The 67,274-nt window shown below is 53.8% G+C and overlaps 5 protein-coding genes across 12 annotated transcripts; 1 reads left to right on the top strand and 4 right to left on the bottom strand.

The window, feature by feature from the left end:
• Positions 1-11,091: 11,091 nt before the first annotated feature.
• OSBPL7 (oxysterol binding protein like 7) lies at positions 11,092-25,617 on the bottom strand. Of its 4 annotated transcripts, none has more exons than XM_003278716.3 (23): positions 25,462-25,617; positions 23,997-24,158; positions 23,764-23,889; positions 23,523-23,576; positions 22,780-22,893; positions 22,300-22,410; positions 22,063-22,180; positions 21,025-21,128; positions 20,550-20,642; positions 20,333-20,465; positions 20,159-20,253; positions 19,876-19,971; positions 18,983-19,120; positions 18,294-18,387; positions 17,361-17,608; positions 17,040-17,177; positions 14,487-14,550; positions 14,309-14,387; positions 13,057-13,201; positions 12,799-12,943; positions 12,587-12,713; positions 12,262-12,384; positions 11,092-12,123 (listed from the first exon to the last, which is right to left on the bottom strand). In XM_003278716.3, exons 2-23 carry the CDS (start codon positions 24,069-24,071, stop codon positions 12,015-12,017), a joined length of 2,529 nt encoding a protein of 842 aa, XP_003278764.2. In that variant the 5' UTR covers positions 24,072-24,158; positions 25,462-25,617; the 3' UTR covers positions 11,092-12,014. The 4 variants fall into 4 exon arrangements, 3 of the variants coding, with proteins under 3 accessions (XP_003278764.2, XP_030663852.1, XP_030663853.1); XM_030807992.1 differs by having other exon boundaries at positions 23,997-24,092; XM_030807993.1 differs by lacking the exon at positions 25,462-25,617 and adding an exon at positions 25,193-25,286.
• A 1,632-nt stretch (positions 25,618-27,249) lies between these two features.
• Positions 27,250-35,338, bottom strand: MRPL10 (mitochondrial ribosomal protein L10). Of its 2 annotated transcripts, none has more exons than XM_003278719.3 (5): positions 35,106-35,338; positions 32,320-32,489; positions 30,842-31,006; positions 30,440-30,584; positions 27,250-28,257 (listed from the first exon to the last, which is right to left on the bottom strand). In XM_003278719.3, exons 2-5 carry the CDS (start codon positions 32,422-32,424, stop codon positions 28,004-28,006), a joined length of 669 nt encoding a protein of 222 aa, XP_003278767.1. In that variant the 5' UTR covers positions 32,425-32,489; positions 35,106-35,338; the 3' UTR covers positions 27,250-28,003. The 2 variants fall into 2 exon arrangements, with proteins under 2 accessions (XP_003278767.1, XP_003278765.1); XM_003278717.4 differs by having other exon boundaries at positions 35,257-35,332.
• An 85-nt stretch (positions 35,339-35,423) lies between these two features.
• Positions 35,424-41,221, top strand: LRRC46 (leucine rich repeat containing 46). Of its 2 annotated transcripts, none has more exons than XM_003278720.4 (8): positions 35,424-35,802; positions 35,903-36,008; positions 38,313-38,421; positions 39,245-39,291; positions 39,558-39,667; positions 39,925-39,994; positions 40,226-40,368; positions 40,644-41,221. In XM_003278720.4, the coding sequence occupies exons 1-8, from the start codon at positions 35,793-35,795 to the stop codon at positions 41,012-41,014; spliced, it is 966 nt and encodes a 321-aa protein (XP_003278768.2). In that variant the 5' UTR covers positions 35,424-35,792; the 3' UTR covers positions 41,015-41,221. The 2 variants fall into 2 exon arrangements, with proteins under 2 accessions (XP_003278768.2, XP_030663851.1); XM_030807991.1 differs by adding an exon at positions 37,855-37,933 and having other exon boundaries at positions 35,520-35,802; positions 38,313-39,291; positions 40,644-41,122.
• Positions 41,222-41,582: 361 nt separating this feature from the next.
• On the bottom strand, positions 41,583-45,108 carry SCRN2 (secernin 2). 2 transcript variants are annotated; one of them, XM_030807989.1, is made up of 7 exons: positions 44,565-45,108; positions 44,085-44,266; positions 43,338-43,537; positions 42,685-42,900; positions 42,426-42,613; positions 42,164-42,344; positions 41,583-41,893 (listed from the first exon to the last, which is right to left on the bottom strand). In XM_030807989.1, the coding sequence occupies exons 1-6, from the start codon at positions 44,736-44,738 to the stop codon at positions 42,168-42,170; spliced, it is 1,137 nt and encodes a 378-aa protein (XP_030663849.1). In that variant the 5' UTR covers positions 44,739-45,108; the 3' UTR covers positions 41,583-41,893; positions 42,164-42,167. The 2 variants fall into 2 exon arrangements, with proteins under 2 accessions (XP_030663849.1, XP_030663848.1); XM_030807988.1 differs by having other exon boundaries at positions 42,426-42,591.
• A 3,688-nt stretch (positions 45,109-48,796) lies between these two features.
• Positions 48,797-60,064, bottom strand: SP6 (Sp6 transcription factor). Of its 2 annotated transcripts, none has more exons than XM_003278721.1 (2): positions 59,844-60,064; positions 48,797-52,362 (listed from the first exon to the last, which is right to left on the bottom strand). In XM_003278721.1, exon 2 carries the CDS (start codon positions 52,303-52,305, stop codon positions 51,175-51,177), a length of 1,131 nt encoding a protein of 376 aa, XP_003278769.1. In that variant the 5' UTR covers positions 52,306-52,362; positions 59,844-60,064; the 3' UTR covers positions 48,797-51,174. The 2 variants fall into 2 exon arrangements, with proteins under 2 accessions (XP_003278769.1, XP_003278770.1); XM_003278722.1 differs by lacking the exon at positions 59,844-60,064 and adding an exon at positions 54,811-55,088.
• Between the last annotated feature and the right edge of the window lie 7,210 nt (positions 60,065-67,274).

The following is a 67,274-nucleotide window of genomic DNA, read 5'->3' as shown; positions in this document are numbered from 1 at the left end:
GATCCGCCCACCTCGGCCTCCCAGAGTGCTGGGATTACAGGCGTGAGCCACCGCGTCCGGCCTGAATTTGTTATTTCTTTAAGAAATTCTTAATCTGGCCAGGCGCAGTGGCTCACACCTGTAATCTCAGCACTCTGGGAGGCCGAGGCAGGTGGATCACTTGAAGTCAAGAGTTTCAGAATTGGGAGGAGAAGAATCTGGACCCTCAGTTCTCCTTGAGACCAGAAGTCAAGAGGCCATGGGAGCCAATTTCATAATTAGCCTTAAATGGGTCCAACCAATCAGCACCCTGGACGGATCGGGGTCATTTCAAGTATTCTGCTACCTTCCCTTTCCCTGAGGTCAAAATAATTTCTCCTCCTTCCTGGCCTCAGGATTTTGCAACACTGTTCCAGGTCCTTACCTGTTGGTTCTGCTGGTTCTGGATTTTTCCCAAGGTGAGAGTCAAGGAATTTGTACTAGGTCCGGGCTTGGGTGATTAGGCCTTCCTTCTCCACCCAATCCTGGACGAAGATCCCAGTTTTCATTGTTACCCCTTCACCGCAAATGGCAGAGAGAAAATAGTGGGAAAAAAAGTATTTCCAACAACATCCTCAGAAGAGTTATAGCCCAACCTGGCCTCTTTCAATTAAAAAAAAATCATAATCAGGGGAATAAACAGGAACATTATCAAGGCCTGGATCTCTCCCACGGAGTATTTCGCTGGATATCTCAAAGTCTCGGGAAGATTTCTGGGCTGCAGAAATTTTTTTTGAGCTCAGGCAGGAGGAATTTTATGACACTGGATTATGGATTATTCCCCTAAATTAACTCAGTCAGCGTTATCACCCAATAATTACTCTTCCTGTTATAGGAAACTGAGCCAGCTCCAAACTGGTTTAGGTGGCTGTCCTCACCAAACCTGACCTAAATTATTACCACAACCTTTGCCCTGCTCCTCCTTTTTTCAAGCTTTCCTGCCTTCCCCATCACCGTAGGCATGGGAGCCACCTTCAGCTTATGGTGATAATTGTAAATGATAAGCTAGAAGCGCACTTTCATACATAGTCACAGTAAGATAAACACTGAGTGTTGTTTTGTGTTTTTGTTTTTTGTTTGTTTGTTTCTTTTTTGAGATGCAGTCTCGCTCTGTTGCCCAGGCTAGAGTGCAATCGTGTGATCTCAGCTCATTGCAACCTCCACCTCCAGGCTTCAAGCAATTCTCCTGCCTCAGCCTCCTAAGTAGCTGGGATTACAGGTGCCTGCCACCACACCCAGCTAATTTTTTGTATTTTTAGCAGAGACAGGGTTTCATCATGTTGGCCAGGCAGGCCTCAAACTCCTGACCTCAGGTGATCCACCCGCCTCGGTCTCCAAAGTGCTGGGATTACAGGCGTGAGCCACTGCACCCAGCCCTGAGTTTTGTTTTAACCAAAAATTATCATATAATTATATGGAGAAGATAAATGGGGAGGAAGCGAGTGTACGGCCAGTGTAAGAGTGCTAAATCCTCATCTTCCTTAATAGATCAATTATTAATAACATTGCTTAAAACTGATAAATCAAGACATTAATATCAGGAGGAGCATTGTATTCCTATATAGGGAGGAAATACCAGAAAAAAATAGCTGAAAGGGTTTGGGATGAATGACAAAGGGGCTGAGAAAGAATGAAGCAAAGAACCATTGTTTTTTGTAATAAGCACTTTATACACAACATTTTTTAAAAATTATTTTTAGTTAATCAATAGTAGTCTTGCTAGGCCGGCTCAGTGGCTCACGCCTGTAACCCCAGCACTTTGGGAGGCCGAGGCGGGCGGATCACGAGGTCGGGAGTTTGAGACTAGCCTGGCCAACATGGTGAAACCCAGTCTCTACTAAAAATACAAAAATTAGCTGGGCGTGCTGGCAGGCGCTTGTAATCCCAGCTACTTGGGAGGCTGAGGCAGAATCGCTTGAACCTAGGAGGTGGAGGTTGCGGTGACTCAAGATTGTGCTACTGGACTCCAGCCTGAGTGACAGAGTGAGACTCTGTCTCAAAAAAAAAAAAAAAAAAAAAAACACCCTACGTTGAGAGTGGTCTTGCTGTGTTGCCCATGCTGGTCTCAAAATCCTGGCTTCAATCAATCCTGACACTTTGGCCTCCCAGAGTGTTAGGATTACAGGAGTTAACCACTGTGCCTGGCCATATTTTATAAGTTTTAAAACACACACATATGCATGATAAATGTAAAAATAAATTTTAAAATAGAAAGCCCTTAAAAGAGTTTTGTCCTAGTTTTCTTTGACAGGAAGAGGATTTTATACTGTGCAAATGTGACTATGATTTAGATTATATAATAAATCAATTCATTTCAGGTTAAGTGTGAGATTTTTAAAATCCCTATTAATATCAAGAATGAAAAGGGATAATCACAAAAGATCCTACAGGCATTAAAAGAAGTTCAACTTAACAACAAATTTGACTATTTGAATTTGAATGGACACACTCTTCCAAATAAAAACCAAAAACTAACCAAAACTGGCAGAAGAAAAGGTAAAAGCCTTGAATAGTTCAATATCTGTTAAACAAATTGTTATTCAAAGTGTTTCCTCAAATAAAGGCCCAGATTGATTTATCAGTGAATATTTTCTTTCTTTCTTTTCTTTTTTTATTGAGACAAAGTCTCACTATGTTGCCTAGGCTGGTCTCAAACTCCTGGTTTCAAGCCATCCTCCCGCCTCAGCCTCCAGACATGCTGGGATTACAGGTGTGAGTATTTTCACATTTAAGAATGAAATATCAGCAATATAATCAAAGTCTTCAAGAAAATAGAAAAAGAAGAGGGAACTCCTCCGAACTCTTTGATGAGGCCAGGAAAACGTTTACAGAAAAATCTAATATTATAAGAAAGATAAATTAGTGTCCGATTTCTTTCATAAGCATAGATGCAAAGTCCACATAAATTATTAGAAAATTGATTCCAGTGATACATAAAAGGGATAATACCTCATGACCAGGTGGGTTTATTCAAGAAATGCAAAGGTATTTGAAAATAAAATACCCTTGTGGGGCCTTCGCCGCTCCAGGCACAGGCGACTGAGGCAGCGGCATGGCGCGTCCCTCCGGCTTGGGCATCTCTGGTCCTTGGGCTCTGCCCCACGGCCACTGGGCCTGCTGCACCTGAGCCAGTCTGGTTGGGTGGCTGGGCTCTGTCCCAGCTGCTCCTGGGAGGCTGATGTCCACACCTGCCTGCCTGCAGGCACTTCGGGACCCATGTGTCCCCCAGCTGCATCCCATCCTGGGGCCACCCTATGTCAGTCCCAGGTGTGGTACCTGGGAGCAGGCGCCCATTTCTGCCCCCTCAACCTGCATTTTTGCCAGGCTGGGACTTCCTGCCCTTCCAGAACTTTCTGCCCCCTTGTAGCTGGAGATGTCTCTCCTGTGTGTGAGCTTCCCACAGCCTAAGCCTCCTTAACTGGGGAGGGGGATCAGTCACCTGACAGACACAGGATGCTCGGTTGTCTCCGGAACTGATGGTGAGAGGGACCACAGAGATAAGGGGTGCTGTCCCCTCCACTTTGACCAATGCCAGAGCCCCCAACCTTTCTGGGGAGACACTTTGCATCCTCCTATTTTTGGCAAAAGTCTCAGGAGAGTTAAGGCACCAACTGGTGTCTGCAGGTTCACACACTAAATTCTGCTTCTGTCTCTCTCAGGGGGAATTGCTGCTGCCTTGGGAAGGCCCAGAGGTGTGGGAGCGGCAGAGCTGGTGGTGACCGTGGCCTAGGTCATCTGAAGCCACCCTTGTCCTGTGCTCCACAGTTAAAACAACCCTCAGTCCTCCTCTGTCCTAGGACAAACAAGACACCGGTGAAGGGGTAAGGCCAGCAGTATCACCCCCAAGCTACAAAGGAGGCGACTGAGGCTCAGGAGGTGAAAGGAATAAATGGCAGAGCCAGGGCCAGAACTCAGGATTCCTGGCTCTTGGTCCAGGGCTCTTCCCCGCCCAGGCTGCATGGGAGGTGGTGGGAGGTGACTGTGCCAGCCTCTGAGGGCTGCGGCCCACTAGGCCCAGCTTGGAGGAGAGTGTCTCTCTTGGGCCTGTAACATCTTGCTTAATGGAGGAGAAGGGAGGGAAGGCCAATGTGACCTGCCTTCGGCATCTCCCACCTTCGCCCTCCCTCCTCAGGGGTCCTAGGTGAGACGGCTTCCCACAGAAGCCAAGGCTTCTCTGCTAAACTGGCACTGGCTCAATAGCTCCCTTCCTTCTTGTCCTCATTCTCATCCCTCCCAGGAGGGCACCGTGGACACCACCTTCTTCAAACCATGTGCGCGCCTGCACACACAGACACACAGACACACACACACACTTCACCTAACGTTAGCCTACAGAACTAAATGCAGGGGTTCCCATCCCAGTGTGTGATGGGCTCTGGGGTGACAGAAGCAGGAGAGGTTTTAGTGGAATCTTAGGGAAACGTCCATCTTATGAGGGCTCTGGAGGAAGGGTGTCCTGACCAGCTGTCCTTGGGAGGGATGTCACCTGGAAGTGAAGAGACACCAGCAAAAGGGGCCTGAACTCCTTCCCCCAGACCATCTGGGCAGCTCTTGGGAGTGGCTGGGGACACCTGGGTCTCCCAGAACAGGGGTTTCCTGACTTGTGCGTTCTCTTCGAAGATGAAGAGGGCAGGCGGGGGTGGCCGGCAGTCCATAGGAATGCGGCTGTAACAGTGTCTGCCGCTGCTGTTGATCACTGCTAGGCTGGGTCCAGCCAGGGCCACATCCTTGGAGGCCTGATACTCCATGCAGCTGGTGGTGCAGCCACCTGTCAGGTGGGGCTTGGGATGAGACTAAATTGGTTCTTTCAAGAGCCTGGGGTGCCCTCTTGAGGATGCCTGGAGAATCTCACCACCTTCGTCCTAGACAGACTGTGGCTGACTCTCAGGCTTTTCTCTCTTCTTCCTGCTCCTGCCCTGGCCCTGCCAATCTCTTCTTCACCCACACCCCTCCCAGAGCCCAGCCCACCCACCTACCCTCCTCTGGACAGACGCTTCATTTTGAGGGGCCTCTCATATTAGGGGTCAGCAAGGCCCAACATCCCCAGGGGCCTGGCATCCTGGGGCATAGTGCCCACAGTTTGGACTTGCTCATCAAAGCCACCCCTCCACATACCTTAGGGCCTGGAGGCATCTTTCAGCAACCTGAAGACTTTGCACCATGTGATGACATGTGTTAATGAGACATGGGCCGTGCAAGGTGGCTCACGCCTATAATCCCAGCACTTTAGGAGGCCAATGCTGGAAAGTTGCTTGATCCCAGGAGTTTGAGACCAGACTTGGCAACATAGTGAGACCCTATCTCTACTAAAAATTAAACAAACAAACAAAAAAAACTAGCCAGGTGTGGTAATGTGCGCCTGTAGTCCTAGCTAATTGGGAGGCTGAGGCGGAAAGATTGCTGAAGCCCAGGTGTTCAAGGTTGCAGTGAGCTATGATCGCGCCACTGCACTCCAGCCTGGGTTAGACCCTGTCTCTAAAAGAAGAGAGAGAGAGACATGAGTAGTGCTCTAGAACCCCCACCCGTGGAGCCACGCTCTCCCAGCCCCTGGAACCACCTGCCTGAGTCCCATGCAGACCTGACTCTGGCCTGTCGGGATCTTGATAACTCTCAGTGTTCCCCTCTGATGGTAATGCCTCTTAAGGTACAGATGAGGAGAAGATGAGGGTATGTGTGGCAAGAATCAGGAAGACCAGTCCCTGCTCCACTGCATAAGGCCAGGTGATCTGGTTAAGTGCCTGTATCAGAAATAGGTCATTGGATGAGCGAGACCTGGCCCAGGCCAGCCTGTGAATGTCTCTCTGAAGTCCTACACTGCCCTCCCTGACCACCTTAAGGGGAACAGAGATGGGTCCCAGGGGGAGAGTGCTAAGCCTCTTCTCCTTTTCTACCCCTGCTAGTACTAGAGGGTCTCTAAAAGGGGAAATCACTTATAAAACGTGTCCTTTGCAGTAAGGAGACACCATTAAACTAATGACTCAATGGCAAGGTCCCTTGAGCATTCCCTAAAGGGATTGGACATGGCCAGGCAATGTAATCCAGGATCTTTAAGGTGCCTGTGTCAGAACTGGGACTAGACTAGGGCAGCCTAGAATAGGAGAGCTGTGCACCACTCCCGGGGCAGACTGGAGCTGGTGGAATTGAGGTCGGACATAAAATCTCTGCATTCTCAGCAGGCATTGGTCAGGGGCTGGGGGTTACCCCACCACTCTCCCCACCACCTTCATTCTCCCCGAAACAGAGAGAGTGGGACTCCCCTGCACACATCCCCTTGGGCTGCATGCCATCCAGGTGAAGCTGGGAGGCACAGTGCTGGCCCAGCAGCCTCCTCCTGCCCTGAACACCCCTCCACTTTGACCTCATGGAGGGAATGTGAATGCCTCTCACCTGGTTCAGCACTCTTTCCCCTCTCTGTTTATTACACACACACACACACACACACACACACACTCACACACTCACACACACTCACACACACACTCACACACTCACACACTCACACTCTCACACCTCACACACACTCACACACTCACACACACTCACACACACACACACACACACACCCTTTATTCAGAAGATGCAAGCAGTTGGGGCTTTTATGTATTTTTGACTTTTTTTTGTTTTTGCTCCTTCCAACCCAGGTGTCCCTGTCAGCTATTCAATAATGATTAATAAAAATTTTAAAAATTGCTTAAATCCCTCTGGGTGGAGCAGTTTGGAGGTGGAGGGTCCAAAGAGGCAAAATGAGGACTGAGACACCTCCTGCCTACCTTCCTCTCCCTCTGCCAGCATTGCTTGGCCCGAGCATTTCCCTTGCTGTCCAAGCTCCATCCTCCTTTGCTCATCCAGGGAAGCAGGTCCCTGGTTCTCCAAACTACTGCACTCTGAGCCTAGTTAAGGGCCATTAAGCCCCCAAATTCTCCCCTTTGCCCCAAGCCCACCATGTCCTCCAACCAAGGCAGGAGATCTGGGTCTGTGCTTGGCTCCCCACGACCCAGTGGTAATGGGTACTCCTGTGGGACATCTGGACTAGGCTGACAGGCTTGAGAAGGGGGCCCACCATTCCTTTCTCAGATCACTGACTTGAGCACTCCACCCTGGGATTCTTGGTGGCCAGAAGCTGGCACCGCTCCTTGAACTCCTGGCTGGTGTGGGCCCCTCACACTCTGTCCATGGAGCACAGACTGGGGCCAGAACCCCAGGCTCCCCTCAGCCTGGCCTGAGCTCCCATCAGCAGTGACTCACAAAGCCCTGGCCAGATGGGGAACGTTTCTAAGGAGACCACAGTCCTTCAGATGGGACTGCCCCCTCATCTGCTGGGCCCCAGAAGAAGCAAAAACAACCTTACCCCCCGCTTCCAGCTGTTGAGGTGGCACCTGGGCTGTGCCTGGGAAAGGACTCGGGGGAGGATGCTGGTCTAGAGGGCACAGCCACAGAGGCAGAGGAATTTTGAGCTTTTTTTGTCTCCCCTGGAAAAATAACTTGGGAATTTGGTATATTTTAAACTCTGGTTCTCTCTTTTTTTTTTTTTTTCTAGATGGAGTCTCACTCTGTTGCCCAGGCTGGAGTGCAGTGGCACGATCTCGACTCACTGCAACCTCTGCCTCCTGGGTTCAAGCAATTCTCCTATCTCAGCCTTCTCAGTAGCTGGGATTACAGGTGCGCACCACCACACCTGGGTAATTTTTGTATTTTTAGTAGAGATAGGGTTTCACCATCTTGGCCAGGCTGGTCTTGAACTCCTGACCTCGTGATCCACCCGTCTCTGCCTCCCAAAGTGCTGGGATTACAGGCGTGAGCCACCGCGCCCAGCCTAAACTCTGGTTCTTAAAATATGTGGCAGTTTGTCACGGGCTGGTCGGTCAGGTGCTGTGGTGCTCTGAGGGGAAAGGGCCCGGAGCAGGGCAGCACATGCTGTTTAAAAATATCCTGAATGTGTGTTGGCCTTGGCTTTTTTTGGAATGGGTTGAGGTTATTTCTGGCATGTGGTGCCAGGACAAGTGTGTTCATTTTAACTTTGATATTCTCTGTAAATAAACTGGAAATGTGGACCACCGCTCCTCTGCAGGGGATGAGGAGGAAGAAACAGATGACAATGTGAAGGGCTGTCATAGCTCAGAGGTCCCCTCTGTTCCTGCCACTCTGCCACCCCCCAAAGAAAGCATGACTTCCTCCTGGGACACTCACTGGACCAGAGCAGGACTGGGGTCGCTGTTGCTGCAGGTGGGGGGGGGGGGGTGGGAGTGGGGAAGAGGGGCTAAGAGAGAACGAATAAAATGAGGAGCCTGGGTCACCTCACAGATGTTCTCCTTTAAGACACAAAAGGAGCCAAATGAAAGACTGAAGCCTCTAAACAGAAGGGGAAGGCAACCTGACCAAGATCACACAGCTTCAGAATCAGAGCTGGCCCCAGGGGCGAGGGCAGTGGGGAGGAAAGGCAGCTGGTCCTGTTCTTCCTCCCTCCCTTCCGCCCTTGAACACTCATTGATCCTGGGGGGTCAAAGCGGGGTACTAGCAAAGACCTGACTTAGGGTGCTGAGTGTGGGGGCCAGCACTCTGTGCCAGACAGGGGGCCAGGGGCCATGTGGTTTTCTACCGGTTGAAGAGTTTGGATTTTCCTCTAGGCACTGGGAAGCAGCGGATGTATTTTAAGCAGACATGAGGTGCCACATTTTCTCTTGAAATACCGCCCTGGAAGCCAGGCACCGTGGCTCATGCCTGTAATCCCAGCCATTTGGAAGGCTTAGGTGGGCAGATCACCTGAGGTTGGGAGTTTGAGACCAGCCTGACCAACATGGAGAAACCTCGTCTCGCCCGCCCTTCCTTCCTTCCTTCCTTCCTTCCTTCCTTCCTTCCTTCCTTCCTTCCTTCCTTCTTTCCTTCCTTCCTCCTTGCTTTCTTCTTTCTTTTCTTCCCTCTGTGGCCCAGGCTGGAGTACACGCGGCTCGCTGCAGACTCCCTGCGTCCGCCTCTCGTGATTCTCCTGCCCTCGCCTGGGATTGCTGGCGCGCGCCACCACCCCTCCCTGGTTTTTCTCCTTTGGCTGGTGGCGCGGTTTCACCATGTTGGACACGCTGGTCTCCAGCTCCTGACCTCGAGTGGTCTGCCCGCCTCGGCCTCCCGAGGTGCTGGGACTGCAGACGGAGTCTCGCTCACTCGGTGCTCGGTGTTGCCCGGGCTGGAGTGCGGTGGCGTGGTCTTGGCTCACTGCAGCCTCCGCCTCCCAGCCGCCTGCCTTGGCATCCCAGGGTGCTAGGATTGCAGCCTCTGCCCGGCCACCGCCCCGTCTGGGAGGTGGGGAGCATCTCTGCCCGGCCGCCCATCGTCTGGGTTATGAGGAGCTCCTCGGCCTGGCCGCCCCGTCTGGGAGGTGAGGAGCGCCTCTGCCCAGCCGCCACCCCGTCTAGGAAGTGAGGAACGTCTCTGCCTGGCCACCCATCGTCTGGGATGTGAGGAGCGCCTCTGCCCGGCCCCCCGTCTGGGAAGAAGTGAGGAGGCCTCTGCCCGGCCCCGTCGGGAAGGCCCGCCCCCCCCCTGGATGTGAGGAGCGCCTCTGCCCGGCCGCCCCGTCTGGGAAGTGAGGAGCGCCTCTGCCCGGCCGCCACCCTGTCTGGGAAGTGAGGAGCACCTCTGCCTGGCCGCCCGTCTGGGATGTGGGGAGCGCCTCTGCCCGGCCGCCCCGTCTGGGAGGTCTACCACAGAGGCCAGAAGCAATGTGGGGGCTGGACGTGGTGGCTCACGCCTGTAGTCCCAGTACTCTGGGAGGCCGAGGCGGGTTGATCACTTGAGGCTAGGAGTTCGAGACCAGCCTGGCCAACATGGCGAAACATATGAAAAATACAACTGACAAACCAACCAACCAACCAAGTGACAACAAAACAGGTCTACCCTGGAGTCATACTCTAATTTTTTCTATTTTCCTCCCTTTCTGATCCTTTATCCCACTTTCTTTTTCTTCCTCTTCCTTCTCCTTTGTCAAATAGAGAATTGAGTTATTATCATTGATCCATACAAAGTCCCTCTCTCATTTATTTTCTTTAATTCCCACCCCCCATTTCTATTCCCCGTCTTCCCATGTGCAATCTTCCTAATATGTTTGATATGCATCTTTATGTTTGTATGTACTTTTAGAAAATGTTTATTGTTTTGTGTGCAAAAAAAAAAAAAATTAAAAAAAAAAAAGAAACCTCGTCTCTACTAAAAATACAAAATTAGCCGAGCGTGGTGGCACATGCCTGTAATCCCAGCTGCTCAGGAGCTGAGGCGGGAGGATTGCTTGGACCCGGGAGGCATAGTTGCGGTGAGCTGAGATCGCGCCATTGCACTCCAGCCTGGACAACAAGAGTGAAACTCTGTCTCAAAAAAAAAAAGAAGAAGAAATACCGCCCTGGAGGCCACTGCAATAGTCCAGGCAAGCGTTGATGAGGGCCCAGCCTAGCCAGTGCAATGGAGAGAAGGGGCCAGTGCAGAGAGACACCTGGGTTAGAAGTGACAGGGCATCAAGCGGGAGGGAAGATGGCCTCTGGGCTTTTGGCTTGGGTTGGTGGTGGCTGTATTCAATTCCTGAGGTTGCTGTAACAATGCACCACATATTGGGTGACTTAAAACAACAGAAATGTATTCTCTCATAGCTGAGGCCGGGTGTGAGCAGGGTTGGCTCCTTCTTGAGGCTCAGTGGGAGAATCTCTCTCAGCCTCTCTCCAAGCTTCGGGCGGTTGCCAGCAGCCTTGGCACTTTTGGCTTTCAGATGCATCGCTCCCATCTCTGCCTACGTCTCCACGTGGTTGACTCCCGTGTGTCTGTTTCACACACTTGTCTTCCCTTGCGTACGTCTGTGTGCCCAAATTTCACTCTACTTATAAGGAGACCAGTCACTGGAGTAGAGCCACCCAAATCCAATGCGACCTCATTTTAGCTTGTCTCTGCAAAGACACTATTTGCAACTAAGGTCACATGCACATGCCTGGGGGCTAGAAACATTTCTTGGGGACACAATTCATTTTACCCATGACAGTGGCAGAGGGCTTTCCACTGACCTTGAGCCCACATGTTTTTCAATGAATGGTCACAGGCCAAAGTCTGGGACAGTCTTTATTGGAGCTTGGAATGTCATAGCAATTCGCCCTCATCAGAGGCAGACTGTGAGAAAGAGCAGCGATGTGGTGGACCCCCAGCAGGGGGAAGGCCGGGCTACATGAGGGAGCCCTGCTCGCCTGCAAGCAGGGCACAGGCGCACACGCACACACTCTCCTACATGAACTTACACTCACACCTGCGCACTCGCTGCCGGTGGGTCGGAGGCCAGGTGCCTTGGGCTGCTCCCCTCCTCATGGAGAGGCCTCCTCCACTCTGGGGAATCCGCTGAGCTGAGACGGGAGGGAACCACTTGAGGATCAGGGACGAAGGAGCTGGAAGCTGCAGGCATTTTGCAGTCAGGGAGAAGGGATCCAGGACAGGAGGGATGGCCAGGGACCAACCAAAGGGAGCTGGAGAAGGCCCTGCAGGGCCAGGGAAGGGGAAGAAGACGCTGGAGATGGGCAGGGGAAGGGGAGGGAGAACAGATCATCTCTCCTTCACTCACTGCAACCTCACCGCCGGGGACAGAGCCCTGGGCACAGAAAGCCTGGGGAGCGTCAAGGGGTCCCTTGTGTCCTAGGAAGGCACTGAAATGGGGAACAGATCCTGGGAGCCAGAGTCTCCCCCAAGTACCCCAAAGGGGACAGGAAGGGGAATGGTGAAGCGGGAAGGGTCTTACATGCTGGTTGTCTGGGGCAAGGAGACTGGGAAGCACAGATTCTGCTTCTCACCCCAAACGGTGGGGTGGGGGCTGGGCTGAGATGTAGACCCTCTGGCCAGCAGAGGGGAGGGAGGGCCAGGGCTGCCCCTTTGGTCTCAAGGGCAGTGAGGCAGGGAGCCTGGCCTCACCCATGTGTCCGTGGTAGGGGGTGGAGGCAGGAGGAGTGAGGAACCAGAGCCTCCTGCCCCCGGGGCCAGGGCTACCAGAGCACGGCCCCATCCATGTTCCCATAGCCTGGCTCGGCCCGCAGCCTCCAGTAGGTATTGTTGGTCACCCACCACTCCTTCCCGCTGCTATCTGTCTGCCGCCTGGTGGGAGAAGGCGGTGGCAGTGAGGGGTGAACATCTAGAAGGCAGGCTAGGGTCCTAGGGTGCTGCCTCCCGCACCTGCCCCGCTCCAAGCAGGGCTCATGGGGAGACCCAGGGTGGAGGGCGAGGCCGAGGCACCTGAAGAAGCGAGCCTGGTGTACGATGTTGTTTTCCTCCATGACTTTGCGCCTGTCTCGCTGCAGCTGCTCGATCCTTCTCTTCTGGGCCTCAGCAGCCTGTATGTTCCCCTCCTCCAGGTACCTGAGGATCCAGATCAAACTCAGGGGAACTGCCCATCTGCAGGGGCCCCCAAACCCAAGGCCTCTGTCCCTGCCCAGCTCTGTCCTCTAGACAAGCCTCATTTCTCTGAGGCCACTCAGTGAAGGAAGGACAAAGCCCCAGCTCTGTACTCTGTGGAGGGAGTGAACTAGATGGTTCTAGGCCGGCACCATCCGGCACTGACCTCTGGTCTGGCCGGAGCCTCGTGTCGGTGGAAGGCAGCGACCGTTTCAGCTCTGCTGTCAGCTCATTCAGCTCCAAGGCAAACTGGGTGAAGCCGAAGTTTCGCTCATGGTCGGGGGGCATTGAGTCTGGGGGAAGGCAAGGGGCTGGGGCAGGTGCACCATGCCTGAGCTGCTCCAGCCTCACCCAGCCCTCTGTGACCCCTCCACTTACTGGGCTTCCAGATGCACTGGCCACCTGGCGTGGGTCCCCGGTACAGCCCCTCGTGCCACTTCCCAAAAAGTCGGTGGAGGACACGGCCACTCCGACTGAGCACAGCGCCCTGCACCTCATGGACATTGGAACTCCAGTACTTGGCCTGGGGTGGGGAAGGCAGGGTTTAGGGAGGTGTCCCCTCCCCCTTAGCCAGGGTGACCTCCAGAGACTGAGGCTGCTGGGGGTGGATGGGCAGGGTCAAGGTGGCACACACACCTTGCAGAAGGTGATCTTGCAGTGGCAGGAGCTGTCCTGTGTGTTTCGGATGAGCACCTCCCCATAGTGCTCGATCCAGCGCTGACCGCTCAGGACATTGTGAATGCAGGACGTCACCTTGTTCCACTCAAAGTGGTCCCCAAACCTGAGAGAGACAAGGTATGGAAGGGCAGCTGGCTGGCCCCAGGGAACAAATGAGTCAGGAGCCTCCTGTCTTGCTGGAGCAGGTCACGTGGGTCTGTGACAGGAACCCTGGGGTCCCAGCTCCGGTTCTGCAGTGAAGGATGACTTATAATCACAAGGCAGAGTGGCCTTCACAGAACGTATTCAACGAACACATCTCCACTCATCTACAAAGCCCCTGAGTGCCTGAGCAACGGGGATGAAAATACACAAAATGTCCTGCCCTTGGGCACCAGGAACCATGTGTACGTTCACATCCATTATCCTGCTTAATCCTCACCTCTCTTGGGTATCACTTCTTACTGTCATGTCACACGCAAGCAGGCTCAAGGCTCTGAAGTGTCAAGTGTTTTTGCTGCTTGCATCACTATTTTTTTTTGTTTGTTTGTTTTTGTTTTTTTTTGAGACAGAGTCTTGCTCTGTTGCCCAGGCAGGCTGAAGTGCAGTGCAGTGGTGCAATCTGAGCTCACCGCTACCTCCACCTCCCAGGTTGAAGAAATTCTCCTGCCTCAGCTTCCCCAGTAGCTGGGACTACAGGCTGGTGCTAATTTGCATCACTGTTGAGTGGCAGAACTCAGGGCTTCTGACTCCAAAATCCAGGATCTCTACCACAACACCCAGACCACTCTCAATACCCTTTTTCTTTCTGGCTTCAGTCCCCTGCCTGTAAAATTAGCTAGATGAGAGTTTTTCAAATTTTGTCTGTGACCCCTGAGTCCTGAGATAAATTTAGGTTTCTGTGTGCGTGTATGTGTACACGTTGGCTTGAAGTCTCAAAGGCATTTCTGACTGTGAGACTGTGAGTCATGGTCAAAAAAGTGTGAAAACTGCTGAGTCAGATGACCTCGATGGGCCCTTCCAGCTCTACTACGTTCCAAGGCTTTTCATCTTTCTCTATTGGCAACTGCCGTAAATATAGGTGTAAAACCTACAGACACTGACCCCACTACAAGCAGCTTCAGGCCAGACCTTCCTATCCCGTCCTTATCCTGTCCCTAAGGCCACGCCCCCTCCAGCCTGAAGGATTGCCTGTGGCTTGGCCTGGCTGCTAAGAGTCGAAGAATCCCACCTGGGCAGGCTGACGTTGACTGTTCCCACAGGCACAATCTCCAGGGATTTGCCCCAGAACTTGTTCTTCCACTTCATATCTGGAATTGGATTAGGGGAGGGAGAGAGAACAACAGAGATAAGGCCAGAGGGTGTTCCCTTTGCCCAGGGCCACCCCGGCCCTGCCCTCTACTCCTCACCTTGCCAGAAGGCGAAGTTCTCAGACTCTGCATGGCAGGCCGAGATAGGGGGGTGGTGCGAGACCTTGGTGAGCAAAGAAGTTATCTTGAGGCTATCCCCGAGCACCATTAGGGCACCCCAAAGTCCCTTATTCCCACCCCTAGTTCCCCTAAGTACCACAAGACCAGCTGGTTCCAGGTCTCTTGTCTATCACCCTTGGCCACCTCCCAAACCCATCATCCTCTCTTCTTCCCATGAGGCCCCTATGTTCTCCCTTCTCACTCACTCTTCCTCAGGAGCTCCCCTGGCTGGCCCTGTCTATGGCGAACCCCTGCTCAAGCCTGAAAAGTTCCCTGCAACAGTGATGGGGGGGCCTCCACCCCATGCCCTGCCTGAAACCCAGCCCTCGCTGATGACCCTCTTCCCTACCATCTCCCCCCACCACACCCCAAAGCTGATCATCACCCTGTAACCACCTGACAGGTGGGAACCCCATCCCCTGCCTGAAATGCAGCCCCTGCTGACGACCCTCTTCCCCGCCATCTCCCCACCACCGCCCCCCAAAGCTGATCATCGCCCTGCAAACTCCACCCCACACCCTTGGAAACACTTGGCCTTGTCCCCACTTGGAATGGCTCCACATCTGGAGCCTTCAATTCCAACAACCCACAGCCTGCCTGCCTTGCCTCTCTCTCCGCCTGTCGCCCACAGCTCCAGCCAAGACGTCCAGGTCCCCGACTGCACTGCCCTCCCATGGTCTGCCAGCCCCCTCCTGCCCTTCACAGCACTCTCACCTAATACCCTCAGCCACCTCCCCCACTTGCCAGAAATGCCAGCGCCGGCCTCCTCTGTGCACCCCTGGTTCTGACTCTGTTGCCAAAACACAGACATGACCCACACTAAGAAACTGCTAAACCTACAATGTCCCGTATCTGGGGCCTTGACATCCCTCACCAGTCCTCCTCTGAGGACCTAGGCACGAGCCAGGCCCTTCAAACCTCATTTGCCTCCCACAGTCTGTGACAGAACAGAAGTGGGTCAGGGGGGCGATTCCTTCTGCTCTGGCTGCAGTCAGCCTGCTCCCACCGATGCCCCCCAGGCTCCTCCCTCCTCCTCCTTCTGTACCTTCAGTTTTTCCCTCTTAATTTCTCTTTCTCTGAATATAAAGATTTTCTGTTTGTTCCACCTTAAAAAATAGCAAACCTTTCTTTTCTAGACACACACATCTTTCTTCACATATGCGTAAAACATTTCTGGGAGGAATCCCAAAAGCTGCTAGCAGTAGTCCCTTCAGAGTGTTGGGATGAGAGGGAGGCTTATTTTCTGTTGTATGCACGAGTGTACTGTGTCAATCTTCACCATGTTTCCAAAAACACTTCAAATCCAAACAAACAAACACACAAACTGCCTCGACCTTTACCCCCTACCAACTGCCACTTCTCTCTCCTCTGTCCCTTATGATAAAATTTTTGGAAAATAGTCTGCCTTTTTCTCTATTTTTTATAAAACCTACACTCTACACCCTCTGTAATCCAGTCTCTGTCCTCATCCTGTCTCAGAAACCTTCCTCACGCAGGAAGCCGATGACACCCCTCAGGTCCCAGGGACCCGCGTTCCCTCCTGCCCTCCTCCCTAGACACTGCGAGCGGTCCTCCCGAGGGCGGTCCTCCCTTGATCTCCTCCCTCTAAGCTGGCCACACCTCGACCTGTTAGTGCCACCTGCTGCTCTTGGAGGAGCTCCAGGCCAGCGACTCCAGAGCCTCCTGGCCGTCTCCTGTGGAAGTCGAGTCCACAGAGACAGTGTGCTCCCACAGACACCTCACTAACTGGCGCCACCATGCACCCACTGAAGACCCCAGACCAGGCCGCCCAGACTTCTTCCTCTCGACAAAAACCTCCCCATTCCCTACACGGGAGGGTACCCCGCTGAGCACCAGGCCCCGTCGGGGCAGCACATAAACAGCTCTTGAACCAAACACACCGCAGCCTAAGTGCAGGGACTCATTAGCTCTACAGAGATGACAAGGTGGACCCTGTCAGCCTCCGCCAACCAGGCACACGCCACCTGGGTGTGCTTTGCACACTGCGATTCTGAGCAGCCACTCCACTGCCTCAAATCCTCCATGGTGCCAATGCCTTCAGGATTTAAAAACACACATACAAAAGCCCAAGGCCTCTTTCCCTTCACTGGCAGGCTCCTCAGCGTCTGGCCCGCCTTGTCTTCCAGCCCCATCTCTAACCTTCCCAAGCCTGCTCCATGCATTCCTCTACACCATCTAGAAGGAACATCCCATTCTCCCCAGCCCCTGTACTCCCAGCTCTCTCCAATTCATCCTTCAGTTCATCCTAGCCCAAGATTGCCCCCTAGAGCATGAGCCCCCAGGTGGAACTCCTGGGATCCAATGGCTGGACCTCAGAACGTGGGCCAGGAAGCACCGCAGGGCCCGGCACAGAGCCAACTGCCCACACTCCTCTCCCAGGCCCTGGTCCCTCTGCCCCAGCTCTGGTCCCAAAGCCCAGGTCCCTCCCTGCCCCAGACACCCAAGGCCAGCCCTCTTCTCCCAAGGCCACACCTGCTCACTGATGAAGCGGAAGCCTCGGTCAGGCCGCTCACACTCGTAGGTCTCCCCCAGGACGGGGTTGAAGGGCTTGCAGCCGGCTCGGTGGTATGTGGAGGAGTAGGCCGAGACAGCAAAGGCTGCAATGTACACCTGTGGGGGGCAAGGCAGGTGCAGGGTACTGAGGACGGGGCCGCCACCCCAAGCAAGCAAAGTATGGGACCTTGGGGTGGAACTTCAGCAGTAAGGAACAGCCCAGCCAGGATTTTCTGGGAGAAAAGGTCCCAGGGAGAAGGAAGCAGCCTTGGGCTGGGCGTGAGGACGGGAAGCAGGTACCATGCGCTCGCAGGGGTCGGTGATGCGGCTGGCCTGGTCCAGGAGGCTGCTGTACTCCAGCTCCTCGCAGAGCCGCTGCAGAGTGTTGAGCGGCTCGTTGAGCTGCACAGGCATTGACACCTTGGACAGGTCTTTGCCGATGTTGTTGCGCAGAATGTTCCACAGGCTCACGTCAGCCCCGGGCCCGCTGGCCGCCGGCAGGCAGCGACGGCGGGGTGGCCCCATGGATCTCCCTGGAACACACCCCCCTGGGGCCGCCCTGCCATGTCACTCTCCATCTGGGCAACAGGCATCCCAGACATGGCAAGCCCACAGCCCAGTCCAGGGCCCAGCTGCCTCCCAAGCCCCTGGGACACTCGCCCCTGAGCCCTTGTCTCGACTCACAGCAGGGCAGGGTGACTGGGGCTGTAACTGCTGACGAGTTCCCAGGGACTGAGTTGGCTGGCAGGGGTGGGAGCCATGCAAAGGGGCAGACAGTTCCCACTGCCAGAAACCCTGCACCCCAGGAGCCCCTCCCGAGTCCTCACCCTTGCCTTTTGTTCCCTTTATAAACACAGAAACAGAGGTCAGAGTGCAGATTATCCAGCCCATTTTATGGATGAGGAAATAGGCTCTCAGAAGTAAAATGACAGGTCCAGAGCCACACTGCTAACAAGCAGCAAAGTAGGATCTCTTGCCTCCCTCCCAGGCCCTAGGCAAGCCTGCTGCAACAGAGGCAGCCCCAAGGCCGGAGCCTGGCCCACCCCGGCAAAGCTGCTCCTGGAACATTTCCCAGTTCATGACCTGGCCTTCCCTAGCTCCTGCAGTCAGCATCCAAAGCCACTAGCCCATCAGTCACCACAAGGGATAGCCTTTGCATGGGCCTGAGCCATGGACAAACCCTGTTTTTCCACCCGCCTCCCACCCCTTCCTGCCTGCCCACCCAGCTGGCACCTTTCTGACAGCGCTCAGCTCCCCTGAGGTCCAGCATCTCCTCAGACAGGCTGGTGGTGACTTCACTGGTACATGACTCCTCCTCCTCTGAGGCCTGGGCCAGGACAGATGACAGGCCGGGCAGACTAGGACTCCCCCGGGCAGCTGGGCAGTGCCCAGGGCCTGGCAAGAATCTGCCCAGCTAGCCCTTTGTTGGGAAGGGGAAGAGAATGTATTGGGGGGGCTCTGAGCCCTAAGACATTGCCCCGGGATGCCTGGCATCACAGAATGTGCCCAGCCACCTTGGGAAGGGGAGGGCCGGGCCCTGCGGCTGGTGGGAGAAAGCTCAGGGACTTGGTGGGACACAGAAGGAAGGGAAGTTGGGGATTACTGAGGTTCAGGGTCTGAGAAGAGGGGATCAAGGGTGTGCTGAAGCTGAGACAGGGTCATAGGAAGATGACTGGGGTTGCAGCTGTGGCAGTAGTTTCAGGAGAACCCAATGGGGATAAAAATGTCACACTCCTCTAGGAGAAGAGTCCCTAGCAGAGATTTCTGAGCAGGGCCACACAAACCCAGCTGATCTGGACATAGTCCCAGAGATAGCAGCTGAGGTGGTGAGAAGGGGCTGAGGAATCTATGGTCTCTGTGGATCCCACCCTTCTGTTCCCAAGGTCCCCCCCGCCTCACTGCCAGCTTCCCTCCTCCCTCACCTCATTCTCAGAAGAGCTGGCGGAGAGGAGAACCTCACAGGCATCGAAGAACTCCGTGTGGGAATCAGCAAGGGACAGGATGCTGGTCTGCGACAGCTGGGGGGTGAGCTCGCGCCCCTTCATGTACAGAGCTTCTTGCTGTGGGAGCAGCCAGATGGATGTCAGGCTCCGGGGCCAAGCCGAGGGGATCAAGCAGGGCACCCGCTTGCCTGACAGTTCCATTGAGAGGGAGGCATAACCGGGCACTTTTGCTGAGTCAGACACCTTCTGAGCAGAAGAGGCAGAGGGGAGTGAGAGGGGGACAAAGGCATAGTAAAATGAGCCCTGGCCTGGGAGTGAGGGGACGCAGTCTCCATCATAACTGTTTACACTTCCTGGCACTGACCCTGAGCCCCGCTCCAAGCCCTCTGTGTGCACTAACCCACTCAATCCTGACACCTACCCTGTGAGGTAGGTGCAATTGTCACCCCCACTTTGCAGATTAGGATGCTGAGGCTCAGGATCACAAAGTCGGCAGGCAGGAGAGCCAGATTTGAACCCGTGGAACGCAGCCCCAGAGTCTGTGCTCAGAACCCGAGTCTCAGTTCAGCCCATCTGTAATTACAGGAGCCTGAGCCCACCCATTAGATCCTTTGAGCCTCAGTTTTGTTATGTTGAGGGTGAGAATCACTGCATCAGAGGACTCTGAATTAAAAGTAAAAGTACCCTGCACGTTGTTACATAACGATCGAGATGGGGCTGCTGCTGACCTTATGGGAAAGCCAATAGAGCCAGGATTTTGGGGGCTGTCTTTGGGACTAAAAACAAACTTCACCCACTGCCCTGGGCCTTGGCTCTCGCTGGGAGAGAAGGCACAGGAGAATCGGCCCCCACAACCCACCCTGGCTCCGCACCTCCTCAGGGTTGAGGGAGCTGAAAGAGTCCGCTGTGGTGTCAGAGGAGGTGGACAGTGAGTGGAGGCGCCTCTGGCCAGTGGAGGCCTCAGAGACCTGCAGGGAGAGGGTGAGGGACACAGTGTCACAGGAGGATGACGTCCTCCCCACCTTGCTGCATCTCTGCAGAGACTTCCTCTGCCAACTCCCCACCCTGACCCAGATTTGCTATCGGACCCCAGGCTGGCAGTCCCCAGCTTGAAGCCCTCTCCCCCCACCAGCCACCCTGTCCCCCAGGCCTCACCCCCATCCTTGACAACTCTGAGCCCTGGTGCATGTCCCTCAGTCGGTCCCGTTCCGTGGTGAGGGCGGCCAGGACGCTGCTGAGGGAGCTGTGCACTACAGGGGGTGGGGCAGACCATCAGAGTCCTCGCTCACTCCTGTCTGCTCCCCAGCAGCCCCCTCAGCATGCACTTACCCTTCTGGGCCAGGGCCCAGAAGCTTCGCTGCAGGTGGGCATAGTCTGTGGGTGGCAGCCCACGGGTGCCCGAGGAGTCCCGAGACTCCAGGTAGCGAGACAGGTTGGGAACAGAGCCGTGGAGACGACCAACCTGTAGGTGAAGGGGAAGGGCTGAAGGGGCCGGCCGCCTTAGAGCATCCTGCCCCAGCTACGTGAGGTGCACGCCCCACCTCACCCGTCCAATAGTGTCATCCTTGGCAAAGCTCTGGGTGCACCACATGCGGCTGGTCCGTTTCCCCTTCTTGGGTCTTTCGGTTGTCACTGAGGCCTAGCAAGTCAAGGTGGGGGCAATTTTACTCACAGGGTGGGGAAAAGGGGCAGCAACCATCACAGCCTGGGAGAAGTAGACGGCCTCCTGCCCATGGAGGAGGGCGCAGATTACCCAGCACAGAGGATGCGGCCGCTCAGGCAAGGCGACAGAGACAACTGACATCCCAGTGGAAGATGACAGCCACCCTGGCAGAGGCGTGGGCATGGAGGAACAGAGACAACCTTGACACAGTTTGGACATGGGGCAGGGGTGGGGAGGAAACCAGGCGATGCGTGGCTCTCCAGGAAACTGCAGCGATGTGGGAGGAATAGGACTCATCCTGGGGAAGTGATGGGATCGGGGGCCTGAGCAGGACCCTGTGTGTCCCCCTGGATCTTACCTGGTGTGTGGGGATAACAGGGGCTGAGGGGATTCGGTGCAGGGACTCCAGGCTCTGGAGGAGCCTGTGTAGTTCCTGGAGCTTCCCCTGACACTCAGAGAGCTCTGTGGGGAGAAAGAACAAGGATATCTCTCTCTCTCTCTCTTTTTTTTTTTTTTTTTTGAGACAGAGTTTTGCTCTTGTTGCCCAGGCTAGAGTGGAATGGCGTAATCTCGGCTCACTGCAACCTCTGCCTCCTGGGTTCAAGTGATTCTCCTGCCTCAGCCTCCCGAGTAGCTGGGATTACAGGCGCGCAACACCACGCCTGGCTAATTTTTTGTATTTTTAGTAGAGATGGGGTTTCACTATGTTGGTCAGGCTGGCCTCGAACTCCTGACCTCAGGTGATCTGCCCACCTTGGTTTCCAAAAGTGCTGGGATTACAGGCATGAGCCACCAAACCCAGCCTCAAGGACATGACTCTCCCAACACTGACTTCATGGAGATCCCGATACTGCTCCCTGTTCCCTGCTCAAGAGCTCGGGTCCCTACCCCTATTGGTGTGATGCTCCCTGGTTTCCTGAGACTGCCTGAAGCCTAATTTCTGCTCTGTCTCTAGACCATGCCTCACCTCTGCTGCCTTTGAGCAGACTGGGGATGTGCTCACCCTCTCTTTGTCTCTCTCTACTTGGTTTACACTTCTCCCTCCAGGCCAACTTCACGGACCTTACTGCAGGAACACTTTCCTAGAGCACACCCCTTCCCGGGTGCTACTCCTCAGGCTCCTGCCCTGTGTGGGCATTCAGTATCTGCTTTGTCACTCCTGTCCTTGCATTCACGTCTGTCTATGTGCCCAGACAGACTCTTACTCCTCTGTAAGACTGGGACTCCCCTAGACAGGACCCAAGTAGACTGGATCTCCTTGGAGTCAGAGGCTGTCTCATTAAATTGGGGCTCCCTGAGGCGGGGATGGAGGTAACATTTTCCCCTCCTGCTAATGCTATCTAGACCTGCCAGCTTGGGCCCTACCCTTGGAGGTGCTGTGCCTAGGACCCCTCACCATGAGAGCAGCGGTCCAGCCCATCACTGTCCCTCAGCCAGGAAGACACTTTCTCCCGTGGTCCAAGCCCAGGTAGGGCTGAGGCAGTAGCTGCTGTTGGAAGCTGGGCACCAGGAACCTGTGGGGTGAGCCCAGGGTCAGGAGGGATGATGCCCACCTCCCTGGGTCTCACAGTTCCCCATAGCCCCCACCCCTGAATTGCCACATTACCTGCCCCCACCCCAGGGTCCACCTTACCTTCCGGTGAGCCGTACTGGGCAGTGAACCACGGGGCATGTCCAGGCGGTGGGCTAGGCGGTGGGCACGCAGCTGTGCCACCCAGCTCTGGAATAGGTCCTGGGATTTGATCTGCAGAAGTGATGGAGAGGGGGAGGGCTATCTGAAGAGAGGGACCACTTTCCAAGAGCAAGAAGTCAGGGCTCTGGTCCCCATACAAGCAGGGTCTCTTCTTACAGAGTCTGGTTTGTGCAAGGCTCACTTGCAGGGAGACAGAGTGTAAGGTGCCCAGGTGTCTGAGCCCTTAGCTCTGTGCCTGTCCATACAACAACCAAGAAGTGCAGGTTTGCCCTTGGCTGTTTTTACAGGATGGAAACTTACTTCTTGTCAAACTCAGAGACAGACCCTGAGTTCCAAAGACCCTCAGCCCCTGCCCCTGTGTGTTCCAATGCCTCTGCCAGGCTGGGGGCCAACACAGGTCCTGCCTCCCAGGGATGTCACCTTGAGGTGGTAGATGTTGTCTTCAGTGTCAAGGTCAATGCGCTGGGCCTTTTTGTTGATGGACATGACCGACAGCCGGACATCGATGGAGCCATGGAGCTTCCCCTTGGTGATCTGGGGTTGAAGCGTTGGTAGGGGGACAGGGGACCTGTTTTAGGCTCTCAGAGCCATACAGCCACCATCTCCCTGATGCCATTCTAGGCTCAAGGGCCAGGTGGCAGGTTCACCCTCATGTCCAAGTCACACTATCAGTAGAGACTTGTCAATCATCCTCCCATGTGCAGAACGCTCCCCTACGTCAAGTCACATCTTGAGCTCTAAGAAGTCACAGATCAAGAAAAACTATTCCCACCCTCAAGGGTCTGCAGGGTTGTGGAAGGCAACACCCTCCCAGAGAGATCCTGGGTACCCAGGCCTTCAGTTCCTTGTTCCCAGCCTGAGAACGGGACCAGGATGAGGGTGGTAAAGCCCCCATTTCTTGGGCACTTGTTTTGCCTTGTCCAGAGAGCCTTGTGTGTATGACCTCCCTTACCATGACAGCTCCGCACCTGGGGGATGGTGCTGTCCCGTTAGAGATGAGGAAGCTATGGCCCAGGGATGTAACTCGCCCGAGATCACACATTCAGCAAGTGGTGGACCTGGGATTCATACCCTGCTCTGGTCGATTCCAGATACCCTGTGCCTTCCCAGGGCATACTGGGGCCAGACTCCTCCCACAACCCCAAGCCACTGCCCGGACTCACGTCTTGCCGGGTTGTTGCATAATGAAGGATCCCATCCTCGAGCACAAAGTATCTCTGCGATGTTGCCCAGGAGTGACAGGACCCGGGAGGCCGAGAGGAAGGGCATGAGGGAGAAGGCAACCACACAAATTAGCTTTTCTTTTCCTTCTCATCATGCAAACACCATTGGACTGCCCGGCAGCTGCCCCCCATTCCCACCCCGCCCCCATGTCTGGCCCCTCCCTTTGCCTGCCCACCCTACCTTGTGCCAGCCTTTCAGAGGCCACTTCCTTTTCTTGAGCAGGTGACCTTCCTGCCTCTCAGGCATGACACCCTCTGTCCCCAGCCTGCCCCGAGGCTCCTCCACCACCTCCCACAGCTCAGAGGCCTGCAGTCCAGGACAGAGGGAGGGGAGCACTGGTGAGACGTCTGCCTTGGCCCCTCCCGATCCGGTTCAAGCTTGGCCCACCCACCACCGCTTTCCCACTCTCTGACCTGCTGAGCACTGCTGGGCTTTGAGGACTGAGCGCTCTCAGGCAGGAAGGGCGGGTCCCTCTCTTGGAAGTCCATGGAGAAGGGAGAGGCCACTCCCTGCTGGGGACATAGAGCAGGGAGCAGGGTGGAAGGGGAAGGATGTCACCTGCTCCTGACGGGGTCCTTGAAGCAAGAGAAAGACCTCCTTAACGCAAACTCTGCTATCACCTTCCCCACCTCCAGCCCCTCCCACACCCTCTGAGATAAGGGCTCTCCAACATACCCTCTGCTCACCTGCCATGCCTCTCCCAAGTCTGCCCCTCTGTCCCGACCCCACCCATTTTCACCTGATATGGACGCTGCCCTGAGAGTGAACTAGCACACAGCAGACGGGCAGGTGCCCAGGGAAAACCACAAGACATATGCCCAGCCCCACCTTGGGCACATACTCTGGGGCCCCAGGAAACATTCAGTGCTTTCTTTAGAGGCTTCCCTGGGAGTGCTCAGAGGTGAAGCAAGGGAGTGACAGAAGAGGCTCCAGGAAGAGGCAGAGGGGTTCAGAGACTGGACAAGCGAGACCTCCTCAATCCAGCTGCCTCTGCCTTCGGGACCCCTCCACCCTGCCACCATAGCTCAGAGACTTCTCTGCCATGATCCCCTTGCAGAAAACTCCCCAGCCTCCCACCAATTAGTCTCCATATTCTCTAGTGCTTGGAGAAACTGAGGCCTGAGATAGCCCCCATTTTCCCATGTCTCCTCCCACCAAACATGCCCCTAGGATGCCCTCTTTGGACCCTCAGTGCCCCCTAAAGCCTCACCATCCCCTGTCTACCTTCCCAGTCCTTGGGGCTCTGAGAAGTGCCACCCACCCAGAGAGGGCAGGACACTGGGCTAACGGAGATGCTTCATGAGAGAAGAGGGGGCCCAGGACATGCCCAGGTCTGCACAGGTCCTGCAGCAGTGCCCACAGGCACCCTTGGCACTGGCCCTGGCCATCCTGGCTCCACCGGGAGATCAATAATGCATGAGGCTCTGCGTGTGTGAGACGGGGGAGGGGACTGGAGGGGCGAGGCTCGTTTGAGGTGGGGGAAGCAGCCCAGATCTTCTAATGGAGCTAGCAAGCACCTGAGGAACTGAGGCCCAGAGGGGACAGGGATGTGGCAGGAACGGGTGCCCAGGAGGTTGGGGCAGAGGGACCGTTGCTGCAAGAGGCTGACCTGGGAGGAAACTCCTGCGTTCAGCCATTGAAAGTTCTCAAACTCTTCCGGTGTTCAGGTATCTCTGTGCCCTTCTCCCGGCCCTGTGGGGATCCTGGCCCCTCACTGCTTGTGGGTGGAGGGGGAGGCTCTATCGGTAGGAAGGTGAGGGGTCTAGGCGAGCCAGGTGGGTGCCCCCTCTCCACCTCCATTCAGGAGCAGACCCACCAGCTTCAGGTGGGAGGAAGCTCTTCTCAGGAATGTCAGCTGCTGCCACACAGCCCCCTTACCCCAGGGTCCATGGACGCCAGTGCTCCTTGGCCCTCACGCCGCTCTGCCTCTGAGTCACCGTCTCCAAGTCACCGGCTCCCTCCTCACCACGCTGAGCAGTGGCAGCAGCTGCTGCAGGAACCAGGAAGGAAGGAGACGTCGGAGCCTCCCCTCTAGCCGGATCTCCCCACCTCCCTCTCCCCTGTCCCCTCCTCCCGCCAAGCTCCGGGCAGCCGCTCAGCTCTGCCCCCCTGCTCCCCGGAGGACTCAGGGCTGAGCAGACTGCCCTAGCATCGATGTGGCTTGGGAGTGGGGACACAGTCCCCACCGGGCATGGTTCCAGATAGATGAGAGGACTGGGGAACTGCTGGCTGTACGCCAGTGGTGGTAAAGGATTTATTCAGACTAGCATGGCAGTGACCCTGTTAGTGCCCAAGGCCAATTCCTAATTAACCCCCGCCCTCCGCCTCTCATTTTACATCTGAAAATAGACTGCAAAATTTGGAGCCAGCAAAAGTATCAGGTTGATGGTGGAGGGACAGATGCCCCCTTGGGACCATAAGAGAGTGCCAAGAGCACAGTCAGCAGGGGCAGTCAAGCCAGGAGAGGGACATCCAGCAGTCCCCACACTGAGGCCCTTCACTGGGGTGATGCCCCACTAGGTCAGACCCCATGGAGATCTGAAAGTGCCTGTGCGTACAATGACACCCCACAGCCTGCAGTCTCTGATCAGGAGCAGGCCTGGGGCAGTCACAGCTGCTGTTAAAAGGGCTGCAATGCTGGTCCCCTCCCTTCCCTTTACCCTTCTGCTAGAGTACTGTGCCCAGCTGCTCAATTCTAATGAAAACTCGGCTCTTAACAAAGATCTAAAATTCATTCAAATGAATGTGGCACAGACCTACAGTTTCAAGTGCAGCTAAGTTTTCTGGAAAGAAGTAGTCTTTTCTGGAAAGAATTAGGTGGGGCCTCAGGTGAAGGGTGTGATTCAACTTTCTTCGACCCCAAAAGTGACATAGGCCACTTATCCCTTCTACTTCATCCCCACCAAACTTGATTTACGTTTCAGGGTCTCGCATATCTCTTGGGGACACCCACTGTCTTGCCTTTATTCAGAGCCTCAGCGCCGCTCCAGCCACCCCAGGAGGAGGGTGTTGTTAGCACCTGGCAGGGTTCTGGGAGGGACAGGAGCACTGGGCTGCACTGACCAGACAAGCTCTGGCATCCAGGAGCCTCAAGGGCCTTTTAAGCCACTTCCCAGTGATTGAACATCCCTGGGCATACAGCACAGGGCGAGGCACTGTGGGAAGCTGGTCCTCGGCCAGGCCACAAAAAAGCTGCTGCAGATCATCCTTGCCAGACAGTGCCTGTCCAAGACTAAGGAAGCGGTGGCATTACTTCAAGTCCGAGAAGGAATGTTGAACAGCCACCTTCCCCGGGTCACCCCTGCATCCGCCCAGAATGTGCTCCAATCAAGGATGATGGTGGACTCTGAGTTAAGCATCCCATCTCCTTTATTAGGAATTTCTGGTTCACGAAGACTTGCATGAGGCCTCCTACCCTAGAGCTCTCAGAATTCCCCATTAATAGAGAATCCTAGTTTTCACGCAGGCCTTTTGTCCAGAACCACCAGAGATACTTTAGCTAGTGGGTACAGCTGTCAGCTGCCTTTAACAGGGCAAGCATGTGCAGGATGCCATTTGTGGGAACAGGTATAGAAGAGGATTTTCCTAGGAAGGGAAGCGAGAGTGAGGAAAGTCAGATGACAGAGAAGCCCCTGAGAGTAAGGGAGGATAACCGTGTAAACCACAAAATAAAGTAGAATGTATTTCATTTTATTATAAAGCAGTGTTCCCAAACTTTCCACAGCGTACACCTCGAGGGCGGAGAACTAACATCCAAGCACATCTGGATGGTGGATGGGACCCACTTCTGGGTAACCTGATGAGGACGCTCTAGTGTAGAAATTCGGGACGCGGTCTTCAGAGCAGAGGGTTTGGTTCAAGTCCCTGTTCTGCCACTTACTAACTGCATGACCTTGAGCAAGCCACTTAATTTCTCTGCTCCTTCTCTGTGAAATGGGTACAATGTGCTCAGGAGTGAAGGAACTAATACATGTACAGCACTCAGCACAAAGCCTGGCACACAGCAGCCTCTCACCAGGTGCCATTCTCAGCACAACTGCTTGGTTGAGCTACTGTGGCAGTGGCAGGTTGTGCCCCAAGGGGGTGGGCTCAGGAGCCCCGTGCAGCAAGAGGCAGTGACCAAGGAGGCAGGGGATAATAGCCTTATCTTTTCAGGATCTCTGCCTTGGACCTGGAGAATGGAGAGAGACTTTGCTCCTATCAGGTCCCAAGCTGGGAAAACTAAGGACGAAGCCGGTGACTGACATCTGAAATGGAATCCTCTGCATCTCCGAGTGGCCCGATACCCGACAATATCATTATTAGTGAAAACCAAGTGACAAACACACTCCCCGACTGCAAGTTCTTCCACATCTCCCATGGAGGAGAGCACAGCCAATAGGGCAGTGTATTTGTGCGCAGGGCTGGCTAAACAGGCTGGCTACGAGTCCGGAACAGGGTCAGGATCTGGCTTCCCATTGGCCGACATGACAGAATCCCTCTCGCGTTGCTCTCTGATGTAGTGGTCCAACAGGGTGGTCAGCTGGAGGGGCTGGTGCTGGAGCAGGGAGTGGGTCTGGGCTGTGAGGCGGGTGAGGCCTCCTACAAGCTCCCCCTGCACCAGGGGCAGGCTGGGGAGCTTGGAGTAGTTGATAAAGCCCTGCCTACTGAGGATGGTGTCATCAATGCAGCCACCTGGAAGAACACAGGACAGGGTCAGTTGGGCTCCTTGCAGATGCCTTTCTTCTCTGAAAACAATGTTTTGACCCTAGGAACTTGCTCTCCATTGCCCTTCTCAAAATCCTGCCTTCCCCAGGACCTGGGTTCCACTGTGCCCCACACCACACCCACTCTGCTTGGGATCGATCCCTACTTCTTCACTCTTCCCTCAGAAAACTCTTAATATATCCACCTGGCCCTGACCCCATTAAGTCAGTGTTTCCTAAACTTCCTTGTAAATAAGAATCAGGCGGCCAGGTGTGGTGGCTCATGCCTGTAATCCCAGCACTTTGGGAGGCCGAGGCAGGCAGATCACCTGAGGTCAGGAGTTCGAGACCAGCCTGGCCAACATGGAGAAACCCCCGTCTCTACTAAAAATACAAAAATTAGCCAGGCGTGGTGGCAAGCGCCTGTAATCCCAGCCACTCGGGAGGCTGAGGCAGGAGAATCGTCTGAACCCGGGAGGCAGAGGTTACAGTAAGCTGAGATCGTGCCATTGCACTCCAGCCTGGGAGACAAGAGCGAAACTTCGTCTCAAAAAAAAAAAAAAAAAAGAATCAGGATGAGGTCGGGTACGGTGGCTCAAGCCTATAATCCCAGCACTTTGGGAGACCAACGTGGGTGGATCACCTGAGGTCAGGAGTTTGAGACCAGCCTGGCCAACATGGTGAAACCCCATCTCTACTAAAAATACAAAAATTAGCCAGGCATGGTGGCAAGCGCCTATAATCCCAGCTACTTGGGAGGCTGAGGTGAGAGAATCGCTTAAATCCGGGAGGCGGAGGTTGCAGTGAGCTGAGATCGCGCCATTGCACTCCAGCCTGGGCAACAAGAGCGAAACTCCATCTCAAAAAACCAAAGAATCAGGCTGAGTGCAGTGGCTAACGCCTGTAATCCCAACACTTCAGGAGGCCAAGGTGGGATAATTGCTTGAGCCTAGCAGTTCAAGACCAGCCTGGGCAACATGGTGAATACAAATACAAAAAATACAAAAATTAGCTGGACATGGTGGCACGCACCTATATTCCCAGCTACTTAGGAAGTTAAGGTGGGAGGATGGATTAAGCCAAGGAGGTCCAGCCTGCTGTGAGCCATGACCAGACCACTGCACTCCAGTCTGGGCAATGGGAGTGAGGCCCTGAATCACGGAATGGAGGGAAGTAATGGGGAACTACTGTTTAATGGGTGTCGAGTTTCACTGTTAGAAGATAAAACGTTCTGGAGATGGATGGTGGTGATGTTGTGTAGCATTATGAATGTACTTAACACTGAACTGTACGTTTAAAATGGTTAAGATGGTAAATTTTATGTGTATTTTACAATTAAAAAATTGAATACATATCACGGAGTGTTGAGGGGGTATTAAAATCACAGATTCGCTGGGAGCAGTGGCTCATGCCTGTAACCCCAGCACTTTGGGAGGCAGAGGTGGCAGATCATCTGAGGTCAGGGGTTCGAGACCAGCCTGGCCAACACAGTGAAACCCCATCTCTACTGAAAATGCAAAAAAAAAAAGATTAGCTGGGCATGGTGGCAGGTGCCTGTAATCCCAGCTACTCGGGAGGCTGAGGCAGGAGAATTGCTTGAACCCAGGAGACAGAGGTTGCGGTGAGCTGAGACTGCGCCACTGCACTCCAGCCTGGGTGATAGACTGAGACTCCATCTCAAATCAAAAAAAAAAAAAAAACATCAGATTCCTGTCCCGTCCCCTCCCTACAGAGACCTATGAAATCTGGATTTCCAAGGGATATGTGCAGTATTCTCTGCTCCTTAAATGAGTCAGCATCAGGGGAGTCTGGGAAACACTGGTCACTGGCCCTCGGCACCCTTTACTTGGGCTACTTGTTTTAAATATCTTCATCTGTGAGGGTTTCAGCACCTACTACCCCACTGTTAGACTCAGGGTATCTGAATTTTCTCTCCCTGCTCCATGTCTGCCTTTCCTAGTCTTCCCTCCAGTGCAGAAGTGACCTGGGGTAATGAGACAACACAGGTGTGGGAGTGATAGTCGGCCCTCAATAAATGTGCTATTGACTCAGGCCCCATCCGTGAAAGGATGCTCTCTCCAAGAACATTCACGGTTTTACCAAGACAAGCCTAGCAGATGGCAGCAGGCCCCTCTTCACCCCACCCCTAACTGGCAGGGGTGCTTGCTCACCTAGCAGCGGCAGGAATGGCACAGTCCTTAAGATCCGTACCATCTCCTTGACCTTGGGCTCTTCACTGACCAGCAGCATGTTGTGCCCCACAAAAAGGGGCAGCAGATTTTGGTACTTGGAATCCTCCAGGAAGGGCTTCAGGACCTGGGACAGCAGGAAAAAATGGCTTATCGGGAACAAGTGGGAGGAAGAGCCACCTCATGGGTCATGGGCCACATTAGGCTGAGGGTGCAACCCAAGGGTCTTCTCAGCCCCTAATCATAGGTTAGACACCAGATTAGAGGGTGATTCATGGAGAGGAGGAGTAAGAAGTATTATCACTGGGGAGCAGATGGTGAGGTCTGAGTCTGGTGGGGGTGGGGGGAAGATGGGCAACCCATGCCAAGGGGCCTGCTCCCTACCTGGTTGGGGAAGACCTTCATCAGGATCTTGTGTTTCCGCAGCTGGTGTCGCATAAGAAGCTTGTCCTCTGCGCTTAGAGCCACGTTCTGGCAGACGGCTATCATTCGGTTGTCCTGGAAAACTGCTGCTATCTCCCGGCGGAGAAGCCTGATGAGGCCTGTCTCCTGAAGTTGGAAAGCAATGACCAAGGGTACATCAGCTGTCACTTCTCCTGGCAACCTTGCTCCCTCTGTGATAGGTTCTAGGGCTTCCAGTGATGTCCAAATGTGCAAAAGATCAGGGAACAAGTAGGATAATTGGACCTCTGACTCTCAGAGACATGTAACATCTCCCACTCCTCTAACCTTTTCACTTTCACCTTAGATAATTGCAGTCTTTAGCAGTGTTTTTCAAACCTGAGAATGCTCAGTTCCACTCCCCCGAAAACAGGCCTGCAGTCTGCCCCAGTCAACAGTGCTTGACAATAATATTGCTAAAACTACTTCAATTATCAATCTGACACCATACTTACGTTGAATTATTTTGCCAATCATAAATATAACTCTTTTGCAGTGTTAGTTTAAAATTGAAAAATTTGGCTGGGTGCGGTGGCTCATGCCTGTAATCCCAGCACTTTGGGAGGCCAACGCGGACGGATTGCTTGAGGTCAGGAGTTCGAGACCAGCCTGGCCAACACAGAGAAATCCCGTCTCTACTAAAAATACAAAAAATTAGCTGAGCATGGTGGCATGCACCTATAATCCCAGTTATTCAGGAGGCTGAGGCACAGAATCGCTTGAACCCAGGAGGCAGAGGTTGCAATGAGCCAAGAATATCCCACTGCATTCCAGCCTGGGTGACAGAATGAGACTCTGTCTCACAAAAAAAAAAAAAAAAGAAACAAAGTAAAAAAAAATGGCTGGGTGGGGTGGCTCATGCCTGTAATCCCAGCACATTGGGAGGCCGAGGCAGGCAGATCACAAGGTCAGGAGATCAAGACCATCCTGGCTAACATGGTGAAACCCCATCTCTACTAAAAATGCAAAAATTAGCCAGGTGTGGTGGCGCACGCCTGTAATCCCAGCTACTCAGGAGGCTGAGGCAGAAGAATCACTTAAACCTGGGAGGCGGAGGTTGCAGTGAGCCAAGATTGCGCCATTGCACTCCAGCTTGGGCAATAAGAGTGAACTCCATCTCAAAAAAAAAAAAAAAAAAAGATTGGAGAGATACTCTCCCCAACCCCACCTGCTAGGGTAGCTCTCACACACACATTTTTGGAGACAAGAAGGAAATTCAGGAGGCCCGCCCAATCTAGAGCCCAAAAGCCAATATAGAATCAAGTGCGGATTTCATCTTAAAGTATCTGGATCAGGCAGTCAAACTGAAATAATGACATGAGTGACAATGGGTGAGTGTCCTACTTCACTATGGCCAGAGACAAGATTACTTTAATCCACCATCCCATCACCAAGTGACATGTATCCAAACTCCTCCTTACCTCCTGTGGGGGCCTGGGAGGAGATGGCAGGCATGATGGGTGGATGGCTGGTTTCGGGGGGATATATTCAGTCACAGCCATCAGTTTCTGCCGCTGAAAGTGCATCACACGACGGTGGCGGGTAACAGCCTTGGAGCCATAGCGGACAGTCTGGAGGGTAGGCAGCCGGCCTGGGAGGGGATATAGCAACATGGTTAGATGCAACCTCTTGGAGGCCCTAGTTTATCCCAGATGGAGAAAAAACACACCCTCTAGCAGAGAAAAGCACACAGCTCACAGAGCTAGACTCAGCACAAGAGTGGGATAAGGAATTGTCTGCCAAAAGTCCTGAATTTCCAAAGCTTCTCTTCCCTTTCAATAAGTGACCTGAGGTCAATTACTTAATCTCTTGAGGCTCCCATTTCTCCAGCTCTTCTTAATGTGCAGAAATGCGAGAAAAATATGAGAACAAAGGAGAAAATATTTTGAACACATTAAGAAAAGGGGGGCCGGGTGCAGTGGCTGACACCTGTAATCCCAGCACTTTGGTAGGCCAAAGCAGGCGAGATCACTTGAGGTCAGGAGTTTGAGACCAGCCTGGCCAACACAGTGAAACCTCATCTCTACTAAAAATACAAAAATTAGCCAGGCATGGTGGTGTACACCTGTAATCCCAGCTACTTGAGAGGCTGAGGCAGGAGAATCGCTTGAACCCGGGAGGTGGAGGTTGCAGTGAGCTGAGATCATGCCACTGCACTCCAGCCTGGGCACAGAGTGAGACTCCGTCTCAGGAAAAAAAAAAAAAAGAAAGAAAGAAAGAAAAAGGGGATAAGGTTGAATACACTTTTTCTTAAAATGGTCAAATAGTAAATATTTTCAGTTCGGGGCCCATGTAATCCGTCTCTAACACTCAACTCTGAAAAAAGCAGCCACAGGCAGTATGTAAAGAGACAGCAGAAGCTATGTACCAATAGAATTTTATAAAACACAGTGACTGGCCCTGCCATAATATGCCAACCCCGGTCTAATCTAGTGGCTCTCAAGGTATGCCCCACCTCCACCCCAACCAGCAACATCAGCATCATTTGAGAGCTTGTTAGAAATAGAAATTTTGCTGGGTGTGGTGGCTAACGCCTGTAATCCCAACACTTTGGGAGGCCAAGGTGGGCAGCTCACTTGAGGTCAGGAATTCAAGACCAACCTGTCCAACATGGTGAAACCCCATCTCTTAACTAAACTATAAAAATTAGCCAGGTGTGGTGGCACACACCTATAGTCCCAGCTACTCCGGTGGCTGAGCCATGAGAATTGCTTGAACCCAAGAGGCAGAGGTTGCAGTGAGCAGAGAATGTGCCATTGCACTCCGGCACTCCGGCCTGGGTGACAGAGCAAGACTGTCTCAAAAAAAAAAAAAAAAGAAAGAAAAATAAATATAAATTCTCAGGCCCTGCCTAGACCTACTGAAGCAGCAACTCCGGGGTGGAGCCTAGCAAATAGTGTTTTTTGTTTGTTTTCTTTTGTAGAGACCAGGTTTCACTATGTTACCAAGGCTGGTAACAAATAGTGTTTTAACAAGCCCTCCTGGTGATGCTGACGCATGCTAAAGTTTGAAAACCACTGCTCTAACCGCTGCGCTGACACCCTCTCCTATGATTTGAAGAGGAGAAAAAATGTTACACCATTCTCACAGCTCTCAGACAAGTTTCTCTTTCCTCCTCTCTTCCTGTTTACAGGTAATGCTACAGAGCACCCCACAGAAAACAAGGGAGGCACTCAAAAGCCCTGAGACAAAGTGACCCCTTCATCCTCAACACAAGGGCCAAGACTAGAACTTCCCACTTTCAGTCATTCCCAAGACTGGGATGTGACCTCAGAAAAAGGTCCAGATAGAAGGCGGCTCTAACAGTCAGAGAGTATGGATATTTGCTGGGGTAAGAGGTCTTTTGCCAGCAGCCACAAAACCTGTTAAGACTGCAGGCAGGCTTTGGGATCAAATTAAACTGGATTTTTTTTTTTTTTTGAGATGGAGTCTCGCGCTGTCGCCCAAGCTGGAGTGCAGCAACGCGATTTCAGCTCACTGCAACCTCTGCCTCCAGGGTGTAAGCGATTCTCACGCCTCAGCCTCCTGAATAGCTGGGACTACAGGCACGCGCCACCATGCCCGGCTCATTTTTGTATTTTTAGTAGAGTTGGGGTTTCGCCATGTTGGCCAGGCTGGTCTCAAACTCTTGACCTCAGGTGATCCCTCCGCCTTAGCCTCCCAAAGTGCTTGGGATTACAAGCGTGAGCCACCGCACCCAGCCGAAACTGGATTTTAATCTTTCTTCCACCAATTACTAGCTGTGACCTTGGCCACCCAACTGGTCTGAACTTCAGTTGCTGCGTCTGTAAAGAGGAGATGCGAATGTCTTTCTCACAGGGTGCCTTAGATTTAAATGATTTAAAAGATTTAAATGAGCTAACACATATAAAAATAGTTATCACAGTGCCTGGCCTATATTAAGTGCTCAAATCCATTCATTAAACAAATATTTACTGCACGCTTACTAACATCAAGCACCATATCACTGCTGGCTATGCTGAACGAACATGGTTCTGCCCTTGCGGAGTTTAATAGAGGAAACAAGCAACTAAACAAATGCAAAATTACAGATAGCGACGGGGCTAAGGAGTCCAGGGAAGACCTGAGGTGACATTTAGGCTGAGACATTAAGATGGAGACATAATGCAAAGGTCTGGGCGAGGAGTGGTCCAGGCAAAAGAAACGCTGAAAACAGGCAACAGCTGGACGTTGTTGCTGTGATTACCAGTCTGGAGTCACAAGGAACCGGACGGGGTAAGGAGGCCAGCGATCTAGCTGGGGTCAGAGATTATGGGAAGAATCAGTAGTAGAGGAGGGCAGATGAGGACTAGAGAGCGGCGGCAAGCCACGCCGTGAGGACCTGGGCCACTCCTTACCCGCCTGGGGCAGGAAACCCCCTCGCATCATCCCCGCCACGGCCGCAGCCATCTTCACCGGAAGAATGGACGGAAGCCGAGTGGAAACGGAAAGAGCTAAGGATTGTGGGGTAGCGAACCCCGGGGCCGGAAGCAGTGGGCGTACCCGCCAGCTGTAGCTGTAACACGCATGCGCTAAGCCGGGCCAACGGAGCCCGCCTTTACCTCCCCACTCGGCGTCCAGTCTCTTAGCAACGACTCCGGCTTCCTAGGAACTGCTCCTTTCTCAACCATTCCTGCCCACAACGCCCCAGCTTGCTGCCAGCAAAGCCCCTCCACACCCCTCAAACTCCAGACCCTTCACATCAATTTACTGTTGCCTTCGACCTCACCCCAGCAATTTTCTCTGAATCGACCCCTTTTCCTCCTCTCCCAAGTCTCTGAGTTTCTCTCTCCTCCTGCCATCCTGAGTTCTGCCATCCTTAGGGGCCGCCCAGGCTGCTAGGCTCCTTTTCGTTCCTCTCCCGCCTCAGACCAGCAGCCTTTTATTTTAGATCATGTCTGGAGGTGAGTAGGGAGGTGGGACGGTGTGTAGAGCAGTTGGAAAACAGTGGGGTAAGGCCTCCAAGAGTGAGGAAATGTCACAGTTGGACTCATCTTTTCACAGCGAAGTCAGCCCAGGGTCCAGAGGAAGGGGGCGTCTGCATCACTGAAGCCCTTATCACTAAGCGGAACTTGACTTTCCCTGAAGATGAGGAACTGTCAGAGAAGATGTGAGTGCATGGGGGAGAAAAGGGGTGCTAGAAGGCTGAAACACTCAGGATGACCAGGTCCCTGAGGTGTACTGATTTATCAACTGATCTTCGTCTCTCTCCTTACTTACTCCACACATCCAATCAGTGGTAATGCCCAGTTGATTTTCCCTTCTTAAAAATAATTCCATTTCTTTTTCACCATCCTCACTCAACTGTCTTAGATAAGGCCGTGTTCACCTCTCTCCTATACACCCAGCACTTTGGGAGGCTGAGGCAGGAGGATCGCTTGAGCCCAGGAGTTTGAGACCAGCCCGGGCAATAGAGACAGAATCCTATCTCTAAAAATAAAAATAAACTAGCTGAGCATGGTGGTGCACACCTGTAGTCCTAGGTACTTGAGAGGCTGAGGCAGGAGGTTCACTTGAACCCAGGTGCCTGTAGCTGCAGTAAGCTATGATCATGCCATTGCATGCCAGCCTGGGCAACAGGGTGAGACCCTATTTCTAAAACAAACAAACAAAAAGTAAAGTATTTTTAATTACTTTTTTAGAGATGGGGTCTTGCTCTGTTGGCCAGACTGGTCTTGAACTCCTCAAACAATCTTCCTACTTCAGCCTCCTGAGTAGCCAAAGTGATCCTTTTAAATAACAAATCTAATCAGGCACTCACTGATAGAAACTTCCTCCCAAATAAAATCCCAATGCCTAAGCATGAGTTGACTTCTGCTTTTCAGCCTTATTTCTGGCCACTCTCCACAAGTGTACAATTTCCCACACTGTGTACTCACACCTTAGTACCTTACTACTCAGAGTATGTGTGAGCGGGAGGGGGTGCAGGGGTAGGGCAGCAACATTGGCATCACAGGGGGCTTGTTAGAAGCGGAGAATCTCAGCCCCTCTGCCCGATCTACTGAATTAGAATCTACATGGGCATATTGGAGTTTCTGAAGGGCTGAATTAGCACATAATATTCCTTCTGCTTGAAATGCCTTCTCCCCATATCCTCCTACCTTCATGGCTAATGCCTACTCATCTGTCACCTCCTCTAGGAAGCATTCCGATTCCTCCTACTCTGAACTTAGTGCACAGCCTATGTACACCCTTTGTCCCCTGTACTTGCTTCTGTTATCCACTTGTCATAGATGTTTGGCCGGCCTTCCTTCCTTCCTTCCTTCCTTCCTTCCTTCCTCTCTTTCTTTCTTTCTTTCTTCTTCCTCTTCTTTATTCTTTCTCCTTCTTCCCCTTCTTCCTCTTCCTTCACCTCCTTCTTCTTCCTTTCCCCTGTACTTGGCTCTGTTATCCACTTGTCATAGATGTTTGGCCTTCTTCCTCTTTTTTTTTTTTTATTTTTTTTTGTTTTGAGACGGAGTCTCACTCTGTTGCGCAGGCTGGAGTGCAGTGGCGTGATCTTGGCTCACTGCAATGTCTGCCGCCCAGGTTGACGCGATTCTCCAGCCTCAGCCTCCCGAGTAGCTGGGACTACAGGTGTGCGCCACCACACCCAGCTATTTTTTTTTTTGTATTTTCAGTAGAGATGGGGTTTCACCATGTTAGCCAGGCTGGTCTTGAACTCCTGACCTCAGGCAATCCGCCTGCCTTGACCTCCCAAAGTGCTGGGATTACAGGCATGAGCCACCTCGCCCAGCCTCTTTTTTTTTTTTTTAAATGACATAGGGTCTTGCTCTGTCACCCAGGCTGAAGTGCAGTGGCATAATCATGGCACACTGCAGCCTCGACCTCCTGGGCTCAAGCAATCCTCCTGCCTCAGCCTCCCAAAGTGCTGGGAGTACAGGGTAAGCCACCATGGCCAGCCTGCCCTGCTTCTTTAATAGTGGTGGGCATAGACTGTCATTTGTCCCTAGTAGGCACTCAGCAATGTTGTGGAATGAATGAATGGGTGGATGGAACAAGTGCTTTTTCCTCCATGAACCACTCAAAAGGAAGGTGAGGAAGGATCTTTCTGCAGTGTCTTATCTCTGTCCCACCCCTGCCTCCACCATCCAAGCTGGCCAGAGGAAGGCTTCTCTTGCCTCTGAATCTCTCCAGGAACCATAAGCTGCCATCCCCCAATTTCCCAGAGGGCCCTTACTCCTCTCTCTCACCCTTCCCAGTGCTAACGATAGAGATACAAGTCTGCAAGTCAAGCCAGTTTCATGATCTAGACACCACCTCAAGATGTCAAGATGTTTCTTACATCTCATTAAAATCACTCAGCCAACTACCCCTCCTTGAAACCCCTTCCCTCCCCCCTCTCTCCTATCCTCCCTGCTAAGAGACCACATGAGTGGTGCTCTAACTCCACCCTTACTGACTCTTCTCCCAGGTTTCACACTCTTGATGAACTGCAGACTGTCCGCCTGGACCGGGAGGGGATTACTACTATCAGGAACTTAGAAGGCCTCCAGAATCTTCACAGTCTCTATCTGCAAGGGGTAACTTCTTTCTCCACCCTTCCCCTCCCCTTGACCCCTGTGGACCTAATCTGTCTCATCTGAAAGGAGCCAACCAGGTCATCTTGCCCATTCCCTGGTGTTCAGGCAGGCAGACCTTCATTTAAACCATTCCCAGATGAATGACATAGGGTCCTGAATTGAAAGACTAATTCCCTCAAAATAGATCCTGAACATGACCTGTGCTCCCTCCACTGTTCTTTAGGCACTTCTCTTGATCCAGAAGTTCTTCTTGGCATCTACTCTAAATCTTTCATGTTAAATAGCTCCAGCCCATTTCCTGTTTTGAAGAAGAGGAAACTATGAAGATTCCTCTACATCATTCAGATCCTACTTGAAGGCTGTTTGGTGGTGGTGGTGGTGGTGGTTGGTTGATCTTCAGCCTTCCCCTGGTTGAATATTCCCAGCTCGCTTCAACTTTCCCCATAGAAACTTTACCCATCAAGTTCCTGTATGCTCATTGTTCTCTCTGTGTATGCAAGCCACCACCAAGGCCCTTTCCATTTTCCTGGTGGCTTCTTGGTTTCCTTTTCTGATTCCCAGGTCACTCTTTGGTTGCGGAATCAGAAGAGTACACTTAGTCAGGTTTAGATACCCCAGGTTTACACCCTTAACCATCCACATGGAGAAAGAAAGTCATCTTTCTTAAGGTAGTGGCAACCTGTTCAAGGAGTGGGGTGACCATTCCCAAAGTGCCAGATCTCCAGCTGCAGGAGTAGACATGGTCTTGGGGCTTTGTCCCCGTAAAGGGCCCCTGGCGTATCTGATCTCAGCTTGGTTTCCCCGCTTCGGTTTCTTCTTGCAGAATAAGATCCAGCAAATTGAGAACCTGGCTTGCATCCCCTCCTTGCGGTATGTGGTGCCAGGGCTCAGGCAGGGGAAGAGGGGTCGGGGGAACCTAGCCATACCCCAAAGAACTGGTTCAGATTTCTCCAAGCCTGGGTCCTTGTCAGTCAAGGACCAGCAAGCCTAGATCTACTCCCTCACCCCAGAAGGCCATGTGTCCCTACTGGTCATCAGCTGCCTAGCCCAGGGACCCCGGTGTCAGGTACCCTCCTCTTTTCCTCCAGCTGTTCCATGATTCAGCTCTGCCTCTGTACCCCTTCCTTCCCCTACAGCTTCCTGTCTCTGGCAGGAAACCAAATCAGGCAGGTGGAAAACCTCCTCAACCTCCCATACCTCCAGTTTCTGGACCTTTCTGAGAACCTGATAGAAACGTTGAAGCTGGGTAGGAACCCACTTGCCCTCACTTACCAAACACATCCCCTGTGGGGCCTGCCCTCCCCTCTGCACCCATCTGCCTGTGCTTCTATTAGCCATGCCCCCACAGGTCCACATTTCATCCTCAGGGAGTTCAAGGGGTTGTGCCTAGAGGTACTGGCTTTGGACTAAAAAGTGGGTATGAGAACCCCATTCCCATCGCTTCATGGCCTTTTGGCTAAGATCAAGTGAGAACCCCATTTCCTCTCTCTTTGCTGTGTGCAGATGAGTTCCCCCAGAGCCTTCTCATCCTCAACCTGTCTGGAAACAGCTGCACCAACCAGGATGGCTACCGGTAAGGAGTGGAGGGTGGGAAGAAAGGTCATGGCTGAGCTCTACCTGCTAACTCAGCCCAGGCCCCCCTCAGCCTGCAAACCTGGGGTCACTGTCCATGACACCTTCTCCCCTACCTCCTACCTAGCTCATGAGCCACCACCCCTCCGGGCGTGGGTGCTGTGGTGCATGTCTTTGCATCTTCCATGCCAGGGTGCCCTCCTGGGTAACCTCTGCTCCTTCTGCTTTGCAGCGAGCTGGTGACAGAAGCCCTGCCACTTCTCCTGGATCTGGATGGGCAGCCTGTGATGGAGCGCTGGATTTCGGACGAGGAGGATGAAGCCTCAAGCGATGAGGAGTTCCCGGAGCTGAGTGGCCCATTCTGCTCAGAACGAGGTGACCCTGCTTTCCAAGACTTTCAGCCTCCCCAGAGCCCACCTCTGCCCTGTGGGACATGAGGGAAGCTAAGATGGCAGTGGCGTCTGGGGAGGGGAGCCCCAAGTGCAGATCAACATCTGGGCCAGAGCCAGGTGTCAGTTCTGGGCCCCAGCCTCAGGCTCCTTCCCACGAGGGACAAGGGGCCAGCCAGAGACTTCCCTGAGCCCAAGGACCCGCCTGCTGAGCCCAAGGCTCCACCCACCCTGTACCCTCCACCCCCTGGCCCCTCACAGGCTTCCTCAAGGAGCTGGAGCAGGAGCTGAGCAGGCACAGGGAGCACCGGCAACAGGCGGACCTGACAAAGCACCTGCTGAGGACGGAGATGCAGCCCACCCTCACCGACCTGCCGCTGCTACCTGGGGTGCCCACGGCTGGGGACAGCAGCCCTTCTGCCACTCCTGGGCAAGGGGAGGAGACAGTCCCTGAGGCCGTCTCCTCACCCCAGGCCTCCTCTCCCACCAAGAAACCATGCAGTCTGATTCCCAGGGGCCACCAAAGCTCTCTCTGGGGAAGGAAGGGGGCACGAGCAGCCACAGCCCCCAAGGCCTCTGTGGCTGAGGCCCCCAGCACAACCAAAACTACGGCCAAGAGAAGCAAGAAATGATTTTCTGTCAACCTTTCTCTATTAGTGGAGAGGAGTGGGGCCTGCCCCCCTTCTCAGACCTCTGACCTGTGACAGGAGCCCATCCCCAGTAAAGTGTCTCTAGGCCCTGAATATGCTTTTCATGTCACTTGGGGTATCTCAGGGGAAGCAACCAGTGAAAGCTCCAGGAAACAAAATACAGAGCCCAGTGAGCCACCTGATTCTAAAGAGCGAGTTTGGAATCTTTCAGGAGCTACCCACAGGGCAGGCATGCCTCAGGCCCCCCGCTGGCTTCCTGGCTCCCATGTGGGCAGGAAGCAGGCACTACCTCATGGAAGATGCCATCTCACTGCCACCCCTACATAGTGCCCTTCCCCGGTCCAAGCCAAGGACCAAGAAGCTGTGGTCCTAGTCATCCCCAACAGCAGCCAGCTCCTGTCCCCTCCCTGTCCTCCTACCTAGTCCCCATCACTCACCCACTCACAGGAATGAGTACACAACCACAGGCCCTGCAGCCAGCCCACAGCTGCCTTTGGGCCTCACTTGGATCTCCCACCCCCACTGGTCCTGGGATAAAGTTCACTGAAGAGAAAATAAAGCACATTTATTAAGGCAAAGGCCAAGCTGGCCGCTCAGAACATGGCCAAGGAGCGTGAAGGGATTGCTCCAACTTCACCACCACTCAGGGCAGTTGGCCCCAGGGGTCCTGGGCCCACCCCAGGCCAGCAGAAGCTATGAAGCTTACGCGTAAACCTGGCTCTCCCTCTTCACGAAGGCCTGGAAGAGGCTGCCCAGCTCCCGGAGAGGTGGGGTCCACTCGCCGGCCAGCAGCCCCTGTGTGGCCTTGAGGCCTTCCTGCTCCAGATCCCGCTGTTTCTGCTGGAGCTGCTGCCCCCGATCCTGCCCCAAGGGAAAGCTGAGATGAGTCTGTCCAGGACAGGCTTCCCACCAGGTGAAGGTGGGACTGTGTGCCACCTCACACAAGCAGGAGAAAGGAGAGACCCCCACCCGACATTCCCCAAAGGCAGTTGCTGGCTTCTAAGGGAGGATCTCCTCTCCCCAGCTCTGAAATCTCTTCCACTCCCAGGTTCCCTCATATATCCAGAGTCCCACTGGGAGTGGGGGAGGTCTGTCATCCCCTCAGGGTAGCCCCTACTCCCTGGGGGATACCTGATCACTCTCCATCAGCCCCAGGGCTGCCTGGTGTCCACGGTAGAGGGTATGCCGACGATCTACCTGCGTCTGGAATCGGGGCAGGGTCCGAACAGGGTCCTGTGCTCCAAAAGTGGGGGACAGCACCTGGGGGGCCTGGGTCACCCCCACCCCGAAGATGAAAGGTTTGAACACAGACCTAGAAGGGGCACAGATGGAAGGGCGGAGATATATCAGATCCTCTCTTCTCCCCAGCCTTCCCCACCCTCATTCTTCCCACCTGGATGGGTCTGGCGTGGCGGTAAGAAAGTGCACGCAGGGCTGCGTGGGATCCTGGGGCAGGACAGACACCATGCTGGCCGTGGTGCAAAAGCCTCCTGAGTCCATACAGATACCACTCTCCTTGTCCCTGAGGATGCCCATCATCACCTCTGCCGTGATGCCCCCTGCCAAGGAGTAGGGGGGAAGCTGTGGGAGGGGAGAGTGGCTGGCACTGCTGTGGCCCTCCTGGCCCCCAGCCCCCTCCACCACTCACTAACCTTGCCGTTGCCGCAGCAGCTCCCCCCCTGCCCGGAAGCGGGCCTTGGCAGCCTCCATGCGCACAGGCTGCTGGGTCAGGGAGAAGACCTGAGCAAAGTCAAAGGCGCCCTGCCCATCCCACCAGCCCTTGGCCTGGGCATGCGTCTGCAGCTCCGGGTGTTGGGCTGAGATGTCCTTGCCAATGCTCAGCTGGTTGGAGATGTTGCGGGCCCCCTCTGTGGAGGAGATGGGGGAGCGGTTCATTTACCATTGAGCATCTATTCTATGCCAGGCACTGGGCGAGGTGCTGAGAACATGGTGAAGAAGAGAACGACCTACCCTCATGGAGCCTACAGTGTGATGGGGGAGGCAGACAAAATAATCACAGAGATAAATGTAAGCATGCAACTGTGTTGAATGCGACGAAAAAGAAGTACCTGCTTGCATATGAGCAGGAAACCTGACCACCCAGGGAAGTCCAGGAAGGCTTCCCAGAAGAAGCAACAGGCTATAGCACAAGCAAGACTTAACTAAGTGAAGGGGAGGAGAATTCCCAAGTGGGCTCATCTCCCATCTCCCTCGATGTCCCAACAGGCTTGCACCTGGATCGGGCCCGTCCCCGCCCCTACCATCTCTCCCACTTCCCAAAGCTGGCAGAAAGGGAACACCTCACCCTGTATCCTCTGTGCAGCCCAGAGCCTCCCAGCTGTCTCCAGCACCCATGCCTCAGTGCGGTCAGCCAGCAGGAAGGTGCTATGGTAGGAGAATGGCACAGGGTCCTCCAGGCAGCTGCCCCCTTGCCCATAGCGCTCCAGTAACCCTGTGATCACATGCAAAGCCTCCTGGGCAGAGCTGCTCCGTTCCAAAGCCAGCCTGGCAAGAGAGAGGGCCAAGGGACAGAAGGGTGACAGAGGGATCAATGGCTGGTGGCAGAAGCTCCAGGGGACAGAAGAGGGCCGGAGAGGTTTGGTGACAGGCCCAAGTCACACAGCAAATCTCCTGGCACTGATCATATCAAACGCAATTATGCCAGTGGCTTTCAGTGCCCTGGTTCCATGTGCTATGCTTTGAGGGTTCCATGAAAAGGCCTGAAACACAGTTTCAGAGAGAGAAGTGTCTTGAGCCCCCAACCTCTCTCCACCCAGAGCTGCTCCATTCACTATTACTGGTTTTATAAACCGGGACTCTACGTGAGATTTCAACTGAAAATAAATAAATAACCACTGCTCTATTTCTGGGCCAGGAGAGGCTCAAAGGTGGCTGCTGCTGCAGCCTTCCTCACGAAGGCACAAGGGCAGAGTCTGCAGAGAGGAGGAGGCCCCCGTGAACCAGGCTGGGGGAGGGATGGATGGGCCCAGGTCAAAATTCAGCCCCCAGATTTCTGGTGTGTCAGGCAGATGAGGAAGGGCAGGGTCTGCACCTGAGTAGGTCCATGCCCAGCAGGGCTTCCCCCTCCCCAACTGGCTCCTTCGTCCACACAGCCTCGTTGCCAATGCAGACACCATGCTCGTTGGCGCCCATCTCAGCCCCCCATAGCCAAGAAGGACGGCTCAGAATCACAGCCTGCGTCTTCGACACCTGTTCCACTTCAATGTAGGTGCACTAGAGGTGAGGGAGGAGAAAGGAAGCGTCCACTCATAGAGGGGCGGCCCCTCGAGTGCTGGCACTCTGCCAGTCACCTTATAGATCCCTTTGAGGAAGGTCTCATTCCCATTTTACAGAAGAGGAAACTGAGGTAGACTGAGGCTACATAATGGGCTCAGGTCCAGGTTGGTAAACCTAAAGCTTATGCTCTTCCACTACTTCTGGCAGCCTCCCAGGTGTGGGGAGCAGGGAAGAAGGTCTTAAAAGAATGCAGAGATCTGCCACACCTCCCAGCACCCCGTAAAGTCTAACCCACCTGGAGCCGGCTGCCAGGAGTGTGAGTGCCTGCGGGGACAAACACCACCTCCTGCACCTCGTCGCGGGGTCGGTCCGAGTTCTTGGCAAAGATCACAGCCGGGATGGCTGAGGCCGGGGGCACGGAGACAAAGCAGTCGCAGGAACATGGGGAGTCAGGGCTCGACGATGCCATCTGGGGAGAGGCGGGCCTCTCTATAACCCTGGCCACAGCTCAGCCCCGAGGAGCCGCCTACCCCGACACGTGTAAAAGACGCGCAGGGAAGACACCGCCGTGGCTTCTGGACGCTCGGCGCACACACCATGCACGGGTGTGCGGGAACGGAGGTGCCCACCCTCTCCCCAGGCTCCAGGCTTGGGAGTCCGCAGGCGGGCACTCCGAGGGTCCCGCCCCCACTGGGAGTCCCGGCCCTTCGGAGCAGTCGTGGGACCGTCCCCCTCGCTACCCCAAGAGTCCAGCGGCCCTGCGCATGTCCAGATACCCGACCCTCTTCTGTCCAACGCTTCTCTCACCCCCAGTACTGTATTCCCCTCACCCTCTCTCCCTCCAAGACACCAGCTCGGTCCTGGGTGCCACCTCCTCCGCTTCTGGCCAGGGCCGCCCCATTGGGCGGAGACTCCCGGGTGACCTGGAAGGCCTTCGGCCTCGGGGTCGGAGCCGGAACGGAGCCTGCAGCTCCGCGATTTTCCACCAGGGCGCGCGCCTGCACTACTTCCCGGAGCGGAGCGGCCTTGCGAGTCCCACCTGGCTCCCTGTCCTACCCAGGCGCCCATTTCAGGCCTGACAAAGGCTGCTAACCCCGCGGAGTCACTGCGGGGAGCTGGAGCTGGGGGTGGAAAGGATCCCGCGTGGAAAGGGAGACTTTGTCAGAGAAAGAGGACTGCTGGGACATCTGGAGATTAAGGAAGAACCTCAGATACTTGAGTCCTGGTTTGAATCCCAGAGGCGCAATCCCAGGCTGGAGGCGCCCAGGGGAATAAGATACAGAATACGAGAGTGGTGGAGGCTGGGTGCGGGGGGGGGGGCTCGCCCCTGTAATCCCAGCACTCTGGGAGGCGGTGATGGGAGGATCACTTGAACCCAGGAGTTCAAGACCAGCCTGGGTAACATAGCAAGACCTCACCTCTACAGAAAATATTTTAAAATTAGCTGGGCCTGGTGGTGCGTGCCTCTAGTCCCAACTGCTCGGAAGGCTGAGGTGGGAGGATCACTTGAGCTAGAGAGGTTGAGGCTGCAGTAAGCCAAGATCACACCACTGCACTCCAGCCGCGGTGACAGAGCAAGACCCTGTCTCTTAAAATTAATAAATACGGGAACGTGTGCACAAAACCCGTCTGATCCCAGAGGGCCTATCTGTCCGACAGTGCTCAAACCCATAGGAAGATCGCTTTAAAAGGAAATTTGGAACTTTCTAGTTCAAAGATTTGGTGCCTTTACCTGTGGTGAAACTGAAACCACAAAGAAGTCTTGGCCAAAGGTGACACAGAGTCATGTGGAGGTACACTCTGATCCCAAATGTTTTGATTTTCAGTTCATTTTTCTCCACAAACCATCTCTCCATAGCCATCATTAAGACAAATGCATCTTACACCCTTTTGCTCTGTGGAGCCCTCCAGAATGGAGGGAGGGGAGATGCTGCAGGTTATCTGCTTCCAGGGGTTGCACTGAATCTACAGATGGCTTTGAGTAGTATGCACATTTTAGCAATAGTAATTCTTCCAATCCATGAGCATGAAATATCTTTCCATGTCTTTGTGTCTTCTTCAGTTTCTTTCATCAATGTCTTATTTTCAGAGTACAGATCTTTCACCTCTTTGGTTAAATTTATTCCTAAATATTTTATTATTTTGGTAGCTATTGTAAATGGGACTATTTTCTTGATTTCTTTTTTGTATAGTTTGTTATTAGTGTATAGGAACACTATTGACTTTTGTACATTGACCTTGTATCCTCTGACTTTACTGTATTTGCTTAACAATTCTAACAGTGGGCCGGGCGCGGTGGCTCACGTCTGTAATCCTAGCACTTTGGGAGGCCGAGGTGGGCAGATCCCCTGAGGTCGGGAGTTCGAGACCAACCTGGCTCACATGGAGAAACCCCATCTCTACTAAAAATACAAAATTAGCTGGGCGTGGTGACACATGCCTGCAATCCCAGCTTCTTGGGAAGGCTGAGGCAGGAGAATCGATTGAACCTGGGAGGCAGAGGTTGCGGTGAGCTGAGATCGCACCATTGCACTCCAGCCTGGGCAATAAGAGCAAAACTCCGTCTCAAAAAAAAAAAAAAAGAAAGAAAAGAAAACAATTCTAACAGTGTTTTAGTGGAGTTTGGCTTTCTTTCAAGCCTACTCTGCTAGGGTGCTGGTGGTCAGTCACACTAGGATTAATGGGAAGGTGAAGGCTCTTTCTGATACAATGTCGGGGAGGGGTTGTGAGGTTGCCAATTAATGTCATTCCAGAAGCAAACATCAAGGCTGTGTGCTGAGAAATCTGGGCACCTGAAGCAGCTTGCAGGAAAGCGGGTTCATCTCCTGCAGTTCCCCGGCTTCCCACTGTGGGGCGGAAACAGGCAGGAGGAGAGGCAGAGAGAGGCCACAGCGCATCCCCAGGTTGCAGTCCCCAGGCTGTCTTCTTCTCTGTCACTTTCTCATTTCTTATTTCATTCATCCACCCTAGAGGGTAGGAGTAGATTCTACTTCCACTTCCCAGGAGAGGAACCCAGAGAGCCAGCCCAGATGTTCTGATTTCCCTAACCCCTTCCTGGGCCCTCCACGATCCTCCTGCCAGACACCCCATCTGAGGGGGGTCAGAGGTGGCCTTGGATTCCGTCGTGGGGGGGTGGGGGGCAGGCCAGCCAGGCAGCATTTCCAGCAAGCAAGCAAGCGTCAGAGCCCCACCAAAGGCCCCTGCTAAGAATGCAGGTCAGCAGGAGGAGCTGCATAGGGAGGAGGGGTGGCCCCAGCCCTGCCCAGACAGGCCTAGCCAGCCGCACAGCTGCCCTCCTGTCCCTGGGGGCAGCAATGGGGGTAAAGGAGGACGGGACTCACCAAGTTCCTGGGGTCTAACTCCCCTAGAACCAGGAAGACAAAAGAGGCACCTGGAGGAGTGGGGCTGGCATAAGGTCTCGGGAAAACACACCTGTCCTTCCTCCTCCCAGCCTTCTAAATCCAGCAGCAGATGGAAACAAAACAATTGGCCCCAAACCAGTCTGGTTTCCTCTACAACCCCTAAATCATTCATTCTGATGACCCTATCCTAAGGTAGCCATAAACATTGTGACCCCAGGATCCCAAATTAAGTTATGGGATGGGCCAGCCTGAGTACCAGATTTGGCTTCGAGAAATTGGGTTAGGGTTAGAGTGGTGGATCTAGAAATCCCACTAGGGGAAAATAATACTTTTGGCGAAAGGTAGAATGAGAAGGTGAAAGAACACAGTAACTCCTGCCCCCCAGCCCCCTTGGAGCCCAAAACCTATCTTCTGTCAACCTTCCTGGCTTTGGGGCTCTGGAATCATGAGGCTTTCTACTCATTTGCTGTGAATTAGGCACCAACTTTGTATCAAGCACTGGGAGGCCTGGGAAGATGTGTACAGATGGATATTTCTGCATATCTCTGGGGGCGGGTGCACATGGGTCCAGTGCGGGTATGTTTGTGTGCCTTGTGGTTGTGTAACCATGGTGGGTCTCTAGCTGTGAGCTACAATAGGAGCCTTTCCCTCATACTTTCCAGCTGGGCGGGAGCCCATCAGATAGCTCGGCTGCCTTTCATCGCCTTGTCCCTGATAAGGATCATCCTGGGTGAAGAAATCATTGCCAGTCACCCCCAGCTCAGTCACAAGCAGGGGATGGACTGACATGCACCCTCCATGGGGATGGAGTGAGGGAGCCAATGACTGGGAAAGAGGGAACCAGTGTTCTTAGCAGGGGAAGGGAAAGAAGAGGTTTGTATGTGGAGGAGGAAAGAGATATCTAGAAACTTCTCATAACCACAGGTATGAGACCAGGGAGGGACAGCCCGGGTATCAACCCAGAGGAAGCACCTCCCTTCTTCTGTACCAGACACCTCTGGGGCAGGATCAGACCCCAGCTCCAACCCAACTCAATAGACATGAGGCTTTCCAAGGGGCTGCAGGATCATCGGGAAGCATCCACCCCATTCTGTGGCCCAGACCTGGTCCTCACTGCTGAGAGACACTGAGTCAAAAAGGAAACAGAGCTGGAACACAAAGGAAGCATGATGTAGTTGATGACTTTATTGCATAAAAAACACAGGCTGTTTCTCCCTCCTACCCCTTCAAAGTGAGTTCACAGCAGTTAAAGAAAAAATAAATTCCTACATTTTTCCTCTAGGGGGGCTGCCTAGAAAGACAGGCAGCCAAGCAGCCTAGATCTATACAAGAGGGGAGCAGAAGAAAACCTATCCAAAGCCTCTACCCGCATACCTCAGAGCTTGGGGCTTCCATTGGGGGGAGCATCTGTGTCTACCACCAACACCCATTTGGGAGTTCCCCTTAGGATGGCCACTGGAAAAGGCTGTCTTGGTGGCACAGGGAGGGGATGGCTGGTTTCGATGGGTGGAGGAGAAAGGCATCCTACACCCACGGTGCCCTTCCTCTCTCCCCCTCTCCACCTGGCCAGGCAACTTGCAGGCACTGCCAACTCTCTTCCTGCCCCCAACCTTCTCAGCAAGGAAGGGGATCTCTGGTTGGGTTAGCAGGAGGTAGGGAAAAGAGAAAGAAAGAAAGAACATTACTTCTTAAACTACCCCAGGCCAATGAGTCGCTCCGGAAGGTCATCCTGTCCCTTTTAAGAAGGGCCCCTTTGTATACAAACACATATTCCCACCCAGATCCCAGCCCCCACTTCCCATATAGCTCCCAGACCTTGGCTGGGCTCTAGCATCTACAAGGGAAGAAGAGATGCTGGGCCCAGATCCCAGGATCTTGGACATGGTGAATAAGATGGGGTCTCCCTGGCTAGAGACCCCAGGCTCAGTAGAGAAACACACATATATGCACACAGGTACACACAACATGCACACACATAACCTAATATTAAATAAAATACCCTTTGCTTATAACTTAAAAATCAATACACAGCTAATCTCCGCAGAGGGCTCCGGGTGAAGAAAGGGAGCAAGGGGAAGGGGGAGGGGTATCAGAGGGACTGTAAGGCCCCTCTCTCGAGCGTGGGAAAGCCCTCCAGCTGCAGGGGCTGTGGCCTGCCAGACCCTTCCTCATATCAGCTTCTTTCCCCTCTGCCTGGCTCAGCCTCTGCTGGGCTTCTCACCTCCCTCCCTTCCTTTCTCCCCCACCCCATGATCAGAATCAAAATGTGTTTCTAGCATCTAAAGGAGAAGGGAATGGGGACAGCTTCCTGGATGTCACCTCAGAAGGCAGAACCCCTTCCAGTGGGAGAACAACTCTTCTCCCTTCCCCTGTGAGATGAGGGGGAGGAAGGAATCCCCTAATGAACATGCTACAGCAAGAGCAAGGGAAAAACAAGGGCCAAACTAGAGAGACAGTGGGGTTTATTTTCTTGGTGATGGCTAAAGAGATGGTCAGGCAGGCTGCAGGCCTCCACTCTGAGTGGGAACCAGTGGACGTTCCTCTGCTGAGACACCCCCAATCTGTCCTCAACCAGCCCAAGAAACCCTCTTCCTTCCATCCCTGAGAGGAAGGCAACTGGTGGGAACTACATGGAGTCTACTGCTGGCTGCCTTGAAAACACACCTAGGGTAATAGATGGGGAATGTGACTACTGAACTTTATTTATAGTAAGGACCAAGAATTAAGGGCTGAATCAGAGGTGGAGAGGGAAGGGGCTAGTTCCTTCCATACCCCACCAAATCCCTATCTCTCATTTTAGAAGGGGACTTCCCTACTCGCCCCCTACATCTAACTCTGTCCTTTATCGCCAGCCCTGGCTGGGAGGCTGTCAGGAATGCCAGCCCTCTTTCCCTCTTCCTTCATGGCTCCATCAGACTGGGTCTGAAAGGGTTAATAAGGAAGCTCATCAAAGGAGTTATTTTTACAGCAACAACCTTCCAAACCAGAGAGAGAGACCCCTGCCAAGGGGGACCCCCAGGCTCCCCCATCCCATCTCGGCTCTCCCTCCGGAAACCCTAGGGGCAGAAGCACTTTAAGTGGGATGAAAGGGACCCTCAGGGCGGCTCCGGAGGCGCTTTTATGTCCTGGTTCCCAGGCGCTAAGGACGTGTCCAGACAGCCACCACCAGCGCCCCGGGCCGTCCCCACTTCTCTCTGCTCCGGGGCCTGGGACTTGCTGTCTCCTCTAGCCTGGCCCCGCCAGCCAGCCGCGGTACGGGTGTCCCACCCCAACCCCCCAGCCCAGGGGCAAGGGAAACTGAGGCAGGGGAGAACAGAGGGGCATTGCGCAGCTCCTACCGGTCCAGTCAAATGCAGCCTGCCTAGTAGCCCCAGAGACTAAGAACCTCTAGCGCCCCATCTCCCTGTCCCTGCACCACTTTTCCTCCTCCCTGAATAAATACGCACCTTCCCCTCTTCCTCAAGCCACCCCCAAGGACGTCAGACCTGGGGGCTCGCATCCAGTGCCCCCCGGGAGACCCGCAGGGAGGCGGCACCGAGGAGCTCAGTTGGAGGGAGCCGCGCTGCCCTCGGCCTCGCGTTTGCCTTTGCTCCCGGGGGGCTCTACTGCGCCGCCGGCCTTGCCCTCTCCGGAGGCCGCCCCGGCCGCCTCCTCCTTGACGCCCTCGTGGGTTTTCATGTGCTTGGCCAGGTGGTCGCTGCGCATGAAGACGCGGCTGCAGACTGCACAGGGGAACTTCTTGGTGCCGGTGTGGGTCTGGAGGTGGCGCTGCAGCTCGTCCGAGCGCGTGAAGCGCTTGCCGCAGAAGAGCCAGTTGCACACGAAGGGACGGTCGCCGCTGTGCCAGCGCAGGTGCGCCTTCAGGTGCGACGTCTTGGCGTAGGCTTTCCCGCAGCCCGGGATGTGGCAGTTGTGCAAATGCTTCTTCTTGCCCCCATCGGGCCCACACGGAGACCCCAGTCGCTCCGCCTCCAGGCAGTTGGGGCAGCGACAGACGGTCTGGCCTGAGCTGCGGGGCACCGACCGCCGGGAGCCTTTGGGACGCGCCGCCCCGTCCAGGCTGGAATCCAGCCCTTGAGACTCCGGGGCGGCTACTTCCAAGGCCTTAGCCCCGTCGGGCGGCCCTAGGAGATGCTGCCCTCCGGCAGCTGGAAGGAGGTGGTGCGGATGCGGGTGGGGTGGCGGGGCACAAAGCTGGTGGTCTCCGACGTAGCCCCCCAAGCCCGCCTGAAGCGCCCCCGGGTGGCCAGGTGAGGTCAGCGCGCCCTGAGTGTGGGGGAGGTCCATCCAGCTGGTGCCCGGATGAAGGTCCCACCACGAGCCGTCCTCCGCGCCTGGGTGAGTCGGCCTGAACCACGATTCATAATGGTGTGACATGTCCGGCTGCAGGAGCTTGGAAAAGGGGCCCGGGGCCAAGGGACTGTCGCTTTCCAGGTCCTCGCAGGTTACCCGCGAGGAGGCCCCTGGCAGCTCATAGCCCTGCGAGAAGTCCACCTCCGGGCCCAGCGGGAGGCTCTGCAGCTCTCCAGGCTGCAGCGGGGAGGGGTAGTCCCCGGCCTCAGGGCTCGTGTGGCCCTGGTAAGTTTGGAGAGGCTGCAGGTCGAGGCGCGGCGGGGAGGCTTGCGGCGCTTCCGTGTGCTGGCTGCCCAGAGAGCCGCAGACAGCGGTTAGCATTGCCGGGATCCGGGGTGGGGTGAGGGCAGGGACGGTCAGGGGCACCTCAGACGGGACCTAAAGGAGGCGAAGAAGCAGAAAAGTAAGGGAAATGACCAGCTCACTTTCCCTCCTAACCCAGGTCCTCCTCTCTGGCCCCAGGTGTAAAAGAAGGATGCACCTCTGAACGAGGACTAGAGATCAGTTTAGAGAATTCAGGAGTGCGAGGAAGGGTCCAAGACGTGAGGTTCTCATCCAAGCACAGAGGATGATGGAGGTCTACCTTCCTCTGGGTGATCCCTGCCGTATGACCCAGCTCATCCCTAGAGTTGGGCCACTCCCAGGATGGTAGGTCAGATACACCTACAGCACAGTGCTAGAACCATCCCCACCCCAGCTGCCCAGGCCAGCGCAAGGGGCAGTGGCATTTTCCCCCTGCAGACTTGCGTCAGCCCAAATGGAGGATCTAGACCCATCTCAGCTTCCCCAGTTTAACTCAGGATACAGATGGAAGAGGGGATGGTCTATTTCTGAAACCCAAAGCTTCAGGTGACCTGCCCCTCATAAAGCCCCAAACGGGTCCTGAGTCTTTAGAGAAAGAGTTCTCATGCCATTCCCAAAGCATGTTCAGTAATGAAAAGCATTTCACCGTCTACGCTGCTCCCCGCCTGGCCTGGTCACATCGGGCCCACTAAACCAACTCACATACCCCCACCCCCTTCCCTCAAGCAGGGACTTCACCTCCCTGGGGAGCAGCTCTCTGGCCACCAGATACTCCCTGGAATCTGGGAGATACCCCCACCAGAGAAAACCAAATTTCCATCCCTCTCCTGACTCATACCAGTGCAAGGCAACTCTCTGACTGCTACCCATCTTCCTCTCCATACTAGAGGAGGCCCAGATATAAAGTTGGGAGGGAATGGCTTCCCCAGAGAAGAGCTTGACAGCAAGCTCTGGAGGGTACAGTTGCACCCCTTTAAGGGATATAGGGTCAGAGTGCAGGAAGAGGAAGGCAACAAGAGAAATAACCACAGAACTTAAGAGCAAGAATTGCCCAAAAAGATGACATAAGCGAGTGCATCCCAGGCGTGGATCATTTTTTAGAAGCCCCCCCCAGATGATTCCTATATGCAGCAAATGTTGAGAACCACTGCTCCAGGCCAATCTTCTTATTTTGAAGAGGAGGAAGCAGGCTGAATGACTTGGCACAGTGACTTGGAGAAGGATGTTCATTTATTCATTCAATAAACCAGGTCTCCTAACTCCTGGACTCTCAGTCTGTTACTTTCTGTAAACCAGTCTTTCTGTAGACCCTTAGAACGCTAAAGACCCCCAACCCTTTCTCAACCACGTATCTGTGGCTTGAAGTTCACTGTCTTCCCACCACCTCTCCCTAAGGCCTGGAAGCCCTGCTGCCTCAGCTGGGCAGGTTTGTATGCCTGGGTCTTCTCTACTGGTGGGGGAGGAGACCAGTGACTTAGGGCAGGATTGTTTCCTTCCCACAGCAGGGCTTAGCTGACCCTACCACTTCTGCCTCTGGGACCAGGGAGGTGGCACTGATAGCCTGGGAGAGGGAGGGAGAGGAGGACGGGGGCACCTACTCAGGCTCTGGCTGCCTCACCACAAGACAAAAACAGGGTGAAGCTGCAGGAAGGGAGCCCCAGGCTGGGGTGGGGCAGCACAGAAGGGGCTGGGCAGGAGCTGTGAAGCCGGGGACCCTAACAGCTTTTGGTGCCTGGGAACTGCCCCAGGGGCTGGAGGGTGGGAAGGCTAGGATAATCTGGGCTCCAGAGTGGCTTCTCCTGGCAGAGAGCTGGAGAGCCCAGGCCTGGGATGCAATGGCCTGCTACCAAGATTTCGGAAACCCAAAGCGGGGTGATTCTCAGGTTCTAAGACCCGTCCCACTGGGTGGAAAACTGCCCTGGAGCTGGCTCAGTCTAGCAGAAGATGCAAGACTAAGACCGAGGAGAATAGAGGAGGGGGCAGGTCTTGGGGGTGATATGGAGCCACCCTTAGGTGGCAACCCTTTGGTTGCCTTTATGGTCCTTGATCCACCTGCCCCAGATGGGCAACACTGCCCTGCCCCAGAACTGAGAGGAAAGAAGGGAACAGGATTGAGTACCAAGTATATGTCCGGTTCACTTCCAGGCCTAGAAAGATTTCAGGAAAGGAGAGAGCACAGCGCACATCGCAGGCTTCTCTCTCCCCGAAGTGGGAAGGCAAGTCGGTGCACCCTTATGCCCCATTCGGCTCTGCCTCTCTGGATCACCGGCTAGTACTCCCAGTTCTCAATGTCCCGGTCCTCTGGTTGTCCCAGTCGCTCCAGTTGCCCCGGTTTCCAGCCTCCTCGGTCTCTCCAGTCTCTCCCGTCCGCCCAGTTTTCCCTCCATGGGGGTTCTAACCCCTCAGATCCTTTAGGACTACCCCGCTCCCAAGGCCATAGGAGGCTGGGGCGCGTTCGGAGTGCGTTTTTTCGAGACAATCTCCGTAGCGCTCACCCCTGGCCACCCCGACCCGCGCTCCTACCTCGAGGCTGCGGCGGCCTCCGGGCACAGCTGGCTGGTGCGCTACAGACGGTCGCTCATGGGCCCTGTGCGCCGGCGAGCTCTCCAGCGGTGAGGGGCAGGAGCCCAGGGCGAGCCAGACTCGGTGGCTGGCGGCAGGCGGCAGGCGGCGGAGGAGGTGAGCGCTGGCGAGAGGGCGGAGGACGGAGGGCGGGCAGGAGCCAGCGAGCGAACAAGGCCAGCTCCGCCCGTGACTCACCCGCGCTCTCTGCCTTCATCCTCTCCCCAGCGCTGCTTTTTCCCCCCGAACTCGCGGCCCCGCCCACCTCACCTGCGGCCGCCTTTAACCCTTGCGGGCTCGGCTGGACCGGAGGCCCAGCCAGGGCCGCGAGGAGGGGGCGGGCGGGAGTGGGGGAGGAAAGCTAACTAGGGCGTGCGCCGCCCGCTCCCTCGCTCCTCCCTGGTCCCCTCCACTCCCAGGGCGAGGGGCCCGGGTGGGGTGATTCCCAGATTCTAAGACCCGCCCCGCCGGGTGGAAAACTGCCCTGGAGCTGGTTCGGTGTAGCAGAGGACGCAGGACTAAGACCCGGGGGGGAATGGATAAGGGGGCAGGTCCTGGGGGTGAGACGGAGCCACCCTTAGGCAGCAACCCTTAGGTTGCCTCGATGGCCCTTGACCCTCTCTGGACGGGCAGCCCTGCCCCGGAACTGGGAGGAAAGAAGGAAACAGGATTGAGCGCCAAGTATGTTTCCAGTTCGCCTCTAGGCCTAGGCCGTGTGAAATTTGTCTTGGCTGCCCTCCTTCCCCATTCCCCAGACCCCCGACCCCTGTCCCCTGCCCCGCCTCACCCCCCCGCACGCCGCGCTGCTTCTCTCCACCACCACCCTTCCCCGTCCTTTTTTCCCTCTCCCTTTCGGGGTCTCCCTCTCTGACCTTTCTGGATGACCACCTCCTCTCCTCCCCTCTCCCAGCCTCTGCCCACAACCGGTCTCTGCTGCCCCCCTACTCCGGTCCCAGGTCCCAGCAGCTCTCACTTTGCCCCTCCCCTTAGGTAGCAACCCCAGTGCCTCCGAAATCCACCTCCCAAATTCGCCTCTCCTCGCCCTCCTGTCCTTTGGGAAATGCTCAGCCTACGCACACCCTCGTCCCCGAGCACCCGGTTCTGAAGAATGGGCAGGCGCCTGAATGGCCCTGGGAAGGGACACTTCTGGAAGGAATTAAGCTATCCTTTGCCACCATTCCTTCCTAATTCTCACCAGAATAACTAAACCCAAGGTTCTCAACTTTGGGGAGGGGGTCTTGGATTCCTTTGAGAAAAATGCACATGCCCAGTGCAATATTCTGGTAAAATTTCAGCGCGCTCGCGGAGCTCACAAAAACTTCTCTCAAGATCTGGATGGGTCGACATTCCCGAGACCCGCCAAGCACCGGTGGGTAGGGAAGTTCCATCCCCCACCCACGCATTCTTCTGCCTGGCCGCCGAGGTGGCCCCATGCTTCACTCCCATGCCGCAGTGTTGATCTCTCCATGTGACCCCTTTTTTCACAGGGGAACACCGATTAATTTCCCTATTTCTTTCATTTGGCAAGTTGGTCTCCTCTGTGCGCTTTGCCGTCGGCTTTTTAAAATTTCGTTTTCCTCTTTACAGTCGATTTCATACTTGAATTTAGGCTGATTTAATCTCGCCTCTACAGCCCCTATTCCACCCCCATTGGTTTACCTGTCCTGCATGCCCGTTCGGGACACACTCAAACTGTAACTCAAAAATAGCTAAACCGAGTGCATAAGCGGGGTGAAAAGCAATCCATGCATGTATGCGTATGTGTGCGGTACCCCTCAGACACACACACGTTCTTATCCAGAATCGATGTCGGATTCATCTGTGCATCTCCCTCTTTTCTAAGGCTCATTTCCTTCATCCGGACCACCTGGGTACACATTGGTAGGGTCTCTTGGGGGCTTAAAGGAATTGATGTGCCTAAAAATGCTTAGCCCACGGGGCCCCTGGTAAGTGCCGGGTAAATGGAAGATATCCTTGTTATAATTATTAAATAAGTCAGTTCCCAGTAAATATTGATTGGATTAAGGTGTATGCACAAAGCCCTGTGGACTAGAAGTTGACGGATTTAAATTCTAGCCCCAGCTCTGCACCTGCTAAACTGACCCTGGCAGGTAGGTGCCTCTAAGCCTCAGTTTCTTCCTTGGTGAAATGCTGTAAGAGCAGCCACCAAGCTAGAGAAATGACAGGTATTCGGAAGCCAGAGGTGCCGCCTGACATCGGGGGATTGAGATTTCTGATCAGTCGGGGTTTGCTTTTTGCCTTCTTGTTACTTGGGGCTCTGGATGTGGATTCACAGAAACTGCTCTGGATCTTTGTGGCCATGGCTAAATTGACAATCCTCTTCATCAATGCAGCTTTCTCTCCATCCATTCAGCCTACAAATCCTGGCCAGTTGGGTTTGTATCCTAGTTCACAGCTACCTCTGGAATGGAGTAGAAGCTCATCAGGTCCAAAACAGAGCCCCCAGTAGGGGACTCTGGTTCCTGATTTGACCTCTGGGCATTCCTGCCTCCTCCTCCAAGCTGCCTGCTGGTGCTGCATCTACTGTTCCTAAGGTGCTAAAGCCTGTGCAGGGGTCTGACTCTGGGTAGGGGGACCAAGTTCCCCCTCTCATTTATAGGCATCAGATTGCCTTCTCTTCCTGGCCCCTTCTGCCTTTTCCCTGGAAAGCAACAGGGATTCAGCCCAAGGATGGTAGACACTCCCCGCTACTTTCACTCTAGGCCCCCTTTAGCCCTACCCCGATCCAACCAGACCTGTAGCCATCTGGAATCCCACGAGCAAAGACCCTCTATCTGCCTGCAGCTCCTCAGCAGGAAATTCAACAACAATGCAGTTGTCTCTGGAAAATCCCAGCCATTCTGATTTCCTGCTCTGCCTAGGTTTCTGCTGCTCACTGAGGGTACTGGCACTATCTTTCCTCCAGTCCCCCTCTACTTGCAGTCCTCTGCTTCCAGCCCTTTTGGTTGCCCACTTGATAAATGTTTTCCACCGAATGACGGCCTATGGTCTGATGTTGACATAATGAGCAAGGTCACCACAGCCCATTGCCCATATACTTACTGCTACTCAAAATTGAACAACACAGCCCATCGCATCTCCTGTATAAACTGAGATCTGTCTTTGACTTGGGTCATTTCTGCTGCTCTTCCTCATTTTCTCAAATAAATAGTCAGATTTCCCCTGCAAGTGTCCAGCCCCCATTCCTGCCACCCCTCTTCTTCTCAAGCTTCATCTATAGTCGGTGATCCACTTTGTACCTGGAGAAACCTCATTAGTCTGCGTGTTTATCACAACCAGCGTTTATTTACTGAGCACCTACTATGTTCCAGGTGCTTTACACAAGTATCTCTAATTCTCATGGGCATGCAGCGAAGTAATTATTATTATTCCCATTGTACAGATGAGGAAGCCAAAGATCAAAGAAGTTAAATGATCTACCCAAGATTACAGAGTTGTTGAAAGACAGAAGAAGAAACTGAGTTCAGATCTCTCAGGTTCCAAAGCCTGTATTCTGCCTACTAGTCCATCTGGCCTCAATATGGCAGAATTGATGACCCTGGAAGTCTGGCTCCCCTAGAGCCTGAAGGCAGAGGAAACAGCATTCTTAAATGAATCCCTAGATGAAAGCCATCTCCTATCTTGAGTCTAATGGACAAACTGATCCCATCTTGAATTACTGAGACAAGTCAGACTCTACACTTGTGATCCCTTCCAAACCTCAACTGTCCTGTAGAGATTGCACTATGAGAATATCAAAGCTGGTCTAGCCCCAAATTGTCTAGTCCAAGCCCTCGTTTTACTGGTAGGGAAACTGAACCCCAAAACAGGGAAGTTAGTAGCAAGTTAGAAGCAGAGGCCGGGCGCGGTGGCTCACGCTTGTAATCCCAGCACTTTGGGAGGCCGAGGCGGGCGGATCACGAGGTCAGGAGATCGAGACCACAGTGAAACCCCGTCTCTACTAAAAAATACAAAAAATTAGCCGGGCGTGGTGGCGGGCGCCTGTAGTCCCAGCTACTCGGAGAGGCTGAGGCAGGAGAATGGCGTGAACCCGGGAGGTGGAGCTTGTAGTGAGCCGAGATTGCGCCACTGCACTCCAGCCTGGGCGACAGAGCGAGACTCCGTCTCAAAAAAAAAAAAAAAAAAGAAGCAGAGCTGGGACCAGACCAGAGTCTGGTCCTGTTTTCCTCTTCTCACTCATTCCTCTCCTCTTTTTCCCACTCCCACCTCCAGGCTGAACTTCCAAGCCTGCAAGCTGATGACCCTGGATGCCAACATATTCCTTATTTCCCCTCCTCTCCCCATCACAATCTCCTGATTCTTAGAAAACCAGGTAGAGCCCAAAGCTGGAGTCAAATAGTTTTCTTTCATTCATCCTTTGTTTCATTCAACAAACACTTATCGAGGGTCTACTTAAGGCCAAGCACAATGCTGGACACTAATTTTATTATTAATTTCAAAATCCCTAGCTACCACCATCCCTTTTCAGTCTAGAAGATGAACCCGCCTGAGGATAGTGCATCTGTATGCTGGTGTGTGTATATCTACAAATGTGTGTACATATTATGCCTGTGGGCTTGGGTGTAGAGTGTCTTCTCTCCTCCATCATAAATGCAGTTCCCCATAGGATGTGGATAGTGGTTTCTCCCTTACTATCCTTGCAGGTGTTCTGTCATTCAGGATCTTCCAGCCAGTGAGTGTGTGTGCCCTGTATTTCTATTAACATTTATTTGCCCTTCCTTTCTCTCGGAATAAAGTTCCCAGCTATGAATCCCTACCCCACTTCTCCACTGGGCTGACTACCCCAGCCCAGTCAAAAGACCTCCAAGGGATCCCTTTGGTTCTCCATGCAAACCCCACGAAGATCTCCCTCTTATCTCCCCCTTCCCAATTCAGAGAGAACCAGATCCTTCTCTATGACCCCTACTTTAGAGTGGAGACCTGATCCTCTTTGTGGAGGTCCCCTGTACTGGACAGGGAACAGCCTCTCTTACCAGTCCATGGAGCCCAGAGCTGGCGGCGGCAGTGAGGGCCAAGTGGCGGTGATAAAAGAGCCAGGCTTTATAAAGGAGGTGACAGGCAGTGCCAAAGGGGGAGGTGAAGGAGGGAGTAGGGATGCTGCCAATTCCTCACGGCCTCGGAAGCTTTTAGGATAATCCAGGAAACAGTGGCCCCCAGCTCTCCTAGGGGAGTGGTAGGGGGTGAGATCTGAGTCCGTGAGGTCTGCCAGGAAAGGAGGATTTCAGCTGGGAGTGGGGGCTGGGGGCACTTCCTTCCTTTCGCAGAGTTGGCTGGGCAGTGGGAGAGGGACAAAGTGGTTCTTGCAGGATGGAGGAAATGACAGCATTGCTAGGGTGGAGAGCTGGGATGGCTGGAACTCTCCAAATTCCATTCCCTCTTCCTGAGGTTTCCTCCATGGACTTGGTAAGAAAGAAACAAGTTCCATTTTTGAGACTTGAAAGACGCATGCCCCCCACCCAACACACACACACCACACGGCTTCAAGTCAGTTCCTCCTTGCAGAGCTTCATGTCAGTGTTGTTGGCCTCTCTGAGGCACAATTTCTCTCTCTCCCTTTTCATCCTCTCTTTACATACTCACTTCCCAACTTGGGTCCCCAGGAGGACCCAGTGTAATCTATCTTTTGGACCTGGGATCTCTCATTGTCAAATGGGAAGGGAGGACCTTTTCCCTGACTTTGGATGGGGTGGGGCAGCTTAGGATGGACAAGAGGTCACCTAAGACCAGAAAGACCAGAGGCAGAGTCCAGCCAAGAACTGTTACAGACAGTTCAGGACTCCTGGAACTCCAGGAGGGTGAAGAGGGTGGAAAGGTGGCCTGGAAAAGGGAGAAGGGGCCTGAAGGTGAATTTAGGGGGAGCCCCCAGATCTCTATTTATATAAGCCTAATTTTAGGATGGTTGTAAGTTTAGGTATACTGGCTAACACAAACATGTCCCAGGGCAGAGATGGACAAAAGACCAGGAAGGAGAACGGAGATGAAACAGAGTAAGACTTGTTTCCCAAAGCTCATTGAAGCTGCGAACTCTGACCCACATAGGAGAGTGGCCTGGGGACTTTTCACAGGATGACATCCTGTTTTTGACCACAGCCCAATGCCCTTGGCAGAGGACAGGAGCAGTTGTACCCCCTCTACACACCAGAACCCAGTACCCCAAGACTTGCATGCTACCTCCCTCCCACAGGATGAGCCAGGGAGTCTTCACCCAAAACTCTTCTCCTGCTCCTCCCCTATACCCTCAACAACCTCTAGACTGGGGATTCCCAGTCTCTTCATTAACTTTTCAGCAATTATCCCATAAAGGCTCCGACAGGTCCTTCCTCTCCCCATTTCAGAGATGAGAACACTGAGGCCCTGAAAAGGTAAAAGCTCAGCAGAAAGCCACCCATCAAGCAAGAGAGAATAGAGTATTAGAGGGCTTAGGAGGCAGAGCTGGACCTCTTTCTTCAATCTTAGGCAAAATTGGGAGGACAGGGCCAGCACAACCTCCTGGGGGAACCCAGGCGTCAGGACTGAGGCAGGCTCCAGGGAGGGGCTTCCCTGTCCCTCCCCACCTTCCAGCACAGAAAATCAGAGTGGGGAGGGGAAACAAGCTGAGGAGACCACACAGGTGGAGTAAATAATGTTAATACGGGAGCATTATCACTAGGGCATTTCCTCATGGATAAATGTCTCAAATACCAAAGGATGCCTCCAAATTATAGTTAATTACAGAGTTGATTTGCATAAATTATAAGGTGAGCATACAAATTCTTTCAATCGGTTCCATATGCTTAGGTAGCAGGTCCAGTCCAAAAGATGGGAGAATCTTGGGGTGGGGGGGGAGTTTGGGAGAGGAAAAAGACCCAGCCCTCAACCTGGACCTTCAGGCCCACACACCTTCCCCTGGACTTTGGATCAGTCATGGGTGTGTGTAGACCCTGCCTGGACAGCAATGAACATAGCCAGCACCCTACTTGGCAGGCGACCCCCTTTCCTCCTCTATTTGCACCTCCAGACAATGTGTTTTCCCAACACCAGTAATGGGTGGGAGAGAGGAGCTGGGAAAGCCAGGGGTGGGTGCCATGCGGCCTATAGCTTGGAGTGGGGGGCGGGACTGCAGAGTCCTGGCTTCTGGCCTTTGGAGCCAGAAGAGGGGAGGGGGCTGAGGAAGCTGAAGACCCAGTGGGGCTAAGGGTAGATTCAATTCAAGCCCCTCTGTCCTGATCACAGCTCCCCTACCCGCCCCCTGGCCCCCCACACGAGCCACCTCCCCCAACTCCAGCTCACTCCCAGCGCCAGCCCTCGGATCTCAGGTTTGATGTTGCCGCTGCCTGCACCTTCCAGGTGGCTCCTCAGCGGCTCAGACTCCCAGACTTTCGTCTCCAGTGCCTGGGCCTATTTCCTCTGCCCTCGCCTCTCGGTCTCCCACCTCCTCCTCCCGCCCCTAGCTGCTAAGACTCTACTTCCTTCTTCAGCTCTCTAATTTGTTCCTCCCTCTGGCCCCCATCCTCAGCCCCAGAGGCCCATCTCCTACTGTTCTTCCTTCCATCTTTCTCCTCCTTGCCCAGCCTCCCTCCCCTAAAGATCCCAGGGCTCCCCTACACTCAGCTGTCAACTTCCCTTTTCCCACCCCCCAACTGCTTTCTGCTTTCCAAGCTACTCTTCCTCCCACCCCTAAGCTTGCTTACCTCACTGTCCCCCAAATCCTTACTGCATGTAGTTCTCTGATTTTTCTCAATATACCTGCTCCAAAGGCAGACACTACTGGATTCACTTAGGCTGCAAGGGGGAGGCTGGGCTAAGTAAGATCTCCCAAGTGTGTGCAGGTGAGAGTTTACCTTCATCTTTTTATCTTAGGGCAGGGGAAGATGATGAAGAAAGAGCCTAAAATGGTGTCTGGTACTTAGCAAGTATTTTACAAATATTTGTTGAATTGACGAATGAGGTGGAAATGGGCACTGGTCTGTGGAAATTCTATGGCAGCGTCAACTTGCTGACAAAAATTACTACTTGTCTCAATTAATTTTCAGGTCTCCTATGCCACTTCTGTACCCACCAACCTAAGCTTTCCTGCACCTAATCAATGACAGATTAAGCATCTTTTTTTTTTGAGACAGTCTCCCTCTATCACCCAGACTGGAGTGCAGTGGCGCCATCTTAGCTCACTGCAACCTCCGCCTCCTGGGTTCAAGTGATTCTCATGCCTCAACCTCCCAAGTAACTAGGATTACAGGCACCCACCATCATGCCTGGCTAATTTTTGTATTTTTGGTAGAGACGGAGTTTTGCCATATTGACCAGGCTCCTCTCGAACTCCTGGCCTCAGGTGATCCGCCTGCCTCAGCCTCCCAAAGTGCTGGGATTATAGGCGTGAGACATGATGCCTGGCCTAAGCATCCTAAAGTGCCACTCCATCTTGGCACTTCCCATCTCCAACACATCCAGTGGCTCCACAGTGCTAACTGTGCCATCCAGGGCCCTCCCACTTCACCTATGCAGTCTTCTCTCTCGCTGGTCCTCGTACAAACCCTACAGCCCAGCTCAGCCCAGTGGATTTAATGTTCACCAAACATATCCAGCCTTCCTACCTTTGTTGAAATCATTTCCACCCCTGCCAGCCATTCTTGCCTCTGGAAAGCACATTATCCTTCAAGCTCCTGGCTGGCACATAGGCGGCTTTCTCTGCAAAGGCTTCCCTTATCAGCACATCACTGGCGTGCTCCTCTGAACTTCCTCAGCACTTATTGCCTCATGCTCTGCTTCCATGGGCTTGTTTTCTTATCTTCTCTACTGGTTGGATCCTTGAGGGCAAGAACTCTATCCTTTCATGCCACAGGGTCCTCAGCCCAGAGCCTTTCTTTGAGAAAGGGGTGGATAAGCCACAGCTGAGTGAATTAGAGAAAGGGCTCCCCAGAATCCAAGCTTCCAGAAGCTTGTCAGCTGGGGGAGGGCATCAGTGAAGGCAGAAGCCTGGGTCAGGGGAACTTAAAACCCAAAGATCCACGAAGTAAGCACACACAGCTTCCTACTGTCCCCCTGGCTGGCCCTGGTTGTGTGAGGGAGGTGGAAGGACCCAGAGAGTATCTGGGACATGTAGGGTTGGAGTGGGGGCTGAGGGAGAGTGAAGCCCCCCACCCTGTCACCCTGCTTGGAACAAGGAATTGGAGGTTTGGGGCAAAGAAGCAAGGGCAGTAAGTGGAGCCGAGAGAAAAGGCTGCCTGGGTGTCAGTCACGGAGACAGGCAGAGGCAGAAAAAGCAGAATCCCCTTAGTCCCTCAGTAGGAATTTAAACTTCTTACAAGAGTGGAAAGATCCCAGTCATGTCGTGCCTCAGCTCAAAAACATTCAATAGCTCCCCATTACCTACAGGAGAAAATCTGCACTCTTAGCCTAGAATTGAAGCCCCATTCCCCATCTGGCCTCAGCCTCCCTTTCCAGCCACATCCCTTCCCCCTCCCCAGGAAGCTTCTACTCCATCCTTACCGTCCACACACTTTCACACCCCACACTGTTCCATGTGTGGAATGCTCTTCCCCATTTCTCTGCCTGATGAGCTCCTATGGATCTTTTAAATCCCAACTCCTATGTCCTCATGCTCTCTAAAACCTTCTCCAGTTTTTCAAGTTATACTTTTCCGTGCTCCCATAGTTCTAAAATATAGAGTGTTTAATATTCTCTGATGGGTAATACAATTAGCTATGTGCGTGTGTCAGACCGTGAGTTCCTTGAGGGACTGGAAATTTCTGTTCATCTTTGTATCTCCCCCAGCATCTTATACAACAACTAGTACTGAGTGTGCAATAAATATATGTCGCACTGGATTGAATTTACACCTTTTGCAGAGGACCAGCGGCTGCCAGGTCAGAGGTTGGTGAGTTCTCTATAAATCCCTTTGTCAGCTGGGTACAATGGCTCATGTCTGTAACCCCAGCACTTTGGGAGGCGGAGGCAGGAGGATTACTTGAGGCCAGGAGTTGCAGACCAGCCTGGGCAACATAGTGAGACTCCGACTCTACAAAAAAAAAAAAAAAGTTTAAATAAATAAATCCCTTTTGTCATGTCACTGAGAGCTGGCCTCACGGCCTTCAAGACACTGCATCAAAAACACGCCCTGACCCTTCCTCTTTCACCCTGACACTGTGCCCAGTGCCCTGTCAGGAATCCAAGGTCAGGGCTGACAGACGAGGCTCCATAAGAGGCGCAGCATCCTGTGTCCTGGTCAGCTGGGCACGGCCACCAACCCACAGCCAGGGTCATCCAGAGAACCTCCAGCAGGATCCCACGAGAGGGGAATTAGAGAGGAGGCTGGGTATCAGGACCTGGCAGGCGGAATCAGGCGGGTAGGGGGAGGGAGGGCAGTGCTCTGGAAAGGGGGCCGGTCTCATTGTTGTGGTCTGTCTGGGAGATTCCTCCCCTTTTTAATTTGCTTCCTGATTGAGGGGTTGGCTCTGACTGCCCAGCTCCCCCGTCATTATCTGCTGCCGGTGGCTCAGGTGCTGGCGAGCCTGGCGTGGCCCCTAGGTTATTACCTGGAGCTCTGGGGGTGGCAGAGGCTGCCCCTCTGGCCGGGGTGGGGGCCTGTCTGGAATCTGCCCTGATCCTACCACCCACAGGGCAGCCATCTTGATGCCCAGCATAGTGGACACATTCACTTGGTTCCAAGAGTCAGCTAATCCCAGGCGGACTTCAATGTCTGGAGGAAGCTTCATCTTTCAAGTGCCTAGAGTATGGATTCAAGAACCTGAAGGGCCAGGTGCAGTGGCTTATGCCTGTAATCCCAGCACTTTGGGAAGCCGAGGCGGGTGGATCACTTGAGGTCAGGAGTTCGAGACCAGCCTGGCCAACGTGGTGAAAACCCATCTCTACCAAAAATACAAAAATTAGCCAGGCATGGCGGTGCGCGCCTGTAGTCCCAGCTACTTAGGAGGCTGAGGCACAAGAATCGCTTGAACCCAGGAGGCAGAGGTTGCAGAGAGCTGAGATCATGCCACTGCACTCCAGCCTGGGTCTCACTCAGACAGAGTGAGACTCTGTCTGAAAAAAAAAAAAAAAAAAAAAAAAAAACCTGAGGCAGCCAGCCACGGTGGCTCACACCTATAATCCCGGCACTTTAGGACGCCAAAGTGAGCAGACCGCTTAAGCCCAGGGATTCAAGACCGGCTTGGGCAAGATAGCCAGACCCCATTTCTACAAAAAGCACAAAAATTAGTTGGGCATGGTGGGGGTGCCTGTAGTCCCAGCTACTTGGGAGGCTGAGGTAGGAGGATCACCTGAGCCCAGGAGGTCAAGGCTGCAGTGAGCTATGATCACACCACTGCATTCCAGCCTGGGAGACAGAATGAGACCCTGTCTCAAAAAAAAAAAAAAAAAAAAAAAAAGAAAAAAGCCTGGCATGGTGGTGGCTCATGCCTGTAATCCCAGCACTTTGAGAAGCCAAGACGAGTGGATCACCTGAGGTCAGGAATTCGAGACCAGCCTGGCCAACGTGGTGAAACCCCATCTCTATGAAATACAAAAATTAGCCAGGTCTGGTGGCGGGCGCCTATAATCCCAGCTACTTGGGAGGCTGAGGCAGAAGAATTGCTTGAGGCCGGGCGCGGTGGCTCACGCTTGTAATCCCAGCACTTTGGGAGGCCGAGGCGGGCGGATCACGAGGTCAGGAGATCGAAACCACGGTGAAACCCCGTCTCTACTAAAAATACAAAAAAAAATTAGCCAGGCGTGGTGGGCGCCTGTAGTCCCAGCTACTCGGAGAGGCTGAGACAGGAGAATGGCGTGAACCCGGGAGGCGGAGCTTACAGTGAGCCGAGATTGCGCCACTGCACTCCAGCCTGGGCGACAGAGCGAGACTCCGTCTCAAAAAAAAAAAAAAAAAAAAAGAATTGCTTGAATCTGGGAGGCGGAGGGTGCAATGAGCTGAGATCGTGCCACTGCCCCCAGGCTGGGTGACAGAGCAAGACTAAGTCTCAAAAAAAAAAAAAAAAACTGGGCGTGGTGGCACACACCTGTAGTCCAAGCTACTTGGGAGGCTGAGGCACGAGAATCGTTTGAACCTGGGAAGCGAAGGCTGCAGTAAGCTGAGATAGCACCACTGCACTCCAGCCTGGGCCACAGAGCGAGACTTCGTCTCAAAAAAAAAAAAAGGTAAAGCACCCAAAGTTCAATCCATTTCTCAAAGGCTGTGAAAAGAGTTGAAGTCATTCATTAAGAAGAGATTCCAAGCCATGTGGGGATGAGAAAGAGACAGCAGTGAAGCTAGGGGATTCCCCTACTGAATCCTTCCTATTCTGTGGTGTTCAGAAAACCAAGATTCATAGAGGGGAAAAAGTGGCATTGATCTATGAACCTGGGACAACTAGAACCCAGCATGTGGGACTTCCTGTTGTGTAGGTGCAGAGGAGACTCAGCCTCCTCTAGTGCCT

Source organism: Nomascus leucogenys, unplaced genomic scaffold (genome assembly GCF_006542625.1).
Source record: "Nomascus leucogenys isolate Asia unplaced genomic scaffold, Asia_NLE_v1 Super-Scaffold_258, whole genome shotgun sequence".
In the NCBI taxonomy this organism is placed as follows: domain Eukaryota; kingdom Metazoa; phylum Chordata; class Mammalia; order Primates; family Hylobatidae; genus Nomascus; species Nomascus leucogenys.
This window is presented reverse-complemented; position numbering and strand designations above follow the sequence as displayed.

Bases quoted from the DNA above. Each gene is read 5' to 3' on its own strand.
- OSBPL7 (XM_030807992.1), bottom strand. The intron at 23,577-23,763 runs GTAGGGTGGGCA...GCAACATCGCAG, and splicing joins CTCTGAAAGGCTGGCACAAG to AGATACTTTGTGCTCGAGGA. The intron at 20,466-20,549 runs GTGAGGTGGGGC...CTTCACCTACAG, and splicing joins AGGATGACACTATTGGACGG to GTTGGTCGTCTCCACGGCTC.
- MRPL10 (XM_003278717.4), bottom strand. From the start codon at position 35,308: ATGGCTGCGGCCGTGGCGGGGATGATGCGAGGGGGTTTCCTGCCCCAG. The intron at 31,007-32,319 runs GTAAGGAGGAGT...TTCCAACTTCAG, and splicing joins CTCCCAGGCCCCCACAGGAG to GAGACAGGCCTCATCAGGCT. The intron at 30,585-30,841 runs GTAGGGAGCAGG...CTGCTGTCCCAG, and splicing joins TGAAGGTCTTCCCCAACCAG to GTCCTGAAGCCCTTCCTGGA.
- SCRN2 (XM_030807988.1), bottom strand. From the start codon at position 44,738: ATGGCATCGTCGAGCCCTGACTCCCCATGTTCCTGCGACTGCTTTGTC. The intron at 44,267-44,564 runs GTGGGTTAGACT...CCTCACCTCTAG, and splicing joins CTCCTGGCAGCCGGCTCCAG to TGCACCTACATTGAAGTGGA. The intron at 42,592-42,684 runs GTTAGTGAGTGG...ACTCCTTGGCAG, and splicing joins GCTGCTGCGGCAACGGCAAG to GGGGCATCACGGCAGAGGTG.
- SP6 (XM_003278721.1), bottom strand. From the start codon at position 52,305: ATGCTAACCGCTGTCTGCGGCTCTCTGGGCAGCCAGCACACGGAAGCG.
- LRRC46 (XM_003278720.4), top strand. The intron at 38,422-39,244 runs GTAACTTCTTTC...TTCTTCTTGCAG, and splicing joins ACAGTCTCTATCTGCAAGGG to AATAAGATCCAGCAAATTGA. The intron at 39,668-39,924 runs GTAGGAACCCAC...TGCTGTGTGCAG, and splicing joins GATAGAAACGTTGAAGCTGG to ATGAGTTCCCCCAGAGCCTT.